This window comes from Phocoena phocoena, chromosome 12 (genome assembly GCF_963924675.1).
Source record: "Phocoena phocoena chromosome 12, mPhoPho1.1, whole genome shotgun sequence".
In the NCBI taxonomy this organism is placed as follows: Eukaryota; Metazoa; Chordata; class Mammalia; order Artiodactyla; family Phocoenidae; genus Phocoena; species Phocoena phocoena.
The window spans coordinates 45,521,362-45,593,450 of NC_089230.1; the positions used below are offsets into that span (position 1 = coordinate 45,521,362).

Genomic DNA, 72,089 nt, shown 5'->3' on the forward strand with positions numbered 1-72,089 from the left:
GAAGTATATACAATAGAATGTTACCAAGGGATATTTCAAGCTGGAAAGAAATGGATGATAGATGATTTTTTTAAATTTTGGCCTATTTATAGTTTTTATTTTCCTATAAAATAAAACTCAAATTCTATATAAAATTTTATGCATTAAATGTTACTTGCAAGTAACCTAGTCAGTTTCACAGTGGTGGCAACAGGCAGGTGTCGGCCCCACTAACTTACCTAGTTAACTAAATGATTTGGTCAATAAGAAAAATTGGGCCAAAAGTCTCAGTGGATTGCAATGACCTGCAGGAAAACATTTAGATACCAAGTATGGGTAATGTTTCCCAATGTGTGGGTCTTGGGTCACCTATATCAGAATCATTTCTGAGGAGTTTGCTAAAATGCAGATTCCCTGTCTTATTCCAGACTTTCTGATTCAGAAATTTAGGCAGTGGGCCAAAGAACTGGCATTTTCAGTAAGTCCCCCAGGGGATTTTTATGCACACTGAAGCATGAGAACACCTGTTTCAGAGATCATAAGGAACAGTGTGAGAAGAAAGTGTCTGCACTGCCAGGAAGGGACCACTGTACACCTCAGTGCCTTTATATTCCCACTGTCATCAGCTGCACAGTTCTTTTGTCTAACATTTCACCTATGAACATTAATCATAAAATTATACAGTTGTCATCAAACATTCTTTGATTTGAAAAGTAGAATAATTTTACTGCATTTTTTCCCAGTTGAATACATTCCAAAATTTTAGGGATCAAAATTCATAAAATCTTCAAAAATTCACATTATAGAAACGATTCTAGGATCATATCTATGTTGTTAGCAAAGTAGTATTGAAAGTATAGATAGTCCTGAAAGAAACAGAAAAGGAAAGGAAGGAGGGAGGAGGATGGGAGAAGGAAGGAAAGAAAAATTCATTAGCATTTTGCTAGGCACCAATTAAGTATTATACTTAGGACAAGCACTTTTATAATCATAAAACTCCATCAAGGTTACTTTCTAAATGATTTAAAATATAATTTTATTACACCAAATTTGAGTTTGCAGATTAACTTTTAGGTAGTCTACAATTTTAGGTGTTTCTTATTATCCTAAAACTTTAGTAGAATGATAATTAAATGAAGAAATAAAAGTAAGTTGAATAATTAAGACTGCTTCAACTCTATCTAGTAAATGAGTATACATAAGTAATATAATGGAAAGCAGTCAGTAATAAGGGAAGTAATTTAATGGAAAAGTTTTGTTTAATAGAATAAAATGAGTTAAGCTAAATTCTGGTAGATCTTTATTATGAATATACTGAATAATTTTCCATTGGGAGTAGAAAAAAATCTTTATTGGCTGCTATGAGTAGTTTTAAAGTACAGGGATACCACGGAGACATTGCGGGTTTGGTTCCAGACCACCATGCTAAAGCGAGTCACACAAATTTTTTTGGTTTCCCAGTACGTACAAAAGTTATGTTTATGCTATACTGTAGTCTATTAAATGTGCAATAGGATTATGTCTAAAGAAACAATGTAAATACCTTAATTTAAAAATACTTTATTGCTAAAAAATGTTAACCATCATCTGAGCCTTCTGCAAGTCACAGTAGTAATATCAAAGATCACCAATCACAGACCATAATAATAAACATTATAATAATGAACAAGTTTGAAATATTGCAAGAAGTAACAAAATGTAACAAAGAGACATGAAGTGAGCAAATACTGTTTGGGAAAAATGAGGCCAATAGACTTGCTCCGTGCAGGGTTGCCACAAACTTTCAATTTGTAAATAATGCAGTATCTGCAAAGCACAATAAAATGTCTGTATCTGGAAATACAGTGTAGAGGGAAACTCAGCAAAATATATAAGTTAAATTACCCATTCAGTTATTTTTTTCTATAATTCTACAGTTTCCTAATAGCTTAAAGGAAGCTTTACTACAGGAGAGCTGTTGTGCACCAGATTTCAGTTATGCAGAACACAGCTTATTCTTAGGGACATAGTACTCATTCTATTGTATTCTAATATGATTGTATTAGTCAGAGTTCTGCAGAGAAACAGAACCAATAAGGTGTGTGTAGCTATAGAAAGAGATTTATTTTAAGGAATTAGCTCCTGTAAATATGGAGGCTAGTACATCCAAAATCTGCAGGGTGGCTCAGCAGGCTGGAGACCCAGGAAGGTTCAATATTGTAGTTCAAGTCTGAAGGCCATCCACTGGCAGAATTCCTTCTTGCTCGGGAGGAGGTCAGTCTTATGTTCTATTCAGGCCTTCAACTGAATAGTCAACCTGCTTTAGTCAACCTACAGATTCAAATATTAACCCCACCTAGAAATGCCCTCACAGAAACATTCAGAATGATATTTAACCCAATATCTAGGCACCCTGTGGCCCAATTAAGTTGACACATTAAATTAACCATCACACAGAAACACCCAGAATACTGTTTAAGCCAATATCTGGGCACCCTGTGGCCCAGCCAACTTGACACATAAAATTAACCATCACAGTGACCTAAGTTGTATCTGATGTCTATGAGATTAACAGTAATTTTTCTTTACTTTTTACAGAAATGGTTCATTTTCCAGTTGAATATTTTATAATAAAAACTAAGGTTTTCAAGTTACTTTATGAAAAGAAAGATGAGTCTGTGTATCAGTATAATAACATAGAAGAACCATCAAAGTTAATTGTATGTCATTTGTATCAAGAGGCTAAGATCTGAGGTGGACATTTCTTGGCTGACCAGCATTTTGACTCTCTTCTTACGTTTGGGCAGTCTTCCACTGGTTTATTTTGATAGCAGCCAAGCTCCCATCTCCCACCAAAAACACCAGACACGTGCTCCCATGAATTCCTGATGACTGGAAATGCCCAGTACTTTTAACCTGAAGTGAACACACAGAGAAGGGAGGGACAATTTGTGACTCTGGTGTGACCAGTGGTAGCTGATTCCAGGGTCTGGAGCTGGGGGTGGGGATGGTGGTGCTATCAATGACAGTTTTCAGTGCCAATGAGGAAGTAACATCATAACCAGACCCGTAAAGTGAAATATTTAGCTGTGCTCTGTCTTACGTTAGTTGATTCCTGTCAATTTTCCAAGCCCGTACCTCTGGCTTTCCCATCAGCTTTGTGAGCAACCTGTACCCTTCTAGTACATTCCTTGTATGCTTATGGTAACCAGAATTGGCAACCAAGAACCCTGACTAATGTAGCACTCTTGTCTAGGAAGTTTCAAGGGAAGTTCTTTTGATATAGTTTATAAAGTAGTTATAGCATAAGTGGGGCTATTTTGATATGTTACAAAGCCTGGATTAATTTTACGACATAACTTGTGTACATTTATATTAGTCATCCAAAATCCAAAGAGAAATAAGACAAGTTTCCCTCTTACTATGGGTTGAATTGTATCCCTCCAAAAGTCATATGTTGAAGCCCTAAGCCCCAGGACCTCTGAGTGTGATTGTACTTGGAGACAGGGCCTGTAAAGAGGTGATCAAGTTTAAATGGGGTTCTTAGAGTGGTCTTAATCCAATATGACTTGTGTCCTTATAAGAACAGGAGATTAGGACACAGACAACACAAAGGGATGACCTTGTGAGGACACAGTAAGAGGGAGCCATCTGCAAGCCAAAGAGAAAGGCCTCAGAAGAAACCAAACCTGCCAACACCTTAATTTTGAACTTCTAGCCTCCAGAATTGTGAGAAAATACGTTTTTATGATTTAAGCCACCTAGTCTACGGTATTTTGTTATGACAGCCCTAGTGAAATAACACACATGTTTGCAAGGATCTTAAAACTTTGTAAAGGGTGATAAATATGAATAAGCGTAAGAAAAAAATATAGATGCTAAGATATAAATTAAATAGAGGATAGGGGAGGATAAGCATGAAGAGTTAGGGAAGAGGGTTAGGAAAATGCTATAATGGCTTTAGATATTATTTGTCTTATTTTTAAACATGATCTTTTCTTGAAACTCATTAGTTCAAGTACTAGTTGTTTAAGCTTAGGAAGAAAATGAAAATGTTTGGCTAATTAACCTACAATCACAAAAGAAATGCAGTAAAGGCAAACTATAAAGCAACTGATGGACAAAAAAAAATTTAAGGCTTAACATCTTATTTTTAAAGTTTTTCCTGAAAGATGCTTTCGAACATACTAATATATTAACCATTGTACACATTTATTGTGTGAACAGATAGAATATATAACTAATATCAGACTATTCCCACAAAGCAAGGTGGCTAAATTATACCAGGACAGCAACTGACCATCCTGTGAAGAAAGACTGCTACTAGCACAACTAAGCCAGGGTCCACAGTGAAAAGTGTAATGCTTTAGAAAATGATGAAACTTTGTTAAAAAAAAAAAGAGTTAGCAGCAGCAGAGAGCGCAGCCCCTATGACTGTGTGCACCCAGGTGGAAGTTGCTATATTAAGGAGGGTGTGGTAATTTCTCCAGGCACCACAATGGAAAGTTTGGATGAGAAAGAAAACAAGGTCATATGTCAATTGTATATCAATAAAACTGGAAAAAAAGAAAACAAGGTCAGTTAGAAGAGAAAAAGAGAAGGTGAAGAAAATGTCAGTTGGCATAATCAAACCTCCCCTGCTGCTGAGTAATATCTAGCCCGGATTATCAGCATTCTCTATACAAGCTCATGAAGATATTGAATCTTGGATAATTTGTGATTCTATTCAAGTGCTTTTGATACCTCAACCTTTTTTGTATTAACATTAGCACAAATGGGATATGATACAAGAGCATATCCAGTTTTCTTTGCTAACTACCGATCTGATGGGGTTTTCCAATTAAACCCATCCAAAGCTAATGTGCAGTTTCCTGGGCATTTTTACAGTTTTTCCCCTGTGATCAGAAAGAAGAATCTAGGATTCATCTCGAGTTGGATGTAAAATATCTATAGGCTCACAGTATAAGGAAACATTTCTCATTGTTAACAATGTTTTGGAGTTATATGGTTACGAACTGTGAAGCATTTGGGATTTTATTCCTTCTTGCAATGTAACAAATTAACCTGTTACAGTTTCATGGACTCTGGCTCAAGTCAAGAGACTCCTGGATCAGAAACAAAGTACTTTACTGTTCACAGCACAGCGAGTGGCATGAGCATCAACATATTTGTGTCAGTTGCTCTTTCCCCCAAGCCCCACGGGGGGAATATGTGATGGACCCGCATGACATCTGTACACCAAGTGGGTTGCACTGCAAAAGAGGAACTAAAGACTAAGAATCCAGGCTTCTTGAGCAAGCAGCAGCAAGCCAGTCTCCCTTCCCCTGAGAGCAGGCAGTTACACGATAGCCATGATATGGTCACCTTGACCTACTTAGTTGTCTGTGTGACCAACCACAGAAACGGCTCAGTCGCAGGAGAAGCCTCACAATCTGGCGTACTCAGCAAGGATGTGCAAGGACACTCAGAGCTACGGCAGACCTGCCTCTTCTAACAATCCACTCCACACGTTCTTGGCAGAACTGAAATGTTTACATGGATATGTGATTCTGTTGACCACTATGATTAATCTGACAAAGGTGTCATGCAATTTGTCTCATACAGCGTTTAATTAAGGCACTGTCACCAATAGCCGAACGGCAGGGTGAGGCCAATCTGCAGTAGTGACTTCAATCGTAGCCCCCAGGTTCCTGAAATCCCATAAACCATCAGGGTCTACCTTATAACTGTTATATCTTCCTGCTGTTTTGAATCTTTTATTAATATATAATGTCCTTCTTTGTCTCTTGTAATATTTTTGTTTTGTTTTTTTGTCTTGATTTTGTTGTTTTTGGCCATGCCATGCGTGGCATGTGGGATCTTAGTTCCCCTACCAGGGATCGAACCTGTGCCCCCTGCATTGGCAGCGCGGAGTCTTAACCACTGGACCGTCAGGGAAGTCCCCATCAGGGGGTACCTTAGAAAGCCAGCAGCTTTCTCCTTAAGGCTCTGATTTGACCTTTCTACTCGGTCTGAGTCATTAATCCAGGTATATCTGGATATATTAGGGATAGTTCAGAATCTGCCATCTAGGGCAATTCTATCATCTATAACAACTCTGGCCAGTGAGTTGAGGCAGATCTGACTGCCTTCTAAGGCTCAGGTGGCATCACTGATCACTTTAGCTAAACTCAGGGATACATATCTTACCACTTTTTCTGATTAACTGACTCATATCATTGGGATTACCAATCACAGAGTGCGCATAAATGAGTCAGTTATCCCTCTGGGAAGTCCTTCCAAGTAACTAAGGATGGCCCTGTTTCAGAGAGATCTCCATAATTATCTGAGTCTCTTATGACCACGCCTGGGGTACAAATTATTGTGATCTTGGAAGTAGAAAAATGAATGTGTGGCTTCCACACAAGAAGTACAGTCCTGGGGGTGAACAGGGTGACCCTTGAAAGAAAGTGTTGATTATAATTATTGGGGCTCCCCAGTGGAACCAACGTAAGTCTGAGATCCCAGATGGACAGTGCCTCCAACATGGTGAAGAAGTTCCAACACCTGGGGAAAGTTATAACAACCAGGACACTGTTCAGGCATCTGTCTGTAAAGCTACTTTCTGGTATTCATCCTGAAACCCCCTCCTCACTTGCTCCTCATTTACAGGCAATACAGTGGAGGGCCATTTAATTCCCAGGTGACCATACAATCTGGCTGATATGTTTGCTACCAATTCCCATGGACTTTCCTCAAATTCTGTTAGTTGATAAGGCCTTCATCTTTCCTTTTTCAGAAAGCTATGTCTCTCTCAGCATCCAAGCCGCATCACCAAAAACTGTTAAGAAATGGGAAGGATCTGAGATTTTACCCTATTTGCAAGCTAACAAGCTAGCCAACACAGTTTCACAGATGCTAGTATAAGACACAAAAACCTGCGTTAAAGACAAAAGATAAGTTATTATTCATGACCATAGCAGTGACCAGTGCATCGATATTATTTTTTCGTGATGCTGCCCTGAGGCCCCAGTTCCTACAGGCCATGAGGAAGAGGCCCAGATGATACCTACACTTGCAGTGGATTGCATTAAGGAGAGGAACCCTGAATTTAGGGAACCTGAATCTTTTATAATGGGTAGTAAGCATGCCCATCCTTTGCTCCAGGGGGAGTCATCGTCTCTACCTTCCAGAGCTGTTCACTATGCAAACATCCTTGAAGGGACTGTTCAGAACAAAAGGCATTCAGTACCTCTGCTCTCAAGATATTCAGAAACCCATGGAGAGCTGTTTCCTAACAGAAATCCATAGTTTCTTAGTAGAAATTACCAGAAGCCACTAACTTCTAATTCATATTTTGCATGAGCTATTGTATTCAGCTGTGTATAACAAAATCCTGAGTACAGTGGTTTAACCAAATATTGTTTGTTTTGTTTGGCTTTTTCCCTGCATGTAACCAGCAGTCCAGAGGTGGCCAGTCCAGGTTTGGTACAAAACTAAATGAGTTCTTCAAGGACCAGGTCCCTATCCTCCTGCTCTACCATCCTCACCATTTGGCTTTCCACTTGATGGGTGGAGTAACAACATACTCCGCCCCCATTTGTATAGTTCTAGTGCTCCGATTATCAGATTTGAAGGAAAGCTTAAAAAACTGAGATATGAAAGAGGAAGAATTAAGATACAAATGTAGAGTGATTAGGAGATACTAGCAAGTAGATTTCCATAGAAACAGTGTGGGTGTAGAATTTTACTAGAAAATTTGTGCAACTAGATGGATTGGATCAAAGTAATACTATGTTTTGAGGTTCACGGGCAAAGTAATAATTAACAAGTTAACAGAGGTGACTTGGAGGGTTTAATGTAACTGAATAATTTAGTAGATAAGCTATAACTCAAAAATATTTTTAATGAAAACGGGCGATTTTAAATTTTGTTACGCAAACACACAGTTCAAACAGCATTATAATACTTCATTGTTTTGGTACTACTGTTTAGATTTATGAGCTACAGTTTACAGTACTGTGTAAAAATAGGCACCATGCTTCCAAGGAGATCAGAATTCAGCTTGAGGCTGTTTTAGTTTGCGGTAACACCCTAGTGTTAGTCACTATACTTTACCTTCTGTATTACCTTATGGAATTGCTACATAGAATTTAATGCCAAGAAATCTAAATTTCCTTAGAGTAGAAACAAGCTTATATGAATAATTTTATAGCAACCAAAATTAAACTATCTGCTGCAGTTGATAGCAAGGTTTAATTTTCAGCATACGCTGAAGCAATCCGTTTTTAAATAGTCATGTTTCTAAATAATCCATTTACGTTTAACAGATCATTTAATTGAATAATCTCAAAGCACTAAACATCTTCAAGACTGAAAAAAATAAGTCCATGTAGACAGAGCAGGAACTAAAGAAAAATAGTTTAAGAATAAAGACTATCCTCAATTATGCATTCTATGAATGATCCATGCATTCAATTTGTTTCCTTCTACTGATTATTGTCTAAAACTCCCCTTTTTCTAATGGTAAAAAGGTTTGATAGAGACGAGTTTGAATATGGAAATGAACTTGTCAACAGGTTTCAATAACTGATTCCAGGTTTAGCTCTAATGATCTAAAGTTCACTACAGATGTTTAGGCACATAATTCTCATGACCATAATTATCATTGGACAAGACTCCTTCTCCAATACCAGTTTCTAGGGCTAAAATAATTTGCTCGGTTGATTTAAAATCATCAAATAATCGGGTGGACATCAAGATGGCAGAACAGAAGGACATGGAGCTCACCTCCTCCCACAAATACACCAAAATTCTGTGGAATAATTCTCACAGAATACCTACCGAATGCTGGCAGATCTCATACAATCCAAATTGCAAGAAAGATCTTTATGTAACTAGGCAGGATGAAAGAAAAGAAAGGAATTGGGGTGGACCTGCACCCCTGGGAGGGAGCTGTGAAAGACGAAAGGTTCCCTCACCCTGGGAACCCCCTTCACCAGCTGGGAGATCAGCTGAACAGAAAAGGAGCATCGGAGGCTCAGAGGAGAGCACAGCAGCTGGACTGTAGTGGGCAGAACAGAGAGAGACCAGCACAGAGGGTCCTGGCCATCTCTGTGCACTCCCTAGCCCAAGAACACCTCTGCTGGTGTGTGTGGGGGCTGGGTGCTGAAACTCGGGCTTCAGCAGACAGGCCCGGGAGAGGACTGGGGTTGGCCTTGTGGAGACAGCCTGCAGGGGTAGAGTGTGGTCTGAGCTGCAATCGGGGTGTGGGGGGGTACACAGGACCTAGCCCAGGTCTTCCATAGGAGCGCCATTAATTGGAAGAATTTATATTGTTAAAATGGCCATACTATGCAAAGCAATCTACAGATTTAATGCAATCTCTATCAAATTACCCATGACATTTTTCACAGAACTAGAACAAATAATACTAAAATTTATATAGAATCAAAAAACCAAAAAAAACCCTAGAATTGCCAAAGTAATCCTGAGGAAAAAGAATATAAAGCTGGAGGCATAACCCCCCCAGACTTCAGACAATACTGCAAATCTACAGTAATCAAAAGAGCATGGTATTGGCACTAAAACAGACATATGCATCCATGGAACAGAACAGAGATCCCAGAAATAAACGCACACACCTACAGTTGAGTAATCTTTGACAAAGGAGGCAAGAATATAAAATGGAGAAAAGACAGTCTCTTCAGCAAGTGGTGTTGGGAAAGCTCGACAGCCACATATAAATCAAGGAAGTTAGAACACTCCCTCACACCATACACAAAAATAAACTCAAATGTCTTAAAGCCTTAAATATAAGATATTATACTATAAAACTCCTAGAAGAGAACACAGGCAAAACATTCTGTGACATAAATTGTAGCAGTGTTTTCTTAGGTTAGTCTCCCAAGGCAACAGAAATAAAAGCAAAAATAAATGGGATCTAATTAAACTTATATGCTTTTGCAGAGCAAAGGAAACAAACCAAACGAAAAGACAACATACAGACTGGGAGAAAATATTTGCAAACGATGCAACAAACAAGGGCTTAATTTCCAAAATATACAAACAGCTCATACAACTCAATAACAAAAAACTAAAAACTAACCAAAAATTGAACAAAAAACTAAACAACCCAGTCAGAAAATGGGCAGAAGACCTAAATAAACATTTCTCTAAAGACATACAGATGGGCAATAGGCACATGAAAAGATGCTCAACATCGCTAACTATCAGAGAAATGCAAATCAAAACTACAATGAGGCATCACCTTGCACTGGTGAGAATGGCCATCTTTAAAAAGTTTTTTAAGTTTTTTGTTTTTATTACACAATGGAATATTACTCAGCCATAAGAAAGAGTGAAATAATGCTATTTGCAGCAACATGGATGGACCTAGAGATTATCGTACCAAGTGAAGTAAATCAAAAGAGAAGGACAAGTACCATATGATATCACTTATATGTGGAATTTAAAATATGATACAAATGACTTATTTACAGAACAGAAACAGATTCACAGACATAACAAACAAACTTATGGTTACTAAAGGGGAAAGGGGATGGGGGAAGGATAATTAAGGAGTTTGGAATTAGCAGATACAAGCTACTATATATAAAATAAACAACAAGGTCCTACTGTATAGCACAGGGAACTATATTCAATATCCTGTAATAGCCATAATGGAAAAGAATATAAAAAGGTACACATTTATACCTTAAAAAGTATACATATATATATAAAACTGAATCACTTTGCTGTACACCAGAAACTAACATAACATTGTAAATCAACTATATTTCAATTAAAAAACTAAAAATAAATAAAATTATTAAATAATAATTAATATAACAAGTTCCTCAACCAGTCAAAATATATAAATATATGTCCAGGCTCTTTTCACATGTTCAAGGCTAGGTGCTGTGGATGCCAACAATAATAATTATTACTAGCATTATAACAATAATCCTAATAATCCCTTATATTCACATAGTTCTTTATTGTTTAAAAACTATTCTGTATTAATTTTCTTATTTGAGGTACTCTATATTCACATGAGGAATTACTCTCCAAGTAATACTGCCCCATTTTACAGATAAGGCAATTCAGACAATCGAGTGACTTGCCCCAAGTCATAGGCATACACATATACTTATATGCAAGACAGACACAGTTGCTCCTCTCATAACGCTCTGTTCTAATGAGAAGTTCAGAGAAGTTACAGGCAACTGCAACATGGTGAGTGTGGAGCTAGAGGGGTACAAGTCACATCCAGGCAGTGAGGGGCTGAAAAAACAGACTCTGGGGTGGGGAAGAAGTAGTCAGGGAAGTGTTAAAGAAGTAAACAAAGTCTCACTTCAGATTCCACTATGCTGGCTCTGAGAAGAACATTAGTTTCTACTAAATTAACTTATTCTGTTCTCAGAATGTAGCAAGTTGATTTTGGACTTGATAGAGTAAAACTTTTAAGGTCAATACCATGCAATTTTTACCTCTGAGTCAAAGTTTCTCACTCTGGTTCCTGTACCAACTGCATCAGTTACCTGGGGTGCTTGCTAAAAATACAGACTTGGGTAGAGGGCGATGGAGGCTACCCTGACTTTTTCTAAATTTCTTGGGGATGAAGTCCAGGAAAATTGCTGCTTTAAGTATGAACTACTTGGGGATTCTGAAGTCAAATAGCAAAATAAAGAGGATATTTTTGGTAGTGGCTCTGAATAATTCCTGCTTCAATAAGGCCTTTTTTTTTTTTTTTTTTTTTCTAATGGGGGTGAGGGAGAGTGTGTATTTTGGGAAAACTGTAAGTGGCAAATGGTATAGGGGAATAAGAGTTCTATGTAGCGGACTGTCAGCCTCCGCCTCCCCCCAGTCACCTGCAAGGTGGCTGGCTTAGAGTAGGTAGGTGCTCGATGTTTGTTGACTTGTTGAACACAGGGACAAAGGTATTTATAACTTCCATGAGTTTTGAAAGTCCTTTCTCTGAACTTCTGCACCAATCTTTCAGTGCCCAGCTATCAGAAGCAGCCATAATGGAGTAGCTAGGGTGTGTGGATTTTGGAGAAAGACTGAAATCAAACTCCAGACCATCAACATTTGAGAGGATCAAGTTCCTTAATCTCCCCATTTATAAAGAAGAACTAGAAGTAATACTTACATCCCAGCGTTGTTGGGAGTCTCAACTGAGTTAACAGGTTATCTATTACAAATAGGTATCAATGAAATACATCATTAATGCAAACACTCAGAACCCTATCCAACACATAAATGCATTCCACAAATGCCCATTCAAACCCAGGTACTCCTTAATGTCTGCAGTAGGTCCCCTTAACAGGTCAGAACCTCCGAGCAATTATCAGCAGAAAATGAAAAAATAAATGAAATCCACGACGACCCAGTATAGGGGTCGTGGGCTGCAGCTCAGCGGGCTCCATGCGGTCGAAGGGGTGGGAGAGTGGTCTCTCCCCGCCCGGCTCGGAGCACGTGGTCCGCCCGGGCGGGAGCTTAGCCACAGTGGGGGAGGGGAGCGGAGTGGGACATCGCGGAGGGGGTCTAGGCGGCCCCGGCTACGGTTGGGGAGGCGCCGACTGCGCAGGCTCATGATAGGCGCAACCACTGTGCGAAGATCCGAAGGGGTGGAGCGTTCACCTGGCTCCACGCTCTCTTTACTTACGGAGCGAAAGCCTGACTCTTTTTAAAAATAGTTTTCCGACTGTATTTGTACCCGCCCTGCGCAAGTTGCTCATCATTGGAAGGCCTCCTTCCCCAGAAATGAAGAAGCCTCTTTCTCTAGTCGTGCCCCCTCCTCCCCCGTGGAGTCACAGTGGACGCGCCCCACCTCCCCTCGGCCTCCGGAGGTGGTTTGGCTGCCCCCTCCCCCTCCCCAGTGTCGCGAGTTGGCGCCGCTGCCACCCCCTGGTCCGAGCTCTCGGCCACTCGGCCGGGCGGTACCGAGCCCTCCCGGCACTCCCCTCCTCTTCTCCCTCCGGCCCTCCGGCCTGCCTTTCCCCGCGGCACTGCCCCCCCCACCCACCTTCGCCCCAGCCCTCTTCTCTCCCCGCCGAGCCGCGGCGGCAGCAGCAGCAGCAGCAGCAGCCAGAGGAGGAGCCGGAGGCGGCGGTGGCCGGGGAGCCCATGGCGTACAGTCAGGGAGGCGGCAAGAAGAAAGTCTGCTACTACTACGATGGTGAGAGGCAGGCCGGCCGGCGGGTGGGTGGGCGGGCAGGGCTGCGGCGCCGGGCCCGGAGCCGCACCTGGCTCTGCGGCAGCCGTCGCGAGTGGTCGCCGGTGCTGAGGGGTCAGGAGGAGGGACCGACGTTTGGCCGCATCTTAACCCATTCGCGACCCGACACTGTCTGGCAGCCTCCGCGGGGAGCTAAGTGGACGTCCCACTTTTCCGTCCGGCCCCTCTCCTTCCCGCAGTGTCGTCCGCCGCCGGCCTACCCTGGCTTCGTGCTGGTGCGAAGCAGACGGCCCTCCCTCGCGCCTCTCCCCTCCGCCTCTCCGTGGGAGGGAGGTTTGGGGTCCCCTGCTCCGGCCGCCTGCACCCGATTTCTCCCCCCGGGTCAAAACAGCTACCCCGGCCCAGACTCCACACAAAGCCCCACGGCCTCGAGAGCTCCGCCCCTCGAGCCCCCATTCCTCCTCTCCCCTCCTCCGCTCCCCTCTGTCCCCGGCTGGCCCGAGCGTCTTCTCCTTTCTCTGCTGCCGGCCTCTCCCCGGACCCCTCGACCCGGGTGGGTGCTGGAGAGTACCCCTTGAGGGTGGGGGCTCACGTGCGCCTTGAGGCGCGCTCACACCCCTGTTTTGCGTGGGCTCCATCCCTCTCCTTTGTTTGCCGGGTGCTTTGAGCGCCACTTTCTCAGCATTCAAGTGAAAAGGCTTCACTTCCTCAATAAAAATGAGGGTTTTCGAGTTTGAGGTAGTCAGGCTTCAGGGGAAATAAGACGGTGGGAGGGCATCGTAGAGCTGTTGCTGCTTGTGTTGTCGGTCAGGCTCGATGGGTTCTGGCTTGCCTCTCTGAGAGGTGGTTACCACCCACTTCTTTGTTGCTTTGTTCGATCAGGAAATACCGTGCTTTGGAGGTGTGGGACAGATAGCATTGGCATTTGGCTTGCGAAGGCTGTTTCTAGGCGATGGGAGGCCTGGTGCAGGAAAACTTTGAGGAGCAGTGCAGAAAGTGCTAAATAATCAGAAAAGCTTGAACTCGTGGAACAGTAAATTATAAAAGTAAGATAATTTCATTTTAGGGATTCTTCTCATTTGCAATTTGAGCAGTAAGTCTTCTTGAATCCCGTTTCTTGGGCCAGTCAAAATACAATGAAAGGAGCGGTTACTTTTTTACAGATTGCACAAAGACGTTAACTTGGTAAATAGTCCCTAGTAGGTTACTCTCCAGAGAAGAAATTCTAAAATTTAACAAAGAAGCTAGGTTCAGAGACCTGAAAGTCTATCTGATTTGTGAGAAGCGATACAAATTTTGGAAGCTGTTTACTACATTCAATGTATTGTAAATCGTAAAATCTTAGAGCGGTGGAAAGATCTTGCAGGACTAGGTCAGAATAAATCTGACTTTAATTTTAAAATGGCCATATCATATCTCTCCAGTTAGCAAGGATGAATCATTTTAATGCCTATTTATATAAAATAACCACTTGTGTCATTTGTGGAAAAATCTAAAATCTTACAGAAGAAATCTAAATTGTTTGATATTTGGTAGCTAGTGCTAAGTAGTCACAGCCATGTTTTAAAAATATTTTTTGAGAGAACTGCATGTATGTGTGATACAAATTGATTTGAAATTATGCCATCATGGGGGGGGTGGAGGTGGGAGTACATTTTAATTTTAACGTGAATTATTAACATTTCTTAAAGTTAATTCTTTAAGAATTCACGCATATTTTGGGTCACTGGCCTGGTCTTGCATTCCATGACCAAATTGGAAAGTAAATAACCATGTATGTAAGTTAATTTTTAAAACAACATTGTTTCTCTAAGGTTTAGAGATTGTTATTGTCAGGGCTTTGGGTAGAGAAGAAAGGTTTTAAAAGTTTGGGGTAACTGGTGCTAAGGCTCTTCCTGGAGCTGTTAGTTGCTGTTGACAGTGATAGGCTCTGATGAAGTAAGCTGCTTGAAACTTCTTGTCACCAGGCTTGAACCGTAGAACCAGGAGGTACACTTAAGTTGCAGTTTTATCAGCTATTTGTTCCTGGGCCCGTCTGTGATGAGCCTCTGTTGAGGAAATGGGAGCAAGTACTGGTCCCAAAGGTGGGATGCAGACTTGGTAGGAAGAGTAATCTTTGATTGTGACTTAAGTACTTTATAGTGGACCATACAACTGCATTATCTGATGGCCAACAGCAGGTGTATAACTGAATGTTTGGGTATCTCTGGTTAGGTTATCTGTCTTTTGTCTATGGCTCTTCCTTGACTAATTTTTAGAATGGAATTTGTAGTTGCTTACATTTGGAATATGCTTTGAGTTCTTTTCATGGGTGTGGGGCTAATAAAATATTTTGCAGAGGTTATTAAATTGAAGGGGTATTATTATGCTAATTATTTGTATGTGATAGTATTTTAAGCTGTGCATAGTTAATTCCAAAGCTTACATTTTCATCACCAGAAAAACCCTATTTTGTCAGCCTATAGAGGTAACGATAGTAGTTTTTTCTTTTTTTAATTGTGAGGAAAGAGGATGCAAGTAAAGCAGCTTGTGCACAGGGAACTAACTCTAAGATACACACATGGATTGGATTTGGAGTGTGTGGTGTCAATAATAATAGGGCCTTAATCTATTAGACTAGAATAGCTGGTTTTAACTTGTTAGTAAAGGAAGTAGAAGGAAGAAAGATAAAGAGGAAAGGAGTGAAGTAGCAAATTCTGTAACCATAGGAATCCTACCTTTAGGCTTACTGGGACCATTAGGACTACTCTTGGTGACACAGAGAGAATGTCTAGCAAATGAAAGGGGCTTCTAAAAGATGTATGTTCTTTTCTCCGTACACATTACAGTCTTCAATATCAATACCCTTTAGATCACTGGAATGATGGTTTCTTCTTCTTTTTTTTTTTTTTTTTTTTTTTTTTTTTGCCGTACGTGGGCCTCTCACTGTTGTGGCCTCTCCCGTTGCAGAGCACAGGCTCTGGACGCGCAGGCCCAGCGGCCATGGCTTACGGGCCCAGCCGCTCCGCGGCATGTGGGATCCTCCCGGACCGGGGCACGAACCCGCGTCCCCTGCATCGGCAGGCGGACTCTCAACCACTGCACCACCAGGGAAGCCCATGGAATGATGGTTTCAAGTGAACCTTCAGGCACTGTTGGATAAAGTATTCTTAAACCTTTGAGGACAAGTAAGAGAAGTTTTTACTTCTCTTATAGCAGCTGTTGACTCATGACTCATTTCCAAAAACGTATATCTAAATCTTGATCTTCTAGTATATACTGCAAGATTGTCAATAATCTGTAAACGATATAGTTAGATCCCTTCTGGCTTTAAAATAATGCGACTTCTGGGGATTCCCTGGCAATGTGGTGGTTAGGGCTCTGAGCTTCCTCTGCAGGGGGCACGGGTTCTATCCCTGATCGGGGAACTGAGATCACACACACCACACAGAGCGGCCAAAAGAGAAGAAAATAAAAAATAAAATGATGTGATTCTGTACTTAAATGTAATTAGCAAACCAAGCTTTGTTAGGCTCTGATTAAATACTCACATTATTAATACTTTATCTAGAAATGTTAAGAGTACTTTCTTTTAAGCTTGAGGCCAATTACATTTAGTGTCTTCTACTGTATATACAATATGATAGGGTTGTATATATACATAATTTATATAATTACATGCATTGCTCTGTGTTATATTTTTCCCTTCTCTGATAGGACACATCAAACTATTTGGAGACAGGTGGTTCAGAGAAAAGCACTCAACACTGTACAAAGAGTTACCAAGATCATGTCTCCCAATATACTCCTAGTTTACTGTAGCACATTATAAGAATTCTGCTTGGCAGCCAACTATTGACAGATTTCCTTAGACGTTGACTTATAACAGTGATGCCAAAGCCTTTTGCTAGGTAGTCTTTAATGTAATTGCATGGGTTCTTAGCTATAGTATAAATCGTTATTATCCATAAAATAGGTAACCTTTTCTTTGGAGGCAAATCAGGGTGCTGAATGAATTATAGCAGCAGTTCACAAATACCAATGGTTTTAATTGCACATCATTACTTTAAACATAGTAGAACATAAGACTGAGATTTTCATATACTTGGGTTCTCTTCCCCCAGATGTTTTTTTACCATTTACTTCCTTCAAATTTCACCTTTTCAGAGAAGCTTTTCCCTATTACCTTAATCCCTGTTACTGCTTTTCTCCCTATCAATTATACCACCTAATTTTTGTCTCTCTTCCCACTAGAATATAAACTTCATGAGGACAGAATCTGTTTTGCTGATGTCTATACTTTCACCAGCCTAAATATAAATAAATAAATAAACGAACAAACATATTTTACATTATTGATGAATAAATGATTAACACCTTATATTTTTATAGCTGGAGCACTTTCATATAATATTCTCTCTAATTCTTACACCCACTCTAGTTACAGACAGGTAGGATAAGTGGCGTTTTATTTATTTTCCCCATGAAAATAGATTCGTATCTCTGTTTGACTCAGTCCACCACTTAATCCTTTTCTACATTGTCTAGTTTTAATGTCCAAGGCGAGATCAACATCTGGTACCTAAAAGATTTTTCTTTTTTCCTTTGGTGACCCAAAAGTGGCACTATTGCCACTGCTACAGAAAAAAAAAAAGGTTTCTCTGCTACCAAAAAAAAAAAAAAAGTATTAGTAATTATGTCTTTCCATTAACAAAAATTTTAAATGCTTGTGTTGACAAATCCTTAAAGGAAACAGTTGGAATTGAGGAGGGAGGGTAGTTATTTCTTAGGGAATAATAACAGCACTGAAACATGGATGAGATAAGATTTAAAAGTTCAAGTGTAAGGGTGAAGTCAGCTTTGGGTTCAGAAATATCAAATGGGCTTAAAGTCCCTACTGTGTGCCAGGTAGAGAAAAGATTGAAGTCCTAAGAAGAAAATATAAGACCATATTAGAAGTAAATGCTGGAAAGGGTGTGGAAAAAAGGGAACCCTCCTATACTGTTGGAGGAGATGTAAATTGGTACAGCCTCTATGGAGAACAGTGTGGAGGTTCCTTAAAAAACTGAAAATAGAGCTACCATATGATCCAGCAATCTCACTCCTGGTCATATATCTGGAGATAACTCTAATTCAAAAAGATACATGCACCCCAGAACTTCCCTGATGGCACAGTGGTTAAGAATCTGTCTGCCAATGCAGGGGTCACAGGTTCGAGCCCTGGTCTGGGAAGATCCCACGTGCCACGGAGCAACTAAGCCTGTGCACCACAACTACTGAAGCCCGCACGCCTAGAGTCCATGCTCTGCAACAAGAGAAGCCACCTCATTGAGAAGCCCACGCACCACAACAAAGAGTAGCTCCCGCTCACTGCAACTAGAGAAAGCCTGTGTGCAGCAACAAAGACCCAATGCAGCCAAAATTACATAAATAAATTGATTTAAAAAAAAAAAAGGATACATGCACCCCAGTGTTCATTGCAGCACTGTTTATAACAGCCAAGACATGGAAGCAACCTAGATTTCCAGCGACAGAGGAATGGATAAAGGTGTGGTGCATATATATACAATGGACTATTACTCAACCATAACAAAGAATGAAATAATGCCATTTGCAGCCATGTGGATGGACTTAGAGATTATCATACGAAGTAAAGTAAGTCAGACAGAGAAAGGCAAATATCTTATGATATCACTTATACGTGGAACCTAAAAAAATGATGCAAATGAACTTACTATATGTGGAACCTAAAAAAATGACACAAATGAACTTACAAAACAGAAACAAGACTCACAGACTTAGGAAACAAATTTATGGTTATTACCAAAGGGGAAAGATGCGAGGGAGGGGTAAATTAGGAATTTGGGATTAACATATACACACTACTATATATAAAATAGTTAATCTGTATAATACTGTATAGCCCAGGGAACTCTGCTCAGTACTATGTAATAACCTATGTGAGAAAAGAATCTGAAAAAGAATAGATATATGTATATGTATAACTGAATCACCTTGCTGTACATGTGAAACTAACACAGTGTTGTGAATCAACTATACTCCAATGTAAAATAAAAATCTAAAAAAATTTTTAAAAATGTCTTTAAGGAAAAAAAAAATAAGACTGTTATATAGTAAGAGAGGGGACCTTTGTAGGGTAAATCGGACAAGGGAGGGCCTGAAGGCAGAGAATGGGCCAGCCTCCTTAAAAGAGTTTTCCTACATAAGACATTGCAAACTTCAAAGGCCTGGGTAGTTAGAAAGAACCTAGTACACTTAACAGGAAGGAAGCCAAGAGGAAGACATGGGGGAACTGTAGGGTGCCAGGCCAAGTAGTAAAGGGCCAGACCACACAAGACTTTGTGGTAAGAGATTTGGACTTGAATATTCAGGAAGCAGAAAGCCATTAAAGGTTTCTTAAGTAGAGAGAACTCTGGAAAGTGGAGAAAGAATGGTAAAGAGTAATAGAATGTGAACACTGAAAGCAAGAATTGAGTATATATTGGTCCACGTACAAGACAATAATTGAAACTGATAGACATGGACATATTTAAGAGAGGTTTTTGGGAGTAAAACCTATAGAACTTGTTGATGGATTGGAAATGGAGTTGGGGCTTTGTGATGACTGAATAAAGGATGGCTCCTAAATTTCTGAATTGAGCAGTTAGGTGGCTTATTCCTGAGAGAAGAGGATTTAGGGCCGCACTCTTGATTCACTGACATACCCAAGCACCTGCCTGGCACACAGTAGGCTCTTGGTCTGTTCAGTGAATGAGTGAACTTGAGAAACCCCTGATATTTCAAGGTTGGTGGAGGAGTGGCTGTGGGGTGGTAGTAAAGTCCAGGAACGTGGTATTGTGGAAGCCAAGAGTGAATGTTTCAAGAAGTGGCCAGTGTGTTAAAGCCGCTAGTGGACTAACTAGTCTGGAAGACAAAAATAATACAGTAGCTCTCTGTTTTTTCCTGAATCATTTTTTAGTCAGCTTTTCTTCAGGGGTATATTTTATATTTCATAGTCCTGAAGTCCAAAATTATCTGAAAGGTGAAAAGAAATTTTTGTAACTCATTTGGAATCAAAAGCTTAACCTGAATTAATGTTTATCATCTTTATTCCTCTTATTCTGAATATTCATACATTTTTGCTGCAGAAATATTAATGTTTGATTACAGAAGGCTGCCCAGTCTCCAGGTTATCACATAATATCTGGCAGATTTATCATTTTACATTTATAAAATCTGAAAAAGTCTGAAATGTATCTAGTCTCAAGGACTTTAGAGGACTTTAGATAAAAGAGATTGTAGACCTTAGTAGCCACTTCTCTTCTGATAGCTTCTTGAAGAGTGAGCAGCTTTGAAAATTTTGCAGATAACTAAATCTTTTTGGTAATTACTTCACATTGACAAAGTTTGTTGTATTCAAGGAGCCACTTAGAGCTAATTTTCCTGGATACTTATTTCATTGGTAAAGCATTTTAAACTATTTTGATGAAAATCAGGGTAACATTTTAAATGCCCAGATTACATTACTGACCATTTAAATCAGATGAATGAAATCCATAGGTTTTTAAAACTAAGAAAAGCCATATTTTATCTTTATGAAAAAGTGGATGGCTGCAGAGCACCCACGTAGAGAATTTTGTGATAGGGGATTAAGCAGGAAAAAAGTTGGGGATGGTTCTTTTAGACCCCCCCTTACATTTTGGAAGAATTCTTCATAAGCCAAATAGCAGTTATCTGTAGCTTGGCTGCCCTTGTGGACATGTGTCATTTAAGTAGTGTGCGTATTCTTCTTTTTTTTAAAAAAAATTAATTTTTGTCTGCATTGGGTCTTTGTTGCTGCACATGGGCTTTCTCTAGTTGCAGAGACGGGGGGCTACTCTTCCTTGCAGTGTGCACGCAGGCTTCTCATTGCGGTGGCTTCTCTTGTTAAAGAGCATAGGCTCTAGGTGCACGGGCTTCAGTAGTTGTGGCACGCAGGCTTGGTAGTTGGGGCATGCAGGCTTAGTAGTTGCGGCGCATGGGCTTGGTTGTTGCGCGGCATGTGGGATCTTCCCGGACCAGGGATCGAACCCGTGTGCCCTGCATTGGCAGGCAGGTTCTTAACCACTGTGCCACCAGGGAAGCCCAACAAAGATCTTAAGTCTTTATTAAAATGTTTGTATTCTGTATTATGTCCTTTTCTTGTCAGGCTTCCCCCTACCATTTCTTTCTAGGTTCTATAAGTGTCGTTGCTTTCCCAGTAGCTACTACTTAAGAAGATTGGCAGAGTTGCCTTGCCTGAGTTTGAATCTAGCTCCTCTATTGCTAGCTATTGTGACTTTGACAATATCACCTGACTTGTCTGCATCTCATCCATCTTCACTATTATAAAATAGGAAAGTAGTAATAATACCTACATCATAGGGTTGTTGAGAAGATTAACAGATAATACACATGAAGTGCTTAGAATAGTGCCTTCTAGTAAGCTGTCAATAAATGTTAATTATTGCTAACATCTTTTTTATCAAGCACTCTTGCTGAGAAATTGCAACTGTACTTTCCCTTCTATAGATTATTGTGGTCTTTCCCATTATTAGATTAGTGATTACTTTTCACTGGATTCTCAGTATGTACATAACTAGAGTATTTTATTTGATCTTAAGATACGGTAGATATTAGAGACATTTCATCTTGATAATTCTTACACAGGGGCAGATGGAAGTTATGTGAAGATTAGTTTCTTTATTCTTACTCTCGTTATCTCCTTTGGTAGTGATGATAACTTAGAAATACCTTCCTTGCATTAACCTTAGCTCAATGATGCTTCGTGTCTCTAGTGGGCTTTCTACATCTAAGAATTCATTGAGACCAGGTTGCTTTCAAGGGACTTTATGTGTACTACCACGATGTAGAGCGGAGCTTTATAGCTTGGGAGGTAGTTTGTTTCCTGCATTCATAGACTGAATTGTGATAAATGCAGAGGAGTGTCCCCATAGCTCTGCTTTGCTACTTGTCTGTATTGTCTTAGCTTTACTGTTGGTACAGATTAAGAAAGGTTACTTTCCTTTTAAATGACCATGTGTATATATGAATCGTTTTCAGAAGAGAGCTTGTGTTGAAAATGAAGAGTTAAGTAAATTAGAGGTGCGGTACCAACAAAATCAATTAGTAGTGGTATTAGAAACGGGTATGTTAATAAAAGTGAATGTTCATCCTGGACTGTTATCAAAAATATGGAAGAGAGAAGCAAAAGGTTTTGAATTCTTAGTTTTCATTAAACAAACAAAAAAAGGTGTGTATTTAGGCAGGATTTTGAAAGATTTTTTTGATCTAGAAGGGGAGTAAATGGCATTTTTTATCCCTAGTTTTTATTATATGAACCCATGTTTAAATGATTAACTTAAAAACAACTAAAATCAGCTTGGCTATCCTAACAAAATTTTAGAATTGATTATTTAAAAACTAGAATTAGTACCGAACGTAATTTCTAATAAAGGCTGTTGTAAAAATTGCCCATTACATTAGAAAAATGGTATATATTTAAGTGGCATCCTTAACACTTTTTATTATAGAAACACTAGATCTTTACCTTAAAGTATTAATTTTGTTGAAATTTGGTAGACAAAAATCTGGGATTTTGGTGTTTTTATTTTGTTTATTTATTTTTTTGCGGTACGCGGGCCTCTCCCATTGCAGAGCACAGGCTCCGGACGCACAGACTTAGCAGCCATGGCTCACGGGCCCAGCCGCTCCGCGGCATGTGGGATCTTCCCGGACCGGGGCACGAACCCGTGTCCCTTGCATCAGCAGGCGGGCTCTCAACCACTGCGCCACCAGGGAAGCCCTGGTGTTATTTAAAGTAAATCTTACGTGTCAGTTTTAAGACCTTGGGATGTAATATATCATAAAAAGATAGGTTAGGAATTATAACTTTTTAATCGTGAAGAATGAGAAAAAATATCCTTACTACCTTGAAAAATGTAATAAGTATGTCATCATAGCAAAACTTTATTTAGGATCCAAATTTCAGTTACCAAAATTTTTATTGACTGTGATATGGATATATAAAACATTGTAGCCACGATAATACCAACTATAAAGGATTTTTGGCACGCCAGTGAATCATCCAAGAAGCAATATTTGCTATAAAATTTTTAAGTCATACTGGTGAAACTCAGAGAATGTACCTTAAGCATCTAAATTTGCCAGTAAATACTAAAAGCAGGTATCGCTCTAAGGAACAAAAACTTTTGTAAGTGAGTGAAGAGTATTTTATTTGGGCTAATCCTAAATAAGAAAGTTCAGTAAACTAAAAATCAGAAAAGCTTGCTTGCCTTAATCTTCGAACAAACATAATGTATTGATGGAGTCATCAGTATGTAAAAGTGTGCATAGGATCTTGGTTTTCTAATACAGTTTGAAAGTTGAAAAATCTAAAATTATTATTTAAGATTTCAAATAAAGCTTATTTAGGTGATAAATGTCATCTAATGGTGGACACATAAATTTTAATAGTTCATGAAGATTCTCTTGTCTGTATTGTTCATTTTGTCTCTTTCCTCTTTTAGGTGATATTGGAAATTATTATTACGGACAGGGTCATCCCATGAAACCTCATAGGATCCGCATGACCCATAACTTGCTGCTAAATTATGGCTTGTATAGAAAAATGGAAATATATGTGAGTATACCTTTCGGTAAATATTCACTGTTTGTTTGTTTGTTTAAACCACTACTTTGAAACTTTGTTTTCAAAGTTGGAGGGCATTTAGCAGATGAAAAGGTGTGGAAGAAAAGAGAAACTCCTCTTTTTGTTTTATTCTTCAGAGAAAACTTGAGAGTGTGGGAGCTGTGACCTCTTTTTTTTCCCCTATTCAACCATTTTAAAAAACAGTTTCCCTTCCCCAGGTTTTCACATAACTGGAGACCAACTCAATTTAGCATACTAAATATTTTTGTTATGATAATTACTGACCTGTGTGCTGCTGAAGAGTTGACCTGGGACTGTTAAAAAAGAATCATGCAGAAAATTAATCCTACCAATATTTCTTGGCGTATAGGAACACTGTATTAGTGAGCAAGCAAAGTGTCTATTTTGTAGAAGATGTGGGAGTATAGATAAACAGATATAAGATGCAATAATTCTTATCCACTTGGGGAGAAGAGAAAGACTTGAAGCAGTTAACAATGTTGGGTAATATATGTGAGCTTCTTTGTTTCAGATAATAGACATTTAGAGAAGAGGAGTTGGATAAGACTTTCAGTCAGGAAGCCTTGTGGCAGAAGTGTGTCATAAATGAAACGATCCTAGGAACAAGGATGATTTGGATAGTCAGAGGAAAAGGAAGAGAGATCATGAACTAATAGAGAATGAATCTCATTCTACCTGAATGAGTCTCACTCATCCTTCCTGAAGCTTTTTGGTCATTGATGAAATTACTGGATATAGAGCAGGAGGTTTGTGATAGAAAATAAGAGAAAGAGTTTATGAACGTGGATTAGTCTTTAGAAGGGTTGACCTATTTCCACTAAAATAAAAGGAGTGATTAATTCATAGTTGGTGTTAGGCCTGCCTAATCCTTTTTAAAGGAATGTGAATTATCTTTGGATTTGATTTCTGTTTTCTAAAACACACATGTATAAATTTGGATTTGCTTTGGAATTTATTTTGTTCTGGCAGACCTAGTTCTTTTGAGAGTATTGTTAGGGGAAATTGTATACTTTGTGTTTGGTAACCCTGATGTTACCAGTTGTAATTCCACAATTCTGACATTTATTTTTCTTCACAGAGGCCCCATAAAGCCACTGCTGAAGAAATGACAAAATACCACAGCGATGAGTACATCAAATTTCTACGTTCAATAAGACCAGATAACATGTCCGAGTATAGTAAGCAGATGCAGAGATGTATGTTTCTATGTTAAAAGTATATATTAGTAATGATAAATATAAATGAGTACTTTTAGAAGCTTGTAATTAGTTATCCAAATCTAGGTATTTTCCTGATCTAAAATATTGTTTTAATTATTTACTGATTTAAAAAGTCCGTGTAACAATACTAAAGCTACTTTTAAAAAAAAAAAAAAAAAACCTACTTGAAGCTTATTGGTCTGCCAAACTGCCAGAGGGCTATCTGGATCTTCTTTGCATTTTGTTTTGGTTCCTTGTTAACTTTGGGATAATGGATATTGGTGGGGAGACCTCACTCCCCTGCTTTAAAAAAAAAAAAAGATTGTACTTTGATCTTAGCTTGGTGTGTATGCCTCTTGTCTTCTGTTTGGGTGCTTTAGTTAATCTGGACTATTCCAGAAAGTTCCAAAAAACAAAACTGAATTTGCCTCCTGTAGGCAACTGTTTACATTGAATTTACAACTACATGCTTACGTTGTATCAGGTATTGTAAGTAATCTAGAGCTGATGTAAATACATGGGAGGATGTTCCATGGGTTGTATGCAAATAGTATATAAGGGATTTGAGCATCCCCAGATTTTGGTATCCTCAGGGTCTTGGAACCACTCCCTTGTGAATACTAAGGGACAGTTGTACATATAATTTGTACTTCCCTTTGTTGTATTAGTGGAGCTTTTGATTCTCTTCTATATAGTGTTCTCTTTTGTAGATAAAAGGTATTTTATTATTAGAGATTGGTTGGCTTGAAGATGGAATGCAAAATGTCATTCTAAAATGACTGGAACAGTGTCTTTTAAAGCTTGATACTGGAATTCATTCTCATTGATGTTTTTATTGATGGACTTCAGTAATGATTTTTTTAAAAAAATAATAGTTTCAATAATACTAAATTAAGTGTAGTTGCTAGACATCTCATAAATTCATAGAACTTCATGTACATTTCTACCATAGATTATCTCATTTGATTCAATAAAATGCTGTAATATAAATAGATATTATTTGTCCCTGTTTTTTCAGTGGGGATTCAGGCTTAGATTAAGTCATGGGTAGCCCTAAGGTAAATGAATTAGCAGGATTGGTTTAAAATTTACGTAATACTGAATTGTATTAAGATTGTGATCATATCTGAATAGCAGGAAGCTAAAATTTATTCATTATAGTGTCAATAAATTAAGGATGTGCAAAGCTACATAAAATAATGACCCTTTTTTTGAAGAGGATATAAATTAAGGGATGAGGAGAAACTGAGAATGGGTTATATGCATCACGACATATTTAGTTCCTCTTTCATTCAGTACTAAGGAACTAAATATGTCGTGATGTGTGGTATATCTGCATGTGTTGTCTCCTTGTGCCTTAAATATTTCTTCTGTATCTTGGCTGTCATGAGCTTAGTTAATTCTTACCATCTTTCAAGATCAATGCTAACCATGGACGTAGGGAACCAACTGTTACATCTTTTTGGTAATCACTAAAATACATTTCAAAGTTTTGGATGTTCTGTGTACTTAAGGAGTTTTAAAGAATGTAAATCATAAAGCAACTGAAGTTACTTATTTAAAGTTTTTAGAATTTTGATTAATTTACTGTCGTATATTTAAGGAAAAATGCCTGGAAAATTTAAGCCCATGTTTTAATTAAATAACACCAAATACCGTTTATATTTTGATAGCTATTGATTTCTTGTTAATAAAGCAGACATATTCCACAAATATGTTAAGAATTGGTGGTGGTATTTCACATATAACACTTTAACTGCCTTGGATAAAATTGCAAACTTTAGATTACTGCTGTGCTGTGTATGTTTTATGATTGCATCAAACAAACATTATTTGTAGGAAATAGTTTTTGTAAGAAAAGGCTTTCATTAATTCACAGAATGAATTGAAATTAATGAAATCCATCTTCCACAGTTAATGTCGGAGAGGATTGTCCAGTGTTTGATGGGCTCTTTGAGTTTTGTCAGCTTTCAACTGGTGGTTCAGTTGGTAAGTGTCCTGATTTGGTCAAATTTGAAAGTTGATTTAAACTTGGTATGTATCTTTTGGGTTATTTGCTTAGAACAAGTTTTAATAGTGGCGGATTTTAATAACAAAAAGTGTGTTTAGCAGAGTACAGTTTTCTTTAGCTGGACCCCCCTCCATGTTTTGGGATCTTAATGTCTCAAACTTTTTTTTTTAATTTTCAGTTTTTTACTTCAGTTGCATTTTCACTTAGAGACTTCTAACTACCATTGTCACTACTCCTTTCCATCTATGTGCTCTTATTTAATCAGATAACAACTATAGGAAAATAGTTATCTAAGGAGAAACTGTTAGTGCCCTTGATAATGATCCTTTCATGGTTTTATACTCTTTTGCTTATTTGCTTATGCATGGCATACTCTTTCCACTAGGGCTTTTGTCTAGTTATACTAATTTTTTATCTTAAACATTTAAAAGTCTCCCCTGTCTTGTTTGTTAGCTGGGGCTGTGAAGTTAAACCGACAACAAACTGATATGGCTGTTAACTGGGCTGGAGGATTACATCATGCTAAGAAATCAGAAGCATCAGGATTCTGTTATGTTAATGATATTGTGCTTGCCATCCTTGAATTACTGAAGTAAGTTAATTTGTGTTGATGTTTTTCCTATGAAAAAGTGTTTTATTTAAAACAATAAAATTCTATGGCTTAAAAAAATAAAAGTGAACAGTGGGTTGAAAATAGTTAATGGTGAATCATCATCTGTGGATTCATTCCAAACCATTGTAAAAATACAGGAAATTTGCCCAGTCCTTGGATCATTAAGAATGAGAAGTACATATCAATGTTTGAGGCTCCATTAAGTACCTTTCTAAAAAATATTAGAAGTAGTTTGACAATTTAGATTGGAGGTATAGTTTTAATTAATGAAAAATGACATGACCCGAGAAGTTTTATGTTCTAACATTTAATTAAATGTAGAACATTATGTTCTACATTTAACAAAGTTAAATGTAAGTTTTAACTTTTGAAGGCAAAAATTTGAAACCTATGTTAAAGGAAATTTGTTTACCTATTGAATGAGACCAGCTAACTGCCTAGCTTCCACATAGAATGGGGTTTTGTGCTAATGGATATAATCATCTAAGTTGCTACAGGAGTTAAAGTTATTCTTGACTGCAGTTTGAGAGCAATATCTATAGCGGTATTTGTGATTTTGGAGATTTACAAAGTTAGATTTTTTACCCTCATTAGTTATAACACATCTTAGCAGATTCTACTTCAGATTGTAACAAATTGGTGTTTTCTTAACTTTGAAAATGTTCTTGCCTGAAGTTGTTCCATGCATACTATTTATAAAGGCTAATTTTTCAGTTACTTAAAATTAGGTATTGACTCCTTCAATAAACAACTGATCTCTGTCAATTGACTAATTGAGAGCCAAGCAAAACCCCTTGAAATCATTTGCCTTGTTTTTTAATTCACTGTTGATGTTGGTTGCTGTGTCTTCATCTGTGAGCAGCAGTTCTTATCTGCATGCTAACAGTCTTAACAGGTTAAATGTAGTTTCTCTGGACACACTTCTTCAACTAGTGCAAACTTGATTTAATTAATTGACTATTGGAAACAGCTTATGAGCCACTCAGACATTTAACTTTGTTCACACTTTTTTTTTTCTTTTTTTAAGAAAGTCTATGATGAGACATTCTGGTTTTTATTTTCCAAGTTTCTGAATTTTGCTTTCCTGCGAGTTGAGGATATTCTTGTGAGTGCTTAGTCGGTAATGTCAGCCTGTATTGTATTCTTTTAACATGGCTGTGGTATTATTGTAAAATAAACACAGTGCTCTGCCATTTAATTCCATAATAATCCTCACTTCATTGTGCCTTGAAAGGATGATATATGAAATTCACTTTCCTTTTTTCTTGTTTTGACATGGGTATGCACTGGTTATAACATGTCCAGTATGGTGATAACATGTGGCTCTTAAAATGCATTCGAATTTTACTGCGATTTGTAGTTCTCCAAGCAGCACTGTGAAGTGATGAGAATACCACTTGTGGTTTCTGTCACAAGCATTCGGTTGAAATAAAAAAGAAGCCATAGACAATACGTGAACAAACGAGCATGGCCATGTTTCAGTAACACTTTACTTGTGGACATTGAAATTTGAATTTCATTTAATTGTCACATATCACAAAATTATTATTTTGATTGTATTTTTCAGCCATTTAAAAATGTTAAAAAATGTGCTTATCTCAAAGGCTATACAAAAAGAGGCTATACAAAAAGAGGCCATTGTCCAAATTTGGCCTATGGACCATAGATTGGCAAACCCTATTTTATAATACTAAAGATACGCTAGAGAGATGTTTTAAAGTAACAATCTTAAGTAAGGTATAATCTTCAGTTATTAATGTACAGAAACATATACTATGTTTTTAAAGCAGAATAAGGCAGATTTCACAGAGCAAATACATTTTCTCATCTAGATTGGGTGTAAAGGGAAGATTTAAAGGTCTGAGGCTCAAACTGTAACTTCAGGATGGTCTCTTTGAATGGTGTCTTAGGCTGGAAGTAAAGAAAAGAAAGGGGATTAAACATTCTGGAATGCAGGAGCTCAAAAATAGGTTTCCTGAATCCATGGTGGTTTTTTCTGTCTTAAAACCTTTTTGAAAACTTACTTAAGGTTTTGTTTTCAGGTATCATCAGAGAGTCTTATATATTGATATTGATATCCATCATGGTGATGGTGTTGAAGAAGCTTTTTATACAACAGATCGTGTAATGACTGTATCATTCCATAAATATGGGGAATACTTTCCTGGAACGGGAGACTTGAGGGTAAGATTGAATTCTGTCTGAATAAATATTATGAGATTAACCTAGGAGGTTAGTAATCTTACACCTGAACTAATGTTTTTCTGAGTCATTAATTTGAATCTTGTATGAAGGATTCGTCATTTTTTTTTTTTTTTTTATGCGTTACGCGGGCCTCTCACTGTTGTGGCCTCTCCCGTTGCGGAGGACAGGCTCCGGACGCGCAGGCTCAGCGGCCATGGCTCACGGGCCCAGCCGCTCCGCGGCATGTGGGATCTTCCCAGACCGGGGCACGAACCCGTGTCCCCTGCATCGGCAGGCGGACTCTCAACCACTGCGCCACCAGGGAAGCCCAGGATTCGTCATTTTATATGCTATAACATTTGTTGGAATTCACTTTTGCTGACTACAAGCAAACATTCAACGAGAACTTAAAGGGCTTTCTTTTGCTGAGCTTTTTTCTTTGGTTGAATAAATATTTTTGAACATCCACAAAGCATGAAGCAGTTTTCTTGATGTTCAGTTTGAATCTTCAAAACCTACTTGATGGTAGCCTGTATTGCTGTTGAATATAAAGATTGGTGGAATAAAATAATTGAGTCTTTTTAAGGTTCTTGTACTGCCCTCCTTTTATGATTGGTCTTTATTTAATTGGTCTAATTTTAATCCCTTTTTTTCTTTAGGCTTCTGAAATTTGTAATGTATGTATATTCTCCCCCCGCCCTCCCGCCCCCGCCTTGGGGAGAGAAAGAATATCATAGCTTATCCTGCCTGCCTATTACATCAAGTGCATTTATTTCTATATTTCTGTTACCTTCTTTCACTTGGTGCTCTTGAAGTTGTTTTGTGGGTTTTTTTTTGTTTTTGCTATACTAGAGGTTTGGTTTTTTGAACCAAACTGCAAACATGTTGAAGTTTATTCTGAAATTTAAACAGCTGTTTTTAGTTTAGCTGTATTTTATGGGAGATTTCTTTTGGCATGGCATTCAACATTGGTTCTAAGCTGTTTTGTTAAGGTTGTTTTTCAGATCTGTGGTATGTCTTTATAGTTTAACAACCAAAAGTTTAGAGTGACCTTAAAGTAGTCTTCAAATGTATGACTTAATTATTTGATCACAAGGTTGTGCTCTTTCAGTAAGAATTCAGATGGTGAAACCTTACTTTATAAGTGGGTAAGAGGTCATTTGTTTCATTTATTTCAGTTTAAATTATGTGGCTTTTAAAATAATTTATATTTGCAGTTCTTTCTTGCCATGTTAGCTCATTCAGTGACTTTCCCCACTTGGTCTTATCTTACAGACCAGTGGTTCCCAAAGATTGATCCTTAAACTAGCAGAATCACTATCACCTGAGAACTTAGAAGCACATATTCTCAGACTTTAGGTACTCTGGATGATTCTTTTCTGCACACTAAAGTTTGAGAACCACTGTTCTAAACCAGTAGAATTTGTTTGTGTATAACCATTGCACTCTGGTAGAAATTAAGCAAAAGCTTTCCAGCTTTAAGCTTAAAGAAAGATAGTGTCTTTGCAATACAATTCTAATAATCTCAGAAATAGCAAATGGAAGCCTCTGTTTTAATTTCTGACAGTGTACTTGAAGTTGTTAGAAAATATTGGAGAATATGTGGTTTAAAAAGATTGAGAATGACTTTCAATATCTCTTTTCTTAGGATTTTATACTCCCTGTATAAAATGTCAAAATTTTTTCCTTTTGCATATTATAAAGGTGTCCCCCAAATTTAGGAAACTAAAATCAACTGCTTCATTATATGTGTAGTTGTATTTGGACTTTCGTGAAACTCAAGCATAACTTAATAAACATTACCTTTTCTACCTGACAATTCATTCTAAATCAGAAAAGAAGGCTACTCTAAGCTTAGATTGTTGTTAGAACTATGCTTGCATTTATTAGATCAGTAGTCTAGGAAGAAAAAAACCAAAGGTGTGATAAAGTAGTAGTTGTGGAGTAAGAAATGGAAGGTATAAAACTTGGTCCAACAAAGGCCACAGTTCTGAGTTACCAGCCTTTAGCTAGAGTGAGAAGTGCTGACCAACTTTCTGTATTGTAAAATCTTAGTGTCAACATGTATTCCAACTGTGTTTTCAGTGCAGAAGTCTAGGGGTTTACGGTTCTTTAAGTTTGTCCACATGTGTATAGTTTGTATTTAGTTATATAAAAATTTAGATTCTTTAAGAAAAATTGTAGGAGTGAGTGTGTAATTTCATGCTTTTTCATTGAAAGTTGGATCATAATAACTCTAATATTGAAGGGTAAGCTATGCTTTTTAAAAAAATGGATTCAAGCTGAGATCGTTCCATGAGAGATAAGGGAAGAACATGTATTTGTATTAGTAGTTCTAAAGATTCATATACATTGAGACATTATACAGTTGACCCTTGAAGAATGAGAGGGTCGGGGCGCTGACTTCTGTGCAGTTGAAAATCTGCATATGACTCTGACTCCCCAAAAGCATAAATACTAATAGCCTTCATGATAATATAGTCAGTTAACATATTCTGTATATCTACATGTATTTTATGCATTCATAACATACCTTTTTCTTAATTTTTAAAAATATTTCTAGACTGTAGTCATGTGCAAGTTTTTTCAGGTTGTTGCAAATCTCCAGAAAAATTTTCCAATACATTTATTGAAAAAAATCTGCATGTAAGTGGACCCACAATTCAAACCCTGTTGTTTAAGGGTCAACTGTAATTTAAAACATGTAAGAACCAGTTACCCCCAATCCTTTGATGTTGTAGTTAAAGCACTGTTTTGTAGAAATGTCTCAGCCATATCTTCTAGGAATATACAGTTGACCCTTGAACAACACAGGTTTGAACTTCTATGTAGATTTTTTTCAATAAATAATTACTGCAGTGCTAAACAACTCACAGTTGGTTGCTCTGCAGATGCAGAATCATGGAGATGGAGGACAGACTGTAAAGTTAAATTCAGGTTTTCAACTATACGGGAGTTTGTACCCCTAACCCTGGTGTTGTTCAAAGGTCAACTGTTTATGTGTGTATATATCTGTATGAACATACACATACATAGATATACACATGCATAACATACACAAATAAATAAGTATAGAGTACATGTATGTATATTTTAAGTAAGAGAGTGTGTGTGTGTGTGTGTGTGTGTGTGTGTGTGTGTGTGTGTGTAGCTGGAACCCAGCTCTCAATTTCTCTCCTTTGCTTCTTTTGGGAGGTATTAATGCCTAGAGTGGTACTTATTCAACAAGTAGAAACAAAATTTATTTCAAGCCCAGTTAAAGAACAGATTTCAATGCTTTAGTCTGCAACTGTTAAAACTTCAAGAAAGTCTTAAAAGTAAACTCATACCAGATTGTGAGCCACAAGAAGGATTCTACTTTAGAGACAATTGTCCTGCAGGGTTCTTTGGCTCAGAGTTTATATTTCCTACAGTTTTACCTATAAAGTTGTCTTGTTTATTTTGTTTATGACAAATTTCTTGGGTAATACTTAACTTCAAATTGCCTTTAACTGTGTTAAATTTCTTTTCTCCCCAAAATAATCATTACAAATTAAGTGGAATTGGTTCTTTTCAGCTTTATAAGCCATCCATAAATGTTGTAATATGTACTTTTTCTGTATTATTTCCCTTCTCAGCCTACTAGATGAATTAAGAATTGGGTTTTGTTACCTAGTCTTTTAATCTTTTAAAAATATTTTAATAAATATGTCAAACTTTTTATTATGATATATTCTCTGAGATCTATTTAACTATGTATTTTAGGATATTGGTGCAGGAAAAGGCAAATACTATGCTGTCAATTTTCCAATGAGAGATGGTATAGATGATGAATCATATGGGCAGATATTTAAGCCTGTAAGTATTATTATTTTCAGAAATGAAAAGGAATTCCAAAATGTTTTTTAGAGACATTAACATTTGTTACCTTGTACATAGATTATTTCAAAAGTGATGGAGATGTATCAGCCTAGTGCTGTGGTGCTACAGTGTGGTGCAGACTCACTATCCGGTGATAGACTTGGTTGCTTCAATTTGACAGTCAAAGGTAAGCAATTTGAAGGGTGATATTCCAGGAAGAAAGTTTTTTTTCTTCCTAAGAACCTCCCATAAAAGCTGTCATTTAATTTTTACCTGCTATTTTAACAGGGAGCCATGTGTTTTTTATGGGTTTTTGTCATATGTATCTTTTATTTTGTCAAATTTATGTATATATTCATACATGAGTAGTTTTGTAAGGCTTGTTGCAATACCAACCAAGGCAGCGGTTTTCTTTTTTTAAAACTTTTATTTATTTGTTTAATTATTTATTCCAGTTTTATTGAGATGTTGGCATACAGCACCATGTGAGCATAAGATGTACAACATAATGATTTGACTTCAATATCATGATTTCAGCATCATGAAATGATTAACACAGTAGGTTTAGTGAACACTCATCTATAGTACAACATTAAAGAAATATATTAAAATATGTATATTTTTCTTTGTGATGCAAACTCTTAGGATTTACTCTCTTTAACAGCTTTCATTTATAACATACAGCAGTGTTGATTATCTTTATCATGTTGTACATTTCATCCCTAATACTTATTTATCTTTTAACTGGGAGTTTGTGCCTTCTGACTGTCTTCATGTAATCTCCCCTCCCCTGACTCCTTGCCTCTGGTAATCACAAATCTGATCTCTTTTTCTATGAGTTTGTTTGTTGTTTGTTTTTGAAATATAACTGACCTACAACACTATGTTAGTTCCTGGTTCACAACATGTGGTTTGATATTTCTATACATTTCAAAATGATCGCCATGCTAAGTCTAGTTGTCATCTGTCATCATATAAAAATATTATATTACTATTGACTCTATTACCCACTCTGTACATTTCATACCTGTGACTCATTTATTTTGTAACTCAGTGTTTGTACCTCTTAATCTCCCTCATATATTTCTCTCCTCCCCTCTGGCAACCATCTGTCTATATCTGTGACTGTTTCTGTTTAGTTATGTTTGTTTATTTGTTTTTTTGATTCCACATATTACACTTAGCATAATTTTCAACAACTTTTGTTGATTCTTTTGGTGCTTACCTTTCTTTAAATAACATGTAAGCTTTTCTTTCTTTTTTTTTTGACCGCACCATGCAGCATGTGGGATCTTAGTTCCCTGACCAGGAATTGAACCCAGGTCCTTGGCAGTGTGAGCGTAGAGTCCTAACCACTGGACCACAAGGGAATTCCCCAAGCTTTATTATTTTTAACTTTTAATTTTAACCTTGTATATTCACTTTCCATTGTGAAAGAAGAGGGAGCCACCACTTTGTCCCCAACACATGCATACACCCTTCCAATATTTCCATTTTTACAATTTAAATCTGGTATTTAGACCAGAATTTTGGTCATGGTATTCAGTGTTAATGGCATCACCAGCAACATTGAAGCATGTTTCAGCTTATTCAATTTCCTTTTGCATAACTTGTTTTTCCCCATACAATTTTGTCATTTCCTTAGTTTTCTCCTTACTCATTAGTAAATTGCCAGTATTTATAAATAGTACATTATATTCAGATGGATCAAGTGTTCTGTCCGTTTTACCTCCATGAAAAACAGTCTTCTGACTTGTTCCTGTTTGGGTGAATTTCCTCTGTAGATCTGGTAGAACATCGAGCTGTTCTTTGCTTATAAGTGTTGAAATCAACATATGCTAGAGGTCCAGACTAAAGTAAAGATCACCGTTATGGAATGAACTGCTAGGGTATAAGAATAAATCTGAAATTTTATTTAATAAGTTCTTAAAATTTATTATGTATGGATTAGTTGTGACTTTTCACAGATATTGTACATGATTTTGGAGTTGTTTTCCTTGTGAACTTTTAGGTAACAAGTTCATGTTCTGCTTTGAATTCTCTCATAAAATGTGAAGAATTCTCAAGTAGAACTTTTTCCAGAACAACTCTTGGCCTAAATGGAATTTAATAACTAAATACAGGTATTAAAGGCTATTTTATTTGATGTTACGATAGCTCCTATGCCAGCCAGCATTACAATTATGACGTAATCAATCTATTCTGCTTATATTAGGTTGAAAAATTTGAAATAATTGCCCCTTTTCTTGCTAGGTCAAAAGTGGCCAAAAAGCAGCAGTTTCGTATTGTTGAAAATAATGTGCAGATAACCATCTGTTTCCTCAAAATGGATACAATCTTCTTAAAATCTACTTAATGTACTCTTAAGATGTGTATTAACTTGTCAGTTTTCTTAACTTTTTGAAAGTTATTAATGCCTTTGTACTTAAAAGCAATAGCTTTCATAATCACAAACTACAGCATTTTATTTTACTCTTACTATAAATCTATATTTCAACTGACTGATAGAATATCCGTTGTATAAAGCATGTAAAGATATTTGCAATCCCAAATGTCAAACTTGATTCCAAGCTTTCTCCACTGCCAGCTTCAATTCAAACTGCTAAAGTCAGTTTACCTCTTGTCTGTCTCCTTTCTATCTTACTTTATATTGATACTGTTGTATGCTCTCCCATTCTTCATTTTTATAAATTTTAGCCTTTAAAAAATTCCTTTATAATCATTTTTATCAGGTTTTGAGATGAAAGAAAAGTAAATGTCTTTGTTTAGCCAGCTGTCTTTACTGCTATCTTTAAGTTAACTGTTTGTTTATTTCATCTTTAAAAAATACCCAAACAGTTTTCCTTTATTATAAGAAGCCTGAATTTTCATAATTGCAGTAATAACTGTTGGGTTATGAATCATATAATATAACTGTTTTTATATGCATATATGTTTTTATATATGTTATATGTTTATGTGTTTACACTTTTTATGTCCTTATACATAATTTCACATATTTATACATATTTGTATACCCTTTTTAACATCTTTATTGGAGTATAATTGCTTTACAGTGGTTTGTTAGTTTCTGCTTTATAACAAAGTGAATCAGTTATACATATGTCCGCATATCTCTTCCCTCTTGCATCTCCCTTCCTCCCACCCTCCCTATCCCACCCCTCTAGGTGGTCACAAAGCATATAATGTAACTATTGAAGAGTACTTAATGAAAATGCTCACAGTATAGTTACATGAAGAAAACATACCATTAAGCTTTTAACAATTAAAAAGAATTGGAAAGGAATATTCAAAAAACTATCTTTGGATGAGAATTTTAGGTAGTTTTTTCTTCGTACTATTTTGATTTTTCCAAAATATTATTCAACATACATCAATTTCTTCTATAATTGAAGGATTTTTTTCTTGCTTTAAACATTGACTTGTGTTCCTGAATGATGATGATAATATAAGAAGTTACTAGTAACTCGTAACTGATTTCTAAACTATGACATCCAAAGGAAATATTTTGTTTTCATGTTAGGTTTACTTTATACTGAAATTTCTACACATAGAAATTGGTTAAAGTTTTTTATAGTAGTAATAAATATTAATTTTATAATTTTAGGTAAGTTAAGAAAAATGTCCATAATACCACTGCCTAACGATAACCTATAGTTAAACCTGTATAGCCTTACATAATTTTTCTGTATATGTCTATGGAGGAAAGTGGTAACAAAAAGTCAGTTTAGTTTAGATTATACAATGTTTCATTGCAACCTCACTTATTTTTTCCCCCAGGTAACCTCACAGGAATATAATATCTTCATATCACATTAATAAAATGTGTTATATTCATATTTTAATATTAATATAGTTGTATATTTGATCAGGGACACTTGCTGACATAGCCAGTTATGTCTTATTGTGTTTTCTATATCATTGTATAAAAGGTGTTTTATTGATAAAAGTTATAAACTAGAAATTTTCACATAATTAAAGCCATTTTGGTTGAATAAAGTATTGTTTATATTATCTTTTTAAAATTTATTTTTCCAACTGTTACAATGTGCAGATGTATTGTTACCCAAATTTTCTTTGTTTTAGGTCATGCTAAATGTGTAGAAGTTGTAAAAACTTTCAATTTACCATTACTGATGCTTGGGGGAGGTGGATACACAATCCGCAATGTTGCTCGATGTTGGACATATGAGACTGCTGTTGCCCTTGATTGTGAGATTCCCAATGGTAAGTGTTCTTATTTTGATGGCTTTATTGGGTGAACTGTCAATTCATAGAGAAGGATGTTTAGGTGATTACAGTTAATTCCAAAACCATGTAAATAGGAGAGCAGTCACTTAATGAATTCATTTTGCATTCACTTTTAAACATCTTCTCTGGAAATATTTTACAACTTGAATCTGGATTTTGTGCATGGATTTGTGTGAAAATTGAGCTTTTAATATGTAACTTTATTTCATTGTTTTTGATAGAATTGCCATATAATGATTACTTTGAGTATTTTGGACCAGACTTCAAACTGCATATTAGTCCTTCAAACATGACAAACCAGAACACTCCAGAATATATGGAAAAGATAAAGTAAGACATCATTGAATTGATTTGATAAACATTTCATCTTGATACAGCGTTAGGAGTTTTTAGAGGGCCAAATGCAGTAGGTCATTTTAGCTTTATACATAGGTATTTCCTTTGTCAAAAGTATTTGAAACCTTAAGGTTATTGATTAATTTTATAAAATAATGGAAATATATGGGATTCATAGCTCAAAAATATTTCTATTTTCTATTAGTTAAAATGGATTTTTCAATTGAAAGGGGCACTATAAATTTTATATTTTCTTACCTTACATGAAAGTGAAATTTATTTTCATTGAAACATTTTGATAAAGCTTTATCTAAGAACAGAGTGTTTAGAGAGACATTGTAGTACACAGACCTGGGTTTGTGTCCTCTCTTTACCACACACTAGCTCTGTGACTTTTGGGAAGTTAATTTGCCTTTGTGCTTGTATTTCCTCATTCTTGAAATGGGGGATGTTAGTATCTATCCTGTAAATTTTGAGGATTAAACGAGTTAATAATATGTAAAGTATCAGTGCTCAGTAAATGTTACTATTTTAATTCATAGGTTAAGCTAGATAAAAGATGCATTTTTTTTGCATAATGTTTCCTCTTACATTTAAAAGGAACTTGAAAGAAAATATTTTTTTCTTATAACTGCGCATGTTGTAATTTAGACAGCGTTTATTTGAAAATTTACGCATGTTGCCACATGCACCTGGAGTCCAAATGCAAGCTATTCCAGAAGATGCAGTTCATGAAGACAGTGGAGATGAAGATGGAGAAGATCCAGACAAGAGAATTTCTAGTAAGATAGTCCCTTGATGTGTACTGTTACATTTTTCTGGTTTATTAAAAGAATACTATAAATTGAAGGTTTTGGTGGCCCAAGGACTTCACATGTTTTCATGAGCAGCAGTCCCCAACCTTTTTGGCAGCAGGGACTGATTTCGTGGAAGACAGTTTTTCCACAGACCGGGGATGGGGATGGTTCAGGCGGTAATGAAGGCGATGGGGAGCAGCAGATGGAGCTTCACTGATTCGCTTGCCCGCCACCCACCCCCTGCTGTGCAGCCTGGTTCCTGACAGGCTGCAGACCGGTACTGGTCCATGGTCCGGGGTGTTGGGGACCCCTGTTCATGAGCACACTATCATTACTTGTCTTTATTTTTACCATTTTTTAAATCTTACGTGGATTTAATTTCCTATGTCTCAAAGCTTGATTGGAGTATCAGCCATTTCAGTTTATTTGACTACATATATGATCAAAAGTTTCCACAAATTAACCACTTATGTAGAGTGAGTTGAATAACATTAAGCACCTTCTGTTTGATTCTACAGTCTAATTCCACTTGATACGATTCGTAGGTTTATAGCATAATGGTATGCTATCACGGTATAGACATTCTAACATACTTGGTGTTAATGATATTTTTTATTTTCTCTACTTCCACTCAGCTCTGAAATAAAGGATTTTTATTTGAAGACACCATTCCCACTACCTATCAGGAAAACAGTATTTTTCCTCTAAAGTTGTTTGTTTTTTTAATGAGATCTGCAAATGTTTTTCTTGTTTCTTTGAATTATTTCTTCCTAAAGCTAAATTTTCAGTATTTAGCAAGCCATGCATTCAGTTCTAATCTTAAAATCTGTTATCCTTACTTTTAAATGTGGTGACTGGCTAGTTCTTTTGTAGAGGGGTGCACTTAACAATTATAAAACCTGTGACTGCTTTTGTCAAAACTTTTATTAAAAATCTTTAATGTATCAGTTCGAGCATCAGACAAACGGATAGCTTGTGATGAAGAATTCTCAGATTCTGAGGACGAAGGAGAGGGAGGTCGTAGAAATGTGGCTGATCATAAGAAAGGAGCAAAGAAAGCTAGAATTGAAGAAGACAAGAAGGAAACGGAGGACAAAAAAACAGGTCAGATTTATTTTTTGATTAATGTTTTAATTGTAAGTTTTTGAAAGTGAGCTATACTGCAATTTTTATGAGATCCTGAAGTCAATGATGCAAGTATTGGAGGGGGTGAGTGTGCTAAGTAGGTGACTTTTTTTCTTCCCCCCATGTAAGTAAGCTCTTTTAATTAGAGCTCTCTGAATGCTATTAGTCACATTTGTTTTTATATTACAGGAAACTATCTCTTCTTGACGACATAGGCTTAAAATAGTGAACATTGCACTATGATATAGATTGGGTAAGAGAGAGGACAAAGCGGTTATAGATCCATATGTAGCCTGTGAGCAGAGCTGAAATTCTAAGATAATTTGTAACTACCTGTAACTTTATTTGATGGGAATAAAACACAGAAGAGTCACATTATCTATCCTTAGACCAGTTTCACTATTTTGAAAAGGCTCAGAGAATAGACTTTGTTCAGAAATTATATGAAGGAAACATAAAAGCTGCAGAGATGGGAAGGGATTTGGGAGCTGGGTTGGGAGGAGATAATACTTTCTGCTGTCTTAATTTTAAAAATGCTGTGTCAGTTTGTTGAGAATATAGATGCTTTAGGGCATTGAATTTGCTACCAGAATGTGTTATTTTTATCTGAGTTTCCAGAGCACTTACACATACCTGGGTCATTTTATTTTATTTAACACATTGTATTATAGCACCTCATTAGGGACTTTATATATATCTCTGCTAGATTGAGCTGCTCATGGCTAGAGAATGCAATGTGCTAAATATCTGTATTCTTGCACTTGGTGCATTTCCTGATGGATACCTGATACCTATATGCAAGTAAAGGTGATGAGCACAGGTTTTAGTTGACCTGTTAATTTTGATCCTGTAGCATGTGGAAAACTGATTCAGAGATACTGGTCCAACATCCTTTTCCTATCATTGAAGTTATATGAGTAAGCTGGCTCTCATGTTCTTTTTTACTAGAGAGTTAGGAATCCGTAGCATGTCTGACACATCTAGTTCTGTTCTTGTTCGTGGATTGACTCCTCTATACGCTACTGTTCTCTGTCTACCATTTTATAATTTTAACTTCCCAATGTATTACAATGATGGCTCCAGTCTACTCTTGTGTACTGATTGACATCCAGAAATTCCAGCTGTGATGGAGGTAAGAAGGACTTAGCTTTAGTTGTAGGATTTTTCTAGTATTTTTTTCTCTTACTGTTAATTTGTCTTGTCTGGTTTTTCTGTTTGTTTGTTTTCCATTTTGGTGTTTCTTCCTGTTTTTAAATCTTTATCTTTTCTGTGCTTTTTCTTCCAAATAGGAAAGTGGGTGCACTGTGGTGCTTATCTTTCATTGCTATTTAAGCTAAAAATGAGAGTACTTTTTGATCTGGCTTAATGGCCCGGGTGGTGGATTAATCTCATAGTAGTTCCTAAATACTTTTGTTATTGATACGGTAATGAAATTTGGTAATGAAATTCTTCTTATAGGGTCTTGCATTTGTTAAAATCTTACAGCCTACAAATAAAAGAAATATTACCATAGAAAACATTTTAAAAAATCTGCAGTTCAAAACCTGAAGTTAGGAACGTTTCTTTTCTCTACCTCCCTCCCCCTATCCCATTTGGCACTTTGAATTATTAAATTTGCACATCCTAAATTAAGCCAGAAGCCTAAACAAATGTCATAGTAACCATATTGCCATGTGTTTGTATTATAATCAGTGCCTCACAACTTTGCTTCATTTGCTTATCTAAAGAAAAAATTTAGTACATTTGGGCTAATTTGTTTCAGTGATCTTGAATAGGTAGTATTGCTCCTCCTGTTTCATTAATTTTTTTTTTAATGGTAAAGTTTTGGTACTTACATAGTGAGGGTTAAAAACTAATGGTTAGGGCTTCCCTGGTGGCGCAGTGGTTGAGAGTCCGCCTGCCAATGCAGGGGACATGGGTTCGTGTCCCGGTCCGGGAAGATCCCACATGCCGTGGAGCAGCTGGGCCCGTGAGCCATGGCCGCTGAGCCTGCACGTCCGGAGCCTGTGCTCCGCAACGGGAGAGGCCACAACAGTGAGAGGCTTGCATACCGCAAAAAAACAAACAAAAAAAAAACTAATGGTTACATAAGTAATAGAATTTACCCTCTGTTTTGTCTGTGGCCTCATCTAATTCTGTCCCCTTCTCACAGTACTCCAGCCACATTGGTCTTTCAGTTCTTCCTTTCAGCCTAATTCCTTCTTGCCTCAGAGTCCTTTTAAGTTTTCCCTCTGTTCAAGATACTTCTCCCTGTTTCCCACCCAAAAACGATTCGTTCTTCAGAATGTCTCTTAAACATCACTTCTTCATCGTAGGCTTTCCTAATCTCCCACAGTGCTATGCTCACGTCTATAGGCTGGACTTCTTCACAGCACATATCCTGGCTGTAGTGCTGTGATCCCATAGAAGAAAACTTCCCAAAGGCAGGACTACAGTGTTATACTGACACCTTGAACCTCTGTCATTTAGTACAGCACCTAACACAAAACTTATTTAGTTACTGATTTCATGAATAGTAAGATTGTATATGGCAGTTTTTTATATTTTAAGTAAGATATATTTTAAAATAAAATGTATACACTTTATATTTCAAAGTAGGTGTTAATCTTTTCCCAATTTTTGTTTTTAGATGTTAAAGAAGAAGATAAGTCCAAGGACAATAGTGGTGAAAAAACAGATACCAAAGGGTAAACCATATTCTTTATCTAGTAATTTTCATATACTATAAAAATAACGAGCACATACTGGAGTTGGGGTGGGTGTACATGTGTTCTTTTGAGAAGTACTGAACTGAACCTGGAATATCAATAAGTTGTTGAGATGCTCTGAATTTTAGTCTGTAATGGTGCATAAGACAATATATATATCTTAACTATTAGTTTATGTGTCATCTACTTTCTCATTTTTCATTTATGTAGCTTGCTTTTAAAGAATTACAAAGACTGGTAATAATCAGTATTATAGCTGAATATAGATCAGTTTATATTCTTGAACATAATTTACCTGAGCCTTGTTTTGCTATTAACTTTTTTTTTTAATTTATTTATTTTTGGCTGCGTTGGGTCTTCATTGCTGCGCACGGGCTTTCTCTAGTTGCGGCGAGCGGGGGCTATTCTTTGTTGCGGTGCGCGGGCTTCTCATTGTGGTTGCTTGTCTTGTTGCGGAGCATGGGCTCTAGGCGCGCGGACTCAGTAGTTGTGGCTCGTGGGCTCTAGAGCACAGGCTCAGTAGTTGTGGTGCACCGGCTTAGTTGCTCTGTGGCATGTGGTATCTTCCAACACCAGGGCTCAAACCCGTGTCCCCTGCATTAGCAGGTGGATTCTTAACCACTGTGCCACCAGGGAAGCCCGCTGTTAACTTTTATATAGGCACTCGTGGTCTTTCATGGTGCTCTTCTGTATACATGATTTTTTAGTGTTGTGAGACAGGTAAATTTAAGAAGCACTGGGCTAGCATAACATAATTTGTTTTTTAAACCGTACATAATTTTTTTAAAAACCATAGTTGAGGTTTTTATTGTTGGAAAGCATGTTAAAAGCTTGGCCACGCATAATTTTGTGCTAGCCTTCATAGGATGACTTGGAATAGATTGTAGAACCACTAGAAAGATCAAGGCAGTCAGTGCTCCAAAAACACTCAAGGCACTATCAGCTTAACGTGTTTCTTGGTACGAGCCAAGAATGAGGACTCAATGAAGACTGATCCATTGGTCGGTGCATTTAAGTGGTGATTGTGCTGTTTTTAATATTTCATGTTGCCTCTTTTAACAGAGCCAAATCAGAACAGCTCAGCAACCCTTGAATTTGAGAGTCTCATCACTTTCAGTGAGGAAATATTGGGAAGAAAAATGTTTTCTTTTTGAAGACTTCTGGCTTCATTTTATACTACTTTGGCATGGACTGTATTTATTTTCAAAATGGCTTTTTTCGGTTTTGTTTTTCTTGGCAAGTTTTATTGTGAGTTTTCTAATTATGAAGCAAAATTTCTTTTCTCCACCATGCTTTATGTGATAGTATTTAAAACTGATGTGTTATTATGTCAAAAAACTGCTCTATTAAAGAAGTAATTGGCCGTTCTGAGCTGATTTTTCCATCTTTTGTAATTATCTTTATTAAAAAATTGTACTTGGATTGTCTTTTGTCTGTTTATTACATCATGGAGTCTTTTTTCATAGGCTAATGACATGACTGTTTCTGTAGCAATAGAATACACTAGAGGTGGAAGATACTGATTTGCAACTTCAAAGACATCCATAAACTATTTCTTGAGGAAATTACTGTATTTACAGTAATTATTATTTCTTAATGTAATAGGAGTTCTTAAGTCTTGTCCTCTATAGGTTAACCAGTCAATGTTGGTGAAGATTGATATCTCATTATCATAATTTATCTGAAATTAATGATACAAGCTATGCAATTGAGATATAGGAATTATCTTTGAGCTGAACCAAAGATTCTCAAAAACTGGAAATGGAGATTCTGAGTTGAAAGAAGAAATCAATAATCAGAAAAGGAAACTATAGCTTCCATACTGAGCTACATGTGACTCTTTTGCCAACCCCCACAATAAACCAAGTAGACAAGAAATTGTATGGTTGTGTTTTACCAGAACTTTCCTGTGTTTATATTAAGGCTAAAATAAAACCTGCTGTTTAGACAAAACCTGGTTCTTGTACTGCATTTACATGGTATCCAGGTTCCACAATTTACACCCAGGTTTCCAGATCAAGGAAATCAACATTTAAAAGTCATTTATGGTTCAATTTATTGAGTGTCTACGCATTAAGGCTTTGAGTATGCATCTGAACATAAAGGGGAAAATGCCTGCTCCTATAGCTTACATTCTAGCGGTAGAAAGCAGACAAATGGGGTAATTTCTACTAAAATATGCAAAGGAGAAAGTAAAACATTTCAGAAACTTGCCAAAATCAGTGAAATCTCTCTTTTCACAAAGCCCAAATTGATTATTTTGAGATAAAAATTACAGAATGCTAGACAACAGGTCAGTCAAAAATGTTTCTCTAAAAGCCTGTGTTAAGAAATACTTCAGACATTCACAAAAGCACCTGGACTTTTGTAATGAGCAGCCATTCTCCCACCTGTATTTAACAGATGTTTCACTTTAGCCATATTTGGTTCAAGCGTTTTCTTTTTTCTTTAAATAAATTACACAGAAGTAGAAGCCCTCCTTACCACTTTGCCGTTTAATTTCCCTCCCATTCTTCAGAAGTAACCATATCTCATCCATGTTTTCACTCTTGCTGCATATCTGTCAGCATATAAACCCTTATGACATTAGGAATTATGGAATTCAGTCTTTCATTAGTGAAATAGTGACATGCATTTAGTGTTTGAGAAACACAGATGGTATTGCATGTGTACACTTCTGTAATTTGCTTCTTTACATTTTAATTATCTAACCCTGTTTAACAAGTATAGCTCATTTTAACTGCTCTGTATTAATGTTCGATTACAAGGGTATACCAACAATTTGTTTCAATACTGAGGTGAGCCTGCTTGGTCACATTTAGGTTTTGTTTTCCTATTTACAAATAGAAGCATTTATATAAAACTGAAGCCTCAAGAGAACAGTATGAAGCCAAGTTCAGCCAGGTGACTGGGTACAACATTAATACACAGAAACCAGCAGCTGTTAATATATCTGAACAACAACCAGAAGATCTGTTGGAAAAAGGAAGATCCCATTTACAAGAGCAATAACAAAAATTTCTAGAAATAAAAGTGCAAAGAAGCTACTGTTTTGGTGTATAGTGAAAAAGATTGTAATACAGGATGTATAAATACCCTAATACATTTGGAAATTAATATTGGATAAAAATATTTCAAGTTGATGAGGGAAGAGAGATTATTCCTTAAGTGATATTGGGATAATGGGTAGCCAAATGGGAAAAAAGTTTTATGCCCTCCATCAGAAGAACCAGATTAGTTGGAAAGGGAAAATGAAACTAAGTACTAGAAACCATAAGGGACTTTTGAGAAAGTACTAGGCCTTTCTAAGTATGACACTGAACCCAAACTGTAAATGAAATGATATTTAAAAGATTCTGTAGGCTAGCAACTTCTAATTGAGAAAAATGACAATTGGGGTGGGCAGTGTGCAGAATTGCAACATTACAGTTCAAGAGGCTAATATCTAAAGGTTTTTTTTTTAAGGCATGAAGGATGTGGAGAGTTAGCTGGGAAAAAATGCAAATAATTCTTAAGTATGAAAAGATTTTTAACCTTAATTTAGGAAACGCAAGTTAAAAGCTATGAAGATACTTTTAAATTTTTTAACCTAAATTTTAAACCTATCACGTTATAAAGAACAGCTGTTGGCAAAAGTTTAAGGAAGTTGTGTTTTGCAGTAGGTTGTATAAGTCAGTATAACCTCTTGAGCTTAATTTGACATTCTATATAAAAATCAAATAATCTGATTTAAAATGCCATTTTGGAAAATTTAATGTACTTTATGTGCAATATGACTTTCAGAAGTCTTCATTATGAAACATTGCTTAAAGTAATAAAAGATTAAAATGGCCTAAATATTCAATATAGGATGTGTTGAATGACACTTAAGAAAGAATACTATACAGCCATAACTAACAAGAATGAGAACTATGTACTGTATATATGGAAATACCTTCAAGACACATCATTAAGTAAAAAGAGGAAGACCTGGGACATGTGACATACCTTTTGTGTAAAATGAAAAAAATAGGCAAAATTACTTGATTATACAAATATCTAGGAAAGGTGATCATGAAACTGGTAGTATTGAAGCATTGGCTGCTTTCATGGGGATTTGAATGCTGGACAATGTGAGTATACAAATTTTTAAAAAAATTTTATTGGAGTGTAGTTGATTTACAATGTGTTAGTTTCAGGTGTACAGCAAAGTGTTTCAGATATACATATATATCCTTTTCCAGATTCTTTTCCATTATAGGTTATTAGATAATACTGAATATAGTACCCTGTGCTGTACAGTAGGACCTTGTTTATCTATTTTATATACAGTAATGTGTATATGTTAATCCCAAACTCCTAATTCCCCACTATCCCCTTTGGTAACCATAAATTTATTGTCTCTGTGTTTCTGTTTTGTAAATAAGTTCATTTGTATCTTTTTTTTTTTAAGATTCCGCATGTAAGTATCATATGATATTTGTCTTTCTCAGTCTGACTTCGCTTAGTATGATAATCTCTAGGTCCATCCATGCCACTGCAAACAGAATTATTTCATTCTTATGGTTGAGTAATATTCCATTGTATATATGTACCACATCTTCTTTATCCATTCATCTGTTGATGGATATTTAAGTTACTTCCATGTCTTTGCTATTGTAAATAGTGCTGCAGTGAACATTGGGGTGCATGTATCTTTTTGAATTAGAGTTTTCTCTGGATATATGCCCGGGGGTGGGATTGCCAGAATCATATGGTAACTATTTTTAATTTTTGAAGGAACCTCCTTACTGTTCTCTGTAGTGGCTGTACCAATTTACATACCCACCAACAGTGTAGGAGTGTTCCCTTTTCTCTACACCCACTTCAGCATTTGTTATTTGTAGACTTTTAAAGATGGCCATTCTGATGGGTGTGAGGTCATATCTCATTGTAGTTTTGATTTGCATTCTCTTAATAATTAGTGACGTTGAGCATTTTTTCATGTGCCTGTTGGCTGTCTCTATGTCTTTGGAGAAATGTCTATCTAGATTTTCTGCCCATTTTTTGATTGGGTTGTTTGGGTTTTTTTTTTTTGATATTGAGCTGTATCAGCTGCTTATATATTTCAGAAATTAATACCTTGTCAGTACTGTAATTTGCAAATATTTTCTCCCAGTCCATAGGTTGTCTTTTTGTTTTGTTTATGGTTTCCTTTGCTGTGCAAAAGCTTTTAAGTTTATTTAGTCCCATTTGTTTTTGTTTCCATTATTCTAGAAGGCAGATTCAAAATGATACTGCTGCAATTCATGTCAAAGAGTGTTCTGCCTCCAGAAGTTTTATAGTATCCGGTCTTACATTTAGATCTTTAATCCATTTTGGGTTTATTTTTGTATATGGTGTTAGAGAATGTTGTAATTTCATTTTTTTACATGTAGCTGTCCAGTTTTCCCGCCATCACTTACTGAAGAGACTGTCTTTTCTCCATTGTATATTCTTATCTCCTTTGTCCTAGCTGAGCTTTCTATCCAGTTCCATTGGTCTATATGTCTGTTTTTGTGCCAGTACCATACTGTTTTGATTACTGTAGCTTTGTAGTATAGTCTGAAGTCAGGGAGCCTGACTCCTGGCTCCATTCTTCTTTCTCAACATTGTTTTGGCTATTTGGGGTCTTTAATGTTTCCTTACAAAATTTAACGTTATTTGTTCTAGTTCTGTGAAAAATGCCGATGGTAATTTGATAGAGATTGAACTGAATCTGTATATTGCCTTGGGTAGTATGGTCATTTTAACAATATTGATTCTTCCAATCCAAGAGCATGGTATATCTTTCCATCTGTTCGTGTCGTCTTCAATTTCTTTCATCAGTGTCTTATAATTTTCAGGGTACAGGTCTTTTGCCTCCTTAGGTAGGTTTATTCCTAGGTATTTTATTCTTTTCGATGCAGTGGTAAATGGAATTATTTCCTTAACTTCTCCTTCTAATATTTCATTGTTAGTGTATAGAAATGCAACAGATTTCTGTATATTAATTTCCTGTCCAGCAACTTTACCAAATTCATTGATGAACTCTAGTAGTTTTCTGGTAGCGTCTTTAGGATTTTCTATGTATAGTATCATGTCATCTGCAAACAGTGGCAGTTTTACTTTTTCAATTTGGACTCCTTTTCTTCTCTGATTGCTGTGGTTAGGACTTCCAAAACTATGTTGAATAAAAGTGGTGAGAGTGGGCATCCTTGTCTTGTTCCTGATCTTAGAGGAAATGCTTTCAGCTTTTTCACCATTGAGTATGATGCTAGCTGTGGGTTTGTCATATATGGCCTTTATTATGTTGAGGTATGTCCCCTCTATGCCCACTTTCTGAAGAATTTTTATCAAATGGATGTTGAATTTTATCAAAAGTTTTTTTCTGCATCTATTGACGTTATCATGGGGTTTTTATTCAATTTTTTTAATGTGTAAATTTTTAATTAACTAACAATTATGAACAGATCATTTCTAGTCAAAGGGATGGAAATTTTATACAACCTTACAATTTTCTTTTCCTTTTCTCAAATTATCTTTTGCAATGACTTGCAGATTCATGTAGTTCAGTGTTGCTGGGACATTAGTGACTATCTTAGTTTCATTTCTTCCCAGGAGAAGGAAGATTTTGCCATGTGGCTAAAAGCCTAACACAAAAAATAAGGTATGTAAGTCATCTGGAATAATCATATGGTCCCGATGAGGGTATAGTAGCTATCAACCATCAGTATCATTTCATTCTTAAAAAATGGCACTTTAAAACTAAGACCTCAGTTCAGCAAGGGGGTGGGGGCCAGTCCTTTAACTAAGTTAATGAAGATGTTGCTGTGTTCTCAATTTTTCTCATTTTCCTTGTGGCATGGGTGAAAGCTTGCAAATCCCATTGGTACTATAAGGTAGTTGTACCAAACCTACTAGCATTCCGTCAATAGTAGATTCTTTGAAGTCCTTACATTGAAGTAATTTACCTGCATCTTCTGGTTTCCCTGGTTTCCCTGGTTTCAGTAAAATTACTACTGAAGCTCTTATACCTGGGGTTCATAGCATTTCTTATTTATATGGTGGTATGAAGGACATGGACTTCAGGGTTTTAAGTGAAAACTTCAGTTTGTATGCTATCACAAGTAATAAGTTTCAGCAGCTTAAAGATCCTTTTTTCTTCTCCATAATCCTGTGCAAGTTACTAACTTATCTGTGCCTCAATTGCTTCTTAATTTAAAATGAGGAAGATGATAATAGTCCTCACCTCATTAAGGTTGTTGTAAGGATTGAGTCAATACACAGTTAATGCTCAGCAAGTGTTAACTACTACTGTTGTTGTTATGTCAGGTAAAGGGAGATAGATGGGGCCAGAATTGTGAGGGAAGTCTTAAATCTTCAAGTGTTATTTAGACATCAGATGAATTGCTTTTGAGCCTTCTGTTACACTTCGATGCCTACTAGCATCAAACTACTAGGCCATGGTGGATAGAGAAGCAATCTTTGGACAACTGGTTTTAGCAAGGAAGCTATTAACGTTTGGCAAATTTAAGGGGATCTCAATGCCCTTGCAATTTACTCGCGGATAATCTGTCAAGAAAAATGGTTGTGAATGGATTATGGAAAAAATGAAACTATTGAATTGTTATCGGCTATTTACATGCGTAGCAATGTTCATGTGAAGAAATAAATGCTCAGAAGGGTTACAGTATTTAGAAGTTACTCAACAGTAGCTGCATTTCCTCCATCTTACCACAAGATGGCAGATGTTCCATTGTTTAAATTTTTTTTCTACTGTGCGTTTTCTCCTGTAATCACTTGGTGATCCATTTAACAAGCAGAGTAACACTCGTTAACAGGTTCTTCTGCATGCAATATTGGACTGAATACTATTTGAATTAAACCACAATGTGGTTTATTGATTTGGATTTTTCTTTAGGTAGAAAAATTATAACACTGATTCCTGAGCTTTACATCCATAAAACGCAGTAGAGTGTATCTGGTAGTAAATGTTACTTGTGACATGTCTAGTCAAAAGTAGAATAGAAATGAATATTAGAGCCAGAGTAGTTTTCTATTTTGGCTGGGAATGGAATCATTTAAAATACACAATAGAAAAGGAGAATTGAAATTTATTTCTAAGAAATGCATCTCAGGGACTTCCCTGGTGGCGCAGTGGATAAGCCTCCACGCTCCCAATGCAGGGATTCTGGGTTCGATCCCTGGTCAGGGAACTAGATCCCACATGCATGCCGCAACTAAGAGTTCGCATGCCACAACTAAGGAGCCTGTGTGCTGCAACTAAGGAGCTGGCAAGTCTCAACTAAGGAGGCTGCCTGCTGCAACTAAGACCTGGTGCAAACAAATAAATATTTCTTAAAAAGAAAAAAAGAAATGGATCTCAGTAGAGTGAAGTTCATATGCAGGGACATTGGACTCTTGTTCCACATCTTCTGTTACTAAACTAAGTACCTAACCTCTTTGATCTTTGAAATTATGAAACTTTGCAGAGTTGTGATTAGGCTTACTAGTAAGTGGTGGTGGAATAAATTATAAAGGAGAGCTGAGTCCTTCCTTGATTAAATTGTTATTTGCTCTTTATTTAATAATTTACGAATGTTTAAAGGTTGAGGAAATATGTACAAATTAATTATTTCTAAAATAACGTGAATAATAAAATTCCAAATCAGTCAGTGTCTTGCCAGGTCCACCTTGTAACCAATGGTATGTGTTCAGGAGTGAGTTCAACAAAGTAATGAATGAAATCTAGGACTCTAGTCTCTCTCGAGTTATGAATTTTGGTTCTATTGATAAAGTAGAAGTTTCTACCTTCTCTCATGTATCCTTTAACTAATTAGCTTTTTTTGTTTCTTCAGAAATCAACATTTCAAGGGTGACCGCCAATCACGTGGCATATACTTAATTGCCTGATGTGCAGGTAAAACTTTTCAATAAACAGGCAAATATAGAGAAGCAGTTCCTAAGTTAAAAGAGAAAACGTTCTCAAAATTGCTTCTGCTTAATAAATAGCAACAAAAGGTCATTGGGTTCTGGCAACTAATAAACTGAATGTTTGACTTAAGAGACAAGAGTTTCTCCTTTTGCCTTTTTTAATTGCACTTTTGCTGTGTCCCTAGGTGAGAAAAGCACTTCAAAAATCTCCTTATTCTGTAGTCTAGCAGGAAAATTCAAACTTGGGTTGTCTTTGATTAGATTCTAGGTGGGATTGAGCTGCTTAAGGGCACTCTTGTGTGCTCCTGTGGTGGATAACAGCCTTCCAGGTACAAGAACTGGAGAGCTACATCTCATCAGCCTTGCAGAAGTTATACTCTTAAATGGGCTGAATTCGAATTTCCATAGGATCTACCTGAAGTGGACATACAGTATTTTCCAGGAAAATATTTTCTCTACAATCCAAAGTCCAAACTATTACTAGCTATCATCCTCCCCATCAGTCAATTGCAAATAAAATTTCTGTTGGTGAATTAAAAGAAAATATTATTTTTAGACATATTTACTTGTATAGTTAATGTTTACATGTACTAGGCTTAGGTGCAATTTCTGTGCTATTCCCTTTTTTTTTTTTTTTTTTTTGAGGTACGCGGGCCTCTCACTGCTGTGGCCTCTCCTGTTGCGGAGCACAGGCTCCGGACGCGCAGGCTCAGTGGCCATGGCTCACGGGCCCAGCCGCTCCGCGGCATGTGGGATCTTCCCGGACCGGGGCACGAACCCGTGTCCCCTGCATCGGCAGGCGGACTCTCAACCACTGCGCCACCAAGGAAGACCCCTGTGTGCTATTCCCTTTTGATGGTGAGTACGTTTTTAAAATCTGTCTGAAAACCAAATTAACATATGACATCTCTTTAAGTAAATGGTAAAGCATTGGGGTTTCTTAATTTAATGACACTCAATGCCGTCCTATTTCTAGAGTTAGACAGAAAACTCTGTAAGTTCATTTTATTTCAGATCTATTTATTACTATGGTGGGCAATAAATCTGATTTCCCAGGTATGCACCACAGATCCTAAAAGTGATTTAAGGGTAAGCAGCCTCATCTTTAGATTGTTTGTGCTTCTTACTTGGCCTGCTCAAAACTCCATCGTCACTTAGAGCAGCAACAGGTAAACAGCAGTGCACTGGAAATCATAAATATGGAGTTAGCCCCAGCCTTTATATTATATAGCTTTGCTTTGACCAAGTCATTTAAATCTCTATGCCTCAGTTTACTAATCTGTAAAACTGGTCAGGTAACAGCTGACAAATAACCGTGCTTTTCCACCACTTTTCTTTTACCTGTGGCAGATATCATAAATTGATCATTGTTTTCTGACCTTAAAATTCTTCTCAACCCAGATAGCCATTATAGTTAATCAGAGTTGGCGTTAAAGATGAAATGCTTTTGCCATCCCTGTGTTGAAAGATCTTTCAAGTCCAAAATTAACAGTATGCCTTTATGTCTTTTTGCATAATAGGTATGCAATATATTTCTTGGTTGTTGAATATAATATACTTACTAGAAATTCTTTTTTTTAATCTTTCCCTCATATCTAAACATTTACCCATAGAGGTTAATTTTTAAAATTTTACACCAGTTCATTATACCAAAAATTTCTATTGGAAAAATATCATAAAGGTCACAGAGACCAAAGATTCCCTGTGCCAGAGTCTAATCAGGAGAGAAAAACCACAATGTAATTTGCACATGACAAGTTTAATATAATCATTAATTATAACAGGATTGGAGTAATGAGGGACTGCCTAGTGAAAAATAAAGAGAATGCTAAAAAAAAAACCAAAAAAACGCAACCGAAAAAACAGCAATAAATAACAGATATAAGGAGAGTCCACTACCCCTAGGGCTGAGAGAGCGTGTCCAAAGAGCCCACCACCCCAACCCAAGACTGAGATCCAGACTCTGGAGGGGAAACGTGCATGGCTCTCAGGGTAGCAGAGAAATCACCGGGGATTGTCTGGGTAGAAACCCACTCTGCAACACCTGCCAGAAATTCTCCCTCGAAGGTGCTAGGGAGATGCTGCTGACCGTTGTGTGATGGGGCCAAGCGCTAGAGACCTGACTGGTGATGTAGGAGCCAGGTGCTGGAGAAGCCATTCACGCTGCAAGGACCTGCTGAGGAGAGCACACCAGAACCAGAGAAGAGAAGCCCCTCCTCCTTTAGCACCCTCTACTGACAAAGCTTGGTATCGTGCCAGCTGACCAAGCAGAGGTATTTAGAAGAGTCCGCTCTAATCTTGCAGTGCAGGCAAAGAAAACTCTATTTGGAACTGAGAGGAAATAAACTCATAACTGGCCTGTTCCTCTTCCCAGAGGACTCTCTGGTGTTAGCTGTTTTGTGCAATGGAGTAGTAAAACATCAACTGTTCTCTCTCTGGGCTCAGGTAGGCTAGACTTGAGTCACTGTTGCCTTGCCCACTGAGAAGCAAATCCACTCTTCCTTCCTGCACAACTATCCAAATCTCTCTCAGCCACTATCACTACCACTTGATTTCCTCTTTACTGCTTCTTGAACCTTTGCTAGTAATTGCCTAACACAGATTCCTGTGTCTCTAGGAACACTGAGTATGAGTAAAGGTTAAAATAATGAACCTGTCTAGTCTTGGGGTATGAGTACCAGGAAAATGAACTTCTTGATTTATGCCATAGGGAACAGAGGGAACTCTATAAACAAAACTTGTTTTAGAACACTTGCTGAAGCCAGGTAACATTGGAGTAATTGTGACTACTTATGCTTAGTAAAGCTATATAAGGTAGTATAAAGATCACCACTTACTATCTTTGTGGCCTTTTACAAGTTTCCTAAACTCTCTGAACCTCAGTTTCCTCATCTGTAAAATGGGAATAATATCAATTTCAGATAGATATGAAGATTAAATGAGATATGAGTTTATCTCTGGTCCTTCTTAAAACCACTAATATATTAAAAAGGAGCAAAAACTAAATCCAGAAGGAGAATGGAAGTGAATATTAAAGCAGAAAAGAAAAATGATCATTTTGGAAAGTTACAGAAAGTGATGATTGGAACCAACTCCTACAAGGGTAAAAGTCAGGAAGCAGTCAGTTCCTTGTCAGAACTCCAGAAAAGCATAGAATGGGAGGCATCACTGAAAGCTGCAGTGCTAATTGGAAACGAAAGTGGGACAATTGGTGGTGTCTTTAAGAGGAACAACTAGATCTCTAAATACCTTTCCCTACCCTGAGAGGCCTGGCAGTCACCCCACTCCTTCTCCCCAGTAGAAGAGCTTTGCCCTCTGCAGAAGATGAACCAGATTGGCTCTGGGCTCAGAGACACAAGACCTGAGGTGACACCCTGAGAAAATGAAAGCCTTCATGCTAAGCTGTGAGACCCTACTGTGTCTCAATGTATATTTTTTGTGTTTATAATTCTTGGAGTTCATTGAGCTTCTTAGATTTGTAGATTCATATATTTCATCAAATTTGAAAAGATCAACAAAATTGACAGACTTTTAGCTAGGCTGACTAAGAGAAAGAGAGAATACATAAATAATTAAATCAGCAATGGAAGTGAAGACATGCTAACAAACTTACAGAAATAATGAGGATTATAAAAGAATAATATGAAGAATTGTGTGCCAGAAATTTGGTAATGTAGATGAAATGGAGAAATTCCTAGAAATACACAAATTATCAAAACTGACTTAAGAAGAAATAGAAAATCTCAATAGACATAACAAGTAATGGGGATTGAATCAGTTAAAAACCAAAGACAAAAACAAAAAAAAACAACCTCCCAACAAAGAAAAAATGTTCAGGATCAGATGGCTTCACTGGCAAATTCCACCAAACATTTAAAGAAGAATTTATGCCAATACTTCTCAAACTCTTCCAAAAAATAGAAAAGGAACACTTACTATCTCATCCTATGAAGCCAGTCTTTCCCTGATACCAAAGCCAGATGAAGACACAAGAAAAAACTACAGACTAATATATAATAGTGAAATGTTATAGGAATGAAATACTGATACATGCTACAACATCGATGAACCCTGAAACCATTACACTAAGTGAAAGAAGCCCGACACAAGGGATCCCATATTGTATGATTCCATTTATATAAAATATCAAGAATAGGTACATTGTTAGCAAGAGAATGCAAATTGGTGGTTGCCAGGGGCTAGGGCAGAGGGGGAATTGGGGAGTAAGTGCTAAATGGGTATGAGATTTCATTTTGGAGGTGCTGAAAATGTTTTGGAACTGGATACAAGTGTTGGTTGTACAACACTGTGAATGCACTAAATACCACTGAATTGTTCACTTTAAAATGCTCAATTTTATGTTATGTGAATTTCGCCTCAAAAAAAAATGTGTATGTTTATGTTAGGCTCTCTCCTGAATGATGTATTTACTGTAGGGTTCATAGCACTGGCCCTAAATCTCATCTAATCTACCTTCTAGTCTCATGAAAGAGGCAGGCATAGCAAACAAGCAGACAATTGATTACTCAGTTACTAACTGATTTTGGTCAGTTAGCTATATAAAAGAGAAGGAGTGGCATGAAGAAAACAGTGAGGAAATTAAGTTAGATCGGGATGTGGGAGAGAGGGGACAACGGGAGAGGGGGCGTCAGGAAGGTCTATCTGAGGAAGTGACTTTTCAGCTGGGATCTAAAGAATGAGTAGGAATTAAGCCTAGTGAGGGGTTGGGTATTACAGACTCCAGACAGAAAGGGCACCTTGCCTAGTGTCCTGAGGCAGGAAAGAGCTAGTGCATTTAAGAAGTGGAAAGACTAGCCCAGCCCAGGCCCAGTGAGGGCCCCGGGGTGACTTCAGTCTGTCCCTTGAGGAGCAGAAGAGGCGCTCATCTCCATGTGGATGCCCCTCAGCCTGCTCAGACTCTGCCACTCCACTTTGAGGCTCCTCAAGGTTTAGGCACCTGCCTTGGCTCTGCCTTGTCTAATATACAGTTTTTCAGACCAAATTTTTTTCAGAAGGAGAAGGTAAAGGAAGGGAAGAGGGAGAGCAAAAGACAAAAACTGGAGTCTTGTCTGCCACTATTAGTGCCTGATTTAAGGCAAGTTATTTAACCTCATTATTCCTTAATTGATTAATTACTTAATTTTTTGTGGGGGAAAAAAACATGTCCTGTGGTCAGTAAATTAGAGAAATTGTGTGTTGGTGGACTAGATACTTTCTGATCTTTGAACATCTTTCTCTTTCATTTCCTGTATTCAATCCATTGGCCTTTCTTTGTTTCTTCCTTCATAATATCTTTCAAATGTGTCTATTTAAAAATCACATATTAACATTATATACTAGGCATTTAAAAAACTATAATTTAGTCTTCACAAGAATTATATATGTTAACTTCACATCCATTTTCTAGGTAGAGAAACTTAGGTTTAGAGGGGTCGGGTACCATGCTTGGGGTCACGGAGCTCATACGTGTTGAGCTTTGGTTCAAACCCAGTCCTTTTTAACTTTGAAGTCTGTGCTTTTCCCAGGAGTACGTGCTGTTTTCTTTCAATTCTACTGCAGTAACCTTCCTCGTTTTCCCCATGGACAGCACCAACAGCTTCCTAGTTTGCCTTCCTTCCCTCCAATCTCTTTCTGCTTCAATCCACACTGTCCCATACTCTACCCTGCAACCAGGTTAATTTATCCTAAACACATATACCCCCAAAATCGAGGTCCCCAAAGGCTTTTGATTGAATCAAAGCAGAGGAGGGAGCTGAGGCTCCAGTAGCTTCACAGAAATTTATCTGTGGGGAAAATTCTTCTGCACCCATTAAAGTTTTCAAAGAAAAAAAGATTATAAATTACTAGAAGAAGGTGAGATGGTTAAAACCTTCCATAGTACTTGAATATGTGCCCTCAGGTCAGGTGGGATCTGGAGAGGCATGGGACTTGCAGAAGGGATGATCCAGTGTTCTGGATACTGCCTGCTCTCTCCTCTGTTCCCCCTTACATGCCAAGGGGAGGTGGGTCCCTCCCTACTGCACAGGAGACCAGGTCTGGGAAACCTACCAACAATCCACGATGGAAACTGGAAAAGGAAACTGATGTTTTGATTCAGCGAATATTTGAAATTATTTCATTCTAAAGAAAAATATCCCAATTAAAGTGCCAAGCATTCAGTATTCACAAACAGAAAACAGATGCAACATGTGTTCAATTTGAAACCGGCTTGGGAATAACTCCCCGAAACTGAATGTGGACATATTTAAACAATATAATTCATAACAGAGCTCTGGAGGGGTTTCTAAGAGGAGACAAAGGAGTACTATGCACACATTTAGCTATCCCTAGAGTATGGGCATGTACCAAATGTAATAAATACATGTCCGCTGTTTAGCTCTGCAATTTCCACATGTTTTTTAAGTGACTGCATTCCTGATTACATAAGACACTAAAATCTTTTTAGAAATATGTGTAGTGGTAATGTTTTTAGAACCAAATTATAAAAATAATTAACCACTGGAAAATATATATTTTTTTCTATTTCTCAAGTTCAATGCTATCCTAAGAAAAAATTTCTGCTTCCTGATTTGGAAAATGAACTTGGAGCCAAGATTTACTTTCTCTTAGAAAGGAAACTTCAGTAAAATTTTCTCTTCCTTTGATCCTTTTAGGAAAATGAGGTTTATCACTCTTCAGAAAACAAAATTCTCGAAGATTTCTCGCATTTCTTTTGCATAAACATAAAAGTGTTTTTGGAGTGCAGAAATAGGATCATAGTTTTTAAAAAATGGCTATCAGGATGGCTAAATTTTAGCCAATCTTCCATCCAAGTGAATAAAAAAGTTTTAACGTGTCCATAAAATACTTCCATGTGTTTCTAACTAGAAAGATGATGGTGGATACCAAACTGTAACATTTTAGAGTCAATACTGTTGTCAGTATTTTGTATGTATTTTTTTTTCTTTGTTTCAACAAATGAGAGTTTTAACATTTTGAATGTGTTGTTTTAGCAACAGTTTTCACATTCAAAATAAATTTACATAGAATCTATTCAACAAATATATAGCGTACTCCCTATGTATGAAACATTATACTGTGCTGTTATAAACTTTCCATTTAGATTAAACTTTTATATTGGTTAATTTATGTGTCAATTTTATTGACTGATTTTTTAGGAACAGGTTTTCAACCTGCGTTTTTTATACTACTTCCTCACTAATGTACTATGCAATTGACTATGTACCTCTGTAGTCTCAGTTAATAAAAAGAGTGGGTTTAATATGGTGTATTTGCATCTAATAAAGTTTAAAACTAACAATCCTCTTAAAATGTGGAATAAGATTAAATGTAAGTAAAATTAGAAATATATAGATATAGTACATGGCCTAAGACTGCTGCAATATAAACATATGTGAAGATCTAAGATACTAACATAGATTACATCATTGGCCCCACTTGCTCCTGCCCCACTTTCCCTCCTCCATATCCGAGCACTTTGCTGTGCCTCTTTGCAGTTCTCTCCCCCAGTAGGCATACTTCTTATTGACAGTTATCTAGATTGCATTAATTCTCTACCCTGGGCTTAGTCATTTGGATTTATTTGGTCAATGGATGAAGCAGCATCAATAGTTTGCTAGCTCCAAGATTAGGCCTCAAAAGATTTTGCGTATTTCCATTTTCTCTCTTGTGTTCCTGCCATCCACAAGAAAGATATGCCCAGGGCTAGCCACAGGTGCCAGAAGTAGGAATTTAGGCATGTGGAGGTGAGTTGCCCCAGTTAAAGTACCCTTGTCAAACCCAGCCCAGGGCAGAGCTCCCAGCTCACTTGTACCTGGAGCCCAACTCATACCTGCTGTATTCGTTTCCAGGGCTGTCAGTTAACTAATTACCACATACCGGGTGGCTTAAACAGAAATTTATTTTCCCACAGTTCTGGAGGCTGGAAGTCTGAAATCAGATGCTGGCAGGGTTGGTTTCTTCCAAGGCCTCTCTTCTGGGCTTGTAGATGGCCATCGTCACGTTCACGTGGTGTTCTCTATGTGTGTCTATGTCCAAATCGCCTCTTCTTGTTAGGACACCAATCAAATTGGATTAGGGCCCACCATAATGACCTAATTTTAACTTGATTACTACTTTAAAGGCCCTGTCTCCAAATACAGTCACATTCTGAGGCACTAGGGGTTAGCACTTCAAAATATGAATCTTTGGAGGACATGACTTGGCTCATAACATCAGCCAAACTCAGCCTAGATCAGGCAGTGCTCAGGTGTGCGACAGACGCGCGTGCTGTAATAATAGATTAGCGTTTTAAGGCACTGAGTTTTGAAGTACTTTGTAACGAAACATTAGCTAATCCATACAAATGGTATAAAAATGTTTTTGAATAATTATTGGTGATGAGATTTTGAGTAATTCAAAATATGTTCTTTAAGATTTTGAGTAATTAAAAATATTTTCTTTAAAAATATTTTTTTCGACATATCCTTTTAAACTGGCGTTTTGTGAGTGTAAAGTAATACTTTTCCATCATTATAAAAACAGAAAATATAGTAATATATAAAATGTAAAAACCCCCCCACCCTAGAGGAAATTATTTTCCTATTTACAAACACACACTCATACATATTTTTACACATATAGTCATACATAGTTTTACCCAAAAAAGGTATTCCATCATACATACTTTAAACTGCTTTTTTTTAAATAAAAATTTTTCCAAGGATAGCATTGTTAATAAATATAGAGCTACATTATAATTTTAATGACTGCATAGTATGTCTTTTCATCAATTTCCAGAATTTATTTACTAACTTCTTATTGACTATTATATAGAGTGCATTCATTTTTCATGATCATTTTATTTTTTTTTACTAAAAAACCAAACCAAAACAAAAAAAAAAACATGTAATAGTAATGTTTCTTCCTAAAATGCTTTGAGATCTGGGGTTGAAAACACAAAATACACATAGAGACTATTACTGCTAACTCTATTGTCAGATTTCAATTTCTGCCAACTTTACATACATGGCTTTAACAAAGCGTAAAGATGATAATGTATTTGACCTTGGTGCAAAAGTCAGTGAATTGAAATAAGGATGATGATAACACCAGAGCTGATGGCTTCATTTTATTAAACATTAATCCAATCAGTATCTACTGGGTTACCTACAAAGTGTGTGACACTGGCCTGTGCACTCCAGAAATGAAGCAGACACAGATGTGACTTCAAATATCTTCCTACTTAGCAGGGGGAGCAGACAGAGAGGTATACAGGTGACCCTGAGGACTCACCACCTTAAGTCTACAAGGTTGCATATGGGATGAGGAAGGAAATTCAATGTAAATTTTGGAAAGAAGTGTGTTTTCTAATCTTATAATTGATAAACTGTACTTCTTAAGAGTACTGCTTTTCTTCTTGGTTGTTCTTTCCAACCAAGAGAAGAAAACAATTCTAATTTCCCTAACAACAGGACACATTTAACAACCCTCAATATCTCTCTAAGGAACAGCCTCCTAGGCAAATACTTTCTTCGAAGTCCCTGGCGCTTTGGCCAGCCATCTGTTATTTGTGCTTCTGGTTTCTCTCCTGCCTGCCTTCTACCGCTCCATCGCAGCCAGCCTGGCCACAACAGGGAGTCAACACCCATCACACAAGGACCCCTCTATCTTCTGACCCCACCAAGGCGGCTGGTGGTGCTAAACTGCTGGTGCCATTTGTTCCATGGCTTGGGGACCCCTCCTTGGCTGTGACTTGGTGCCAGAGAATCTTTACTTCTGGAGAATATGGCGGTGATGTGCTTGCATCGTTTCTCCTCCAGAAAGCAAGGCATTCATTGCGTAAGTAACGTACCACACAGAAGTGTTTTTCTCTGCAAAGTTGGGAACCTTTTTGGAGGGAGCAATATTTTTATCTAAACACACTGTTTGAATTTAGGTTAGTGTGATACGGAAATCGTACAAAAGCCATGCCAGCCTACTTTCTGCACTTCTGTCAGTAAATTTAGAAAGCACAGATTAGTGCAGCTATATTGAGTTTTATTACATTTAATGTTTTTAGCAATGCTGTGTGTTTTCAGTATCAGGATTCTAGGAAACAAATACGCTGTCTGATAATGTAAATGACAGGTATATTTACCACACACTTACTTACCTTTGGATACACTTGGTCAAAGCTCTGGGATACAAAATAATGAGGCTGGGGACCAACAGGTGTATATATTTTCAATCAAGGTGTTAAAGGTCTGGGCCAAGGAGGAGATTAGATTTTACATTGGAAGATTTGTTAACAGACTAAATATAGGAAGTGGAAGATAAGGCTAGAGTATAACAACAAGAGCAACAATAATAATAATAGAAACAACAATGATAATTACAACTATAGCTTATTGAAAGCTTCCTGTTGCTCAGCATCAGGCTAGGCATGGCATATACTTACATTCTTTCTCCTCCACAACAACGTTATAGAGGCAAATACTATTATTATCATTATTCTTTCCATAGATCGAGGCACAAAGTGATTAAGTGACTTGCTTGTCACCTTAAAGGTAGAAAGTGACAGAGCTGGGATTTTTACCAGATCTTGGGCTCTTAATCACTGCAATGTACTACTGATGGGCATTCATCTTTCACTGTTCTTTTCTGTACTGTGCAAGCTATTATTACTTTTAAAATAAGATAATAACAAACACCTAAGGGGGGAGAAAATTTCTCAAGCCTTCTTATTTGAAGAGAACCAGTACTGCAGGAGCTAAGACCCAGGCCTTCCAGTGGGGTTCATTATACCCACTACAGTCACTGCCACATCTCCATGTCTAGATCTTTCTAAATGTGAGATGAGATAGTACTTCTAAGGTATTGCTTTGGGACCTTTGCACAAAGTTTCCTGTTGACAAATGCACTGCACATGGGGAGGACACCCTTGACAACATAGGTCCTGGGTTGTCCTGGGTGGTGTGCTTGCAGTAGTTTCTCTCTGGCTGTCTCTCTCTCCGAATCATTAATCATGACTTTACTATCCATACCTTCCACATAAATAACCCCCACCCTTCCTCCTAGGCCCACTCCTCAAACTCCCTTTCCTCCTTAGCTCACCTCCACCTGCCTCATTCTAGGGGAGTCCCTACCGGCTTTGGCATTTATCCACCTGTGCTCCAGCCTCCTGGAGAACCGTGTCACCTTCGGTCCACAGATGACCCAGGCAGTGATCCAGGCAGCCAGGGAGCTGGAAGCAGAAGAAAAGACGCAGCGCCACTCTCTTACCTGCTCTTCCAGGTCAGTAAGAGCTGCCTTCTCGGGAGCACAGCAAGATACCCGAGCAGTCCTGAGGGAGGGCGCACTTCCTTTACAGCTTTAATGAAACTTCAGAGTGGTGAATAGCTTCGACATGTCTTACTGATGCCATGTCCACACTCATCTATATTCACAGTGTCTCTTACAAGCTGTGAATCTCACAGAGCATTTGGGATACGCATTGCATGGCGCAGTAATTAAACTCATCTCAGGCCTCCTCATTAAGGCGAGTGAGGTCTGTTATACCTTGTGTTTTCCTGGACTGCAGAGGAGTCTTTGAAAATTCATTGTCATTTGCCCTTCTGTGAAGCTGGGCAGTGATCAACACTAAGGACAAGAACAGGAGCAAACTGCTGATACACACAAACATGGAGGAACCTCAAAAACTTTATCCTAATTGAAAGAAGCCATGTAAAACGACTACATATTCTAGGATTCCACTTACATGAAATTCTAGAAAGGGCAAAGCTATTAGCAACGAAAGGACCAGAGGTTGCCTTTGGCCAGGGTTTGGAGGAGGGGGCTGACTTCAAAGGACACAAGGAAAGCTTCTGGGATGACAGAAATGTTTTATATCTGATTGCAGCGGTGATTATAAGACTGTGTACAATTTCACCATTCATCAACTATACCCTTAAAATGGGTGAATTTTATTATGCGTAAATTATACCTCAATAAAACTGGGGGAAAACAAAGTAGCTTTAAAGACAGCGTGAGAGGAATAAGCTTCATGGAAATCAGGAGGAGAGGGTCAGGCTCAGATGACTTTAAAGGAGGAATGGGCTGGACACCCAGACCTCTGCTTATAGGCTCTAATTTTGTGCTTTTCCTGGTTTAGCTCAGTGGGTCTCACACTGCAGGGTTTATAAGATTCACTATACTGGGTTGTATATACAAAACCATGTTTATATGGATCATTTTACGGATAATTTAAGGTATTTTTCGAGAGTAATTTTGACTACACACAATTTTTGTCTTTCCTGTTCACTTTAGGTCCTAGCTGGCTAGAAGATGCAATTCCACTGAGTAAGAGTGCTAGGATGGGGCAGCTGGGTTGGATCTTAAGGTCAGGACCTAAGGCTGGGCAGCCTTTGAATGGGAAAGCTGCCCACTCTGCCCATTCGCAAGGCTCACTCCCAAAGCGAGCTGTGTTATGCTCATCATAACTGGCTACCAAACCACTTCTGGCATTCACGCTTTTGCTTCAAACACACAACTCCAGCCATTGTTAGCTTCCAAGAGGGAGGCATTCGCAGGGCTGGCCTCATAATTACTTTTGTTGGTGTTAACTTCTCCTGGCATAACCTTGATCGGGGCTGTCACGTTCCCCCAATACATAAGGTAGAGGTGAACTGCAGGCAGCAATGCCATCACCGAGGCCTCACTTCTATCCCGGCAGGATTCTCCAGCGAGTACACTCATCTTCTTCCTTTTTGGTCCTCCCACTGGGCTCTGCACACCATAAAGGCAGAGATGATGTCTACTTTTCTTCTATGCCCTATTCTGACGCAAGAATTTGGAAAATTTGTGTTAAATAGGAGAGGAATGGGTGACATCCCTCTAGGGCTTCAAATGAGACAGCAGATGTAAAGCATATAACCTAACACCTGACGCACAGCAGACACTCAGTATTAGTCCTTCTTTTCACTCCCCCAACCCCTCCAAATCCCTCTTCTCGGAGGCTTTTGTCTGACTCTGTCCCCTAGTGGGAGAGGTGATTCAGTGGAATCCACTGAGGGTGATCCTTCCCTGTAAGGAATGATGGGATTTGGTTGGGAAGTATATATTTCTGGAATAGTTTCAACTTGAACTAGTTTTAAGAGGATATAGGTTCATCTATGAGGACATTTTATAGAGTGATAAGTGATGACCTCACTTCCTGGGAACATGTATAGTAAATTAGCTTGTACATTAATTAGGTGATAATTGCATATTGGTGTGGTCTGAAACTCAATAAACACATTATTGAAAACTGATAATTATAAATTGTAACAATAATAGTAGATGTTGAGATTCACCGCTAATATTATGGAGCCTACTCAGCACAAAGCAAAGAAAAATTTTAAAGTGCAAATTCAGTTCTAGAAGTTAAACTTTACCATTAAAATTATTTAAATATAAATGCCTGGTGCAGGGCTTCCCTGGTGGCGCAGTGGTTGAGAGTCTGCCTGCCAATGCAGGGGACACGGGTTCGAGCCTGGTCTGGGAGGATCCCACATGCCGCGGAGCAACTGGGCCCGTGAGCCACAACTGCTGAGCCTGAGCGTCTGGAGCTTGTGCTCCACAACGAAAGGCCGCAATAGTGAGAGGCCCACGCACCGCAATGAGGAGTGGCCCCGGCTCGCCGTAACTAGAGAAAGCCCACGCACAGAAACGAAGACCCAACACAGCCAAAATTAAATAAATAAATAAAATTAATAAATAAATAAATAAATAAATGCCTGGTGCAGATTTGATCAGGCAGTAAAGACTGTTTTGGCCACTAGAGGGAGCTCATACTTTAAAAAAAATGGAGCAACCACATTGTGCCACCGACAGCCAATGTGGGTTTTTTTGTCTTTTTAAAATAAACTTCCTTCTTTCTTTCTTTATTTTTGGCTGTGTTGGGTCTTCGTTGTTGCGCGCGGGTTTTTTCTCGTTGCGGCGAGCGGGGGTTAATCTTTGTTGCGGTGCCTGGGCTTCTCATTGCGGGGGCTTCTCTTGTTACGGAGCACAGGCTCTATGTCGCCCAGGCTCAGTAGTTGCAGTACGTGGGCTTAGTTGCTCCGCGGCATGTGGGAGCTTCCCGGACCAGGGCTGGAACTCGTGTTTCCTGCATTGGCAGGTGGATTCTTAACCACTGCGCCACCAGGGAGGCCTCCAATGTGGATTTTAAAACCCGTAATGATGTTGCACTGATTTTTTTTCTTTGTTCTTTGAGGCTTCTTTCATTGCTAACGTTCCAAAAGGATGGATAAGTGACAAGAATTGTAAATCCACGTGAATATATTAGAAATGTTGTCTAGAAATGTCCAAAAGTGTAATCTCTGATGACACATAAAGTTATGGATCTAATTTACCTTCTCTTTTTTTTCCAGAACATAAATTTTTTTTTTTTTTTTTTGCAGTACGCGGGCCTCTCACTGTTGTGGCCTCTCCCGTTGCGGAGCACAGGCTCCGGACGCGCAGGCTCAGCGGCCATGGCTCACGGGCCTAGCCACTCCGCAGCATATGGGATCTTCCTGGACCCGGGCACGAACCCGTGTCCCCTGCATCAGCAGGCAGACTCTCAACCACTGCACCACCAGGGAAGCCCCATAAGCTACTTTTTAAAGGTACTCTCTTTTAAATACCACATTTATTCAAAAGGAAAGTTTTAGAATTATTTATTTTGTTTTCATTTTTTCATGGATGGGAGAATTGGTATCATAATTTTACCATTTCACATATGATACATGTATGAAATACGTAGTGTTTCAGGGTCATATCAACCTCTGGAATGTTCCCTAAAACTACTTCTTTTACCAGTGCTCAGTGCCACAGTCAAGTGCAAGAGCTCGTTCTCCCCTGGATGGTCATGATAGTTTTTTCTTGGCCTCCCCACCGTCACAGGCCACTCCTGTCTAGTGTCTCCTAAATGCAATTTACTTTATACGTGGCTCTCAGACTAATTTTCATGAAACAAATTTTTTTATCTCATCACCTTTCTGCTCAGAAACCTTTAGTAGCTCCCTACTTCTACAAAACAAAGCCACAAATTCCCACTTGGCATTCAAGATCCTATTTAATACCACCTCCTCTTCAGACCCAGCAGTTCCAGTCTGGAATATTTCTCTTCCTCTCTTTCCTAAGTTCTCATGGTACTTTTTCTCTGTACTGACCTTTATTTCATGGTTCCTTGAGAGCACGTCTGGTATCACATCCAAGAACAACTTCTTTAAAGGCATGAGTCCTTGTTCTGACCAGACAGCAAGCTTTGCCTTAGCAAATATATGAAGCTGAAGGTCTGCCTAAGAGAACCAGATTGGGGCAGCATGAATAGAACCTGGTGTTCTACTGCTATGTAAAAAGCCATCTCAAACTTAGTGGCTTAAAGTGACAACTTATTATTATCTCTCAAGCTTCTGGGGGTTGACTAGACCTAGCTGGATGGTTCTTGCTTGGGATCTCAAGTGCGTTTGCAGTCAGATGGTGGCTCAGCTGGAGTCATCTAAATGCTCAACCAGGCTGAACATCCAAGACGGTGTCCTCACTTACGTGTCTGGCCATCCAGGCTGGGACAGCTGAAATCTCTAGGGGCTCACCAAGCATTTTGTTCTCTTCATGCGGTTCCTCCATGTGACTACATGGGACTTCCTCAAAGCATGGTGGTCTCAGGTCAGACTTCCTACATAGTGGCTGAATTTCCCCAGAATAGGCATTTCAAAAGACCCCAGAATAGGCATTTCAAATTTCCCCAGAATAGGCATTTCAAAAGAGAGTGGGCTACACAGGAGCACAATACTGGGAGGCATGGTTCAGGGGCCATCTCTGGAGACCAGCTACCTCACCTGCTAACATTTTCAATGTGGAAAACGCCTGAAGCTAGACCAATCAGAAGAACTGGAAAAGATCAGGGTAAGAAAAACTTAATTGCAAGACAAAAGGGATGGCCAGTCAATATTGTTTAGTACATCCACAAATCCTTTTACCCTCTTCTCATCAAGAGGTGGGAGCTATGCTCCCTCCCTCTAAAAGTGGGCAGGCTTTTCTGACTGTGATGCTATGTAACTTCCAAGGCAAGTTCAAGAAAGGCAGTGACGATATTTCCAGCTTGCTTGCTGGAATACTTGCTCTTGTAAACTTCCGCTTCTATATAAGCAGCCTGCATTCCTGAGGCTGCCATGTTGTGAGGAAGTGCCAACTAGTCCATGTGGGATATGGAACATACTGTCATTCATTTACTGTCCTCATTTAGATGTCATATAAAGTGGGGGCTGGGAATTCCTGATGTACTTGCTCTGGAGAGATGTTTAAATTCTCAGGTGCTTAACAGATGGCCATAGGAATTGGATGGGGGCGCTGGAGGACATGGTTTTGTAACCCTGATGACGCTTTTAAAACGAGATTGGAGGCTGATTTAAGACTTGGGATGGGCAAGTATAAAGTTGTAAGCAGGTAGGATACAGAATACCCATCAAATAACTTTGGCCCTTCTGCTTTTTCACTCCTCTTTTAGGCTAAGTGTTCAGTGTGCTGTTCTTTCCTTTAGTTCAGCTTTTGAAGCTCTTTTCTTTCTTTTTTTTTTTTAAACCACTAGCACATCCCAGTGTAGCTGTACCACTTTCCTATCACATTATGTACATCACAGTGCTACATTTTTTTGTTGCTGTTGTTGTTTTCAATTTTTATTTATTTATTTATGTTTGGCTGTGTTGGGTCTTCGTTGCTGCACGCGGGCTTTCTCTAGTTGTGGCTCGCAGGCTCTAGGCAGGTGGGCTTCAGAAGTTGTGGCTCGCAGTCTTAGTTGCTCTGCAGCATATGGGATCTTCCCGGACCAGGGATCGAACCCATGTCCCCTGCATTGGCAGGTGGATTCTTATACGCTGCACCACCAGGGAAGCCCTCTTTTATTTCTTTAAAGGTCATTTTCACCTAAAAGTTAAAGACTTACCATGGGTCCTGTAAGTGTGAAAAGCCTGGGAGGAAATGGTTTTGGCATGTTTGGGTGAAACTAAGCTTGGAGGGACACCAGTGCCAGGGGTCCCGAACTGATTCCTTTCATCCTTCTGCCCTGCTACCTGTGTTTCTGTAGCATAGTCAAACATTCTTGGGGAGAATAAAGTCCACTGACCTCATCCCAAGAAAATCAGTAACAAACAAACATCCAGTTATCTTTGAGAAGGAAAGAAGACGACATTGAGAGATAAAGAGCTAGAACCACTGGTCACTCTTTCAGGCTTCCCAGTGGGAACTTGATGCCTCTGATAAAGAAAGGCGCTGGCAGGAAGGAGGCTAAAGGTAGAGGAGGGGGCTGGCAGGCCCCACCGAAGCAGCTGGAAGAGAAGCCTGGGCTGGGGATCTCCGGTTCTCTTTTTCAACAACCTTTGAGTCCCTCCTTCTGCAACAAGGCTCCTGGTGATGCCCTCTGGCCTGGGGGACGTAGGTGAATCTGAAGCTCCCCAGAGGGCAATGCATGCAGGTTTTTGTGCTTGTCACTGGGAAGAAGTGGGCAGCACTGGAGGCAAGCAAGGTTGAGGGTACAAGGAACCTTCTTGCCAAACCCATTCCCAGGCTTTCTAACTCTCTAGGAACAGAAGGGAGAGAATGCCTTGGCCGGTTTCCTGTAATTCAGTCAGTGGAGGTGGGGCGTCAGTGAGTGCTCACTGTGAGAAAACAAATGCACAAGAGAAAAGGACAAGAAGGAGGAAAAGCCAGCTAGGCAACTCCAAAGGGATCAGCGGGTAAGCTCAGGGGCAAACCGCTTTGGTGCAGGAAGGAAGTAAAGCACAAACAGGATCCGAGCGAGGTCACTTGTTCTGCAGGAGAGGGTGGGGGGAGGGGGAGGGGCCGTGGCGTGAATGTGCAGAATTCGGTCAGAGCTTCCAGGTCCTGGGCCACCCTGCCTACAGCACGTTGCAGAGCATCCACCCCTGCTCGCTGAGCACTCAGCTGTACAGCCCTCGCCAAATCTGTCAAGGTCATTAAAAAATTAATATCCCTCTTGTCGCAAGATCGACACCAAGAGTTACTTTCCTGGGGAGCTGCCGGGGTGAAGGGGAGGTAGTGAGAGTTCCTAGGAGAACTTTTGTGATCCGCTCAGAATATTTTTTTTTTTATGACACAACTGCAGGTTAATTTTATTGCCAGAGTCTAATTATCAACTCAGTTTTCAAAGGTAACAGCTAATATTTTGTCTTTAAAAAGTATAAACAAGGTGAATACATGATTAATAGACTAATGCACAATAAAAGCAAACAATAATACCTCAGTGACAATTCATATTGAAGCTGATATTTATGTGGATGTTTGAGTTAGAATATGATTGAAATCTACCTAAAACCATTTTTCTAGGGAAATATTACTGCACACACTCAGAATATTTTCACAAATTCTTAGATGTATTCAGTGAGTTTCCTTTTTGTGAAAATGCCATTCCCTGAACAGATTGTACTGATTTTCTGGAGTCATTTCTTCAGTGCACTTTTACCTTATGGCCTCTCACGGTCAGCTTTATGCATGGTGTTACTTTGGCTGAACAGTAGATAATAAGAACTTTCTCATGGACCGTTTTGCTCAACATTTGTTTCTAGAGACAGCTTTAGAACCTTTAGGGTGTGAAAGAATATCAGCCTGGCCTTATCATGTGGTCTTTCGTACCAAAAGGTAAATAAGTTTAGGTATTAGAGAGAAAGAAGAAAAGATAGCGTAGATCAAGAATCCAAAAAGGTCAGTAGCTCACAGTCATTCAAGAAGTAAAGACTCCTTCACTCTTGGGTGGTATTTCCCACTGTTTTACAAAAGGTGGTAACTTTCTTTTGACTTAACTCGTTTTGTTCATGTTTTCCAGAACTCCAAATAGGCAGAATTCATTAACAAGTGGGAGTGGGGAGATAAAATGCTCAGATTAAAAAAAAAAAAAAGCCTCTCCTAAGGACTTTTTCAGTGGATTCAGCTGCTCTCACCTGATAACTACTGTCTGCTCTGGCACTTTCTACTCTGGGCTGTGACAAGTCACACCAGCCATGTGAGCTCACATGTCACCTATGTGACCCTGGAAGGGAAGGTGGGGACACCTTTATAAAACAATGGGCCCAGGATGGGAAAGCAAAGGGAATGGGCAGCTGGCCAAGCTAAACAGGTAATTTTATATCCCAGGGAATTTACAGGCTGCTTCTAGGTCTAAATAAGATGCAAAGAGGTGATTTCTCTGCAGGCTCCTTGCACGTGCCACAGAGAGGGCCCAGGCTTGGGCCCACCTGTCTTAACATTTTCCTTTACATTTTTTTTTCCACCTGGTACTCTAACTTGAATTTTTTTTCTGGAAACAATCACCTGGCAAGGATTAGTCCTAGACATCACTCAGGGACCACTAGGCACGACTGGATTCTTACACTGGTAGAAAGGTGTCTTCTATTTATTTATGATGATTTTTATTTTATTTTATCGTCATTTTTGGCCTCACCACGCGGCATGCAGGACCTTAGTTCCCTGACCAGGGATCGAACCCATGCCCCCTGCAGTGGAAACGGGGAGCCCTAACCACTGGACCGCCAGGGAAGCCCCAGAAATGGGTCTTTTAAATGGAGTGTCCTGAAATGATTCTTGGGGAATCCAGTGAACTATTTGTGGTAGAAGCCTTTGTTGCAAGGACGATGGTCAAGGCAGTGCTTTTTCAAAGTGGTAGAAGTTACAACTGAAATTTAAGACAATTTAAGATCTGTCTAGTTATAAAATGGAAATACGTATCTACCTCTCTCTACATGTGATATATTCGTATCTGTTTAAGAAAGCTGCATAAGAGAGATGCAGTTTTAATGTGACAAATGTGACTGCATTTCTCTCTCCAATGTAATAATAAAATATTCCTCTGTCTCCCCTGCAGCTCTTCTATTTTTGACTGTGTGCTTGTAGCAGAAAGTAGTCTAAAAAAGTTGTAACTATTGCCCAGTGATTGGCTTACAAGAAGCTGAGAAGTGGAGTTCACTGTTGTGATTATTTAAGTATAACAGCTGCTACAACAAAAATGCCTATATTTGACATCATTGGAATCTCATAAAATGTGCATTTCAGTTACCCAAATTCAACCATTAGTGATAAGAGCTGGTAATTGTACCTTCTAGTTCTCTCAATGGCAGATTACTTAGACTGAGCTTCCAACAGGAGGCTGTCCACCTGGTGCTCAACCAAGAGTGATATGTTCTAATGTTGGAGGAAAAGGTCACTTCATGTGACATACTTAGAACTTGTATGGTGGAAAGAAATTTTGAGATCTATTTTGACTCTTCATGATTTCTTTTATACATGTATAAGATGTGTTTCCACCTGGGTACATGATGATGTTCCAGGCCTGTTCTGAGTACTAGTAATAGGAATT

At 38.0% G+C, this 72,089-nt stretch overlaps 1 protein-coding gene across 1 annotated transcript; it reads left to right on the forward strand.

The window, feature by feature from the left end:
• Positions 1-12,826: 12,826 nt before the first annotated feature.
• Positions 12,827-44,277, forward strand: HDAC2 (histone deacetylase 2). The gene is made up of 14 exons (XM_065888454.1): positions 12,827-13,120; positions 23,644-23,756; positions 24,865-24,982; positions 26,900-26,974; positions 27,450-27,588; positions 29,652-29,793; positions 33,538-33,630; positions 33,712-33,820; positions 37,720-37,860; positions 38,106-38,214; positions 38,872-39,002; positions 39,966-40,121; positions 42,772-42,829; positions 43,913-44,277. The coding sequence occupies exons 1-14, from the start codon at positions 13,069-13,071 to the stop codon at positions 43,941-43,943; spliced, it is 1,467 nt and encodes a 488-aa protein (XP_065744526.1). The 5' UTR covers positions 12,827-13,068; the 3' UTR covers positions 43,944-44,277.
• The last annotated feature ends 27,812 nt before the right edge of the window (positions 44,278-72,089 follow it).

Bases quoted from the DNA above. Each gene is read 5' to 3' on its own strand.
- HDAC2 (XM_065888454.1), top strand. From the start codon at position 13,069: ATGGCGTACAGTCAGGGAGGCGGCAAGAAGAAAGTCTGCTACTACTAC. The intron at 23,757-24,864 runs GTGAGTATACCT...TTTTCTTCACAG, and splicing joins ATAGAAAAATGGAAATATAT to AGGCCCCATAAAGCCACTGC. The intron at 42,830-43,912 runs GTAAACCATATT...CTCTTTTAACAG, and splicing joins GAAAAAACAGATACCAAAGG to AGCCAAATCAGAACAGCTCA.